Here is a 63342-nt window from a genome sequence, read left to right as displayed (position 1 = left end):
ATATCTTATCTATATCCTATTACAAGAATTGTATCTAAGCCAAAAGCTAGGACAAACTTACTTCTAGAATGGACAATTAGAAGGACAAATTTTGGAAGAAAAAAAAAATACATACATATCTTCATTAAATTCAAAGGCTTTTGGCAATAGATCATCTTAAATTTTAATTTTTTTTACAACCTCAAGGTAAAAGAGACTTAAATATAGCTTGTAGGCCTAAATATGGAAGAGATGAAAGTTGCATGAATACAAACTAGGAGCTTGAAAGTAAATAGGAATATAAAAAAATATATTAATTATCTCACTATGAAATATTTCTTTGCAATGTAGTTAATATTGCAAGAAATTGATTTCTTAAACAATATAGAATTGATATATAGAGATTTATAGGGCATTCTAATTTTTTAGAAAAATAAATATTTGTTTATTAAAAAGAGAGTTTTTTGCAAAATCTATTCTTTATGTTTCAAGCAAGCATTGTGCCATGTGTACAATCATATGTTCTTAAAGTTTTATAATTAGATAAACTTCTATTGAGTGGTTTTAATTTTTAGATTGAATTTGGAGTCTTGTCAACTAAAATGCAAGCTAAATTTATTTGGAATTAGACAAATTTTGTTCTTTAGTTAGATATCTTAGATTTTTTTTTTTATTTCTTAAGAATAAAATTTTAAAAAACAAAAACAAAAAAAAAAACTAATTTTTATTTATGATGTCATCAAAAATGTCCAAAACAATATGTTTGTTTTTTTATTCTTATCTTTGAGTAATTCATGAGCAAACCAATGCCTTTTGATATAGTGGTAAAACTTGGAGTGACTTATAGAATTGGAATAGAATCCAATCAATTATATAGCTATCATTATTGAATGTCAGGATTATGAACATTTTTTTGTTTCACGAAAACAAACTTGTGTTTTTTGTTGCATCAGGTAGGCACCATTTGTATCAAAATATATATATATATATTACATCAAAATACCTTAAAATATTTCATGCCCTTAAACCAATCCATAGACCTTACCCTAAACTGCCCTTGCACAAATCCAATATCAACCATTTTTCTAAAAGAATTTATTCCAAGTCCAAGTCTATCAATAATCGGCAAACTTTACAAGGATGAAGTTGATGGTTTAATGTGTTTTACGGGTGATTTGGCAAAGTCTATGTGTTGGTTTAGGGGTCAAATGAAAAAACTGCTTTGTTTCTCCATTAAAAAAAAAAATCCAGAAAAAAAACCTGACGAGAAAATGTTTAACGTATTCACACTTTATATGTAAATGCGATTCGTGTGGAGTCTTATCCTTTGCAATTCTTCCCCCGGTGGGACATGAACTAGTGACTTCAACTGAGCCAGGGGGTAGATCCCATTTGCCACAGCCCCTTTTGTTTGTTGTGCACACAAAGGTTTCTATACGCAATATTCGGGTCCGCTTTTATGGACAAAAGCTAAGCCGGCGTGATAGTGTGAGGAACTGGAGTGTCAATCGGGGGGCATGCCTCGTTTCCGCTTTGCACCTGGCGGCATTTTCAGAAACACAAGCATATCCTTATTTTTACATCCTTCAATTCCGCAACGAATTCATATTCTGACATTAGCATGAGTGCTGCAAGTTGGCGATTCCCTGGACCGTGTGTGCAAACCCCTTTCCTTCGACGGATTCCAGCGAAGTTGCACATGAAACAAAATATACAGGAACCCATGCAACGTGTGGATTCATCTAGATTTCTTTTAGGCGTCCACCTACATGGAAGTGTTCCCTATCTTCTAATCTGCGTGATGGATGCACTGGCCAGCGCCCATATTTAGAGGTGTGCAATAGCAAATGAGGTTTGTAACCTCAGGGGCATTCTAATCTACTTGAACTATAATGGTAGATGAAGCCTGCATTGAAACTCCTACCAGGTCATGACCAATTCGTGATTGGATGTACAAATTATTTGTTTTCAAGTGTGTTTTGGAGATCCGACACTTGGCGCTCATAGACCCTACGAGGGTTTTCTGACATGTTTTAAGGGACATTGGAGAATTTTTGAAAACATCTACAAAGATGATTCCCATAAAGTTGGTAATTGTTCGCTGAAGCATCAAAACAAAGATGTCTTGGAGGGAATTTCCGCTTAACAAAGATGGATGAGACATTGACGTAGAATCTCACGCATAACTCATAATCACAGACTAGTGACCACACTTTGAAAGTTCATTTGAAAAGGATGCAAACAAAAAATAAAACTTTTTTAGAATTTTGTCTCACAACATCTGCGTATGCATGAAGTTGTGGGGTTATTCTTTGTGCTAAATGGGAGAAAACGAAAATAAATCCTTGGTATACACTCCATGTCGTGAATTAGGCAGCGATGACTTTTTATTTAAAGTTTTAGAAAACGATTACTGCAACCTGCTGCTTACATATCAGAAAATGACTTGGAAACTGTGTTGCAAGAGTTTATGCGGAAACAGACAACATTCCCTTCTCAGAATTTCCGAGTACAATAAGGTGCTTTCGATTCTTCTTTGTCTGAATGTGCTATTAAGTGGTGGGCACACGGGCGTGGGATGAAAAATCTTGGAAACCAATCAAAACCAGTTGACTTTTAAACCCGAAATCGGCATTTCTTCGTTTTTCGGTGGCCTTCAGCAGAACTATAAAAAATAAAATAAAATAAAATAAAAACTCTTGAGTATGTTCCACCTAGCACAGGGATCTCGGTCCTACAATGTTGCGCTCCTTAGAATAGATCACTCGCATGGTGCCAAAGAAAATTTTGAGTAGTGCATGAATTTTGCTATCAATTTCGCTGAAGATTGGTTGATATCTAGCACTTAGTATTGGAACGATTTATGTATATTTTTTTTTTTTGTAAATTTACTTGGAAGAAAGGATTACGACTTTCAGCCAATATTATGACAGCCATCGAAAAGGATACTATGCAAACGAATAGAGTGGGGAGCATGGGACCCCACATTCTTGAATCGAGTAGGATACCATCAAGCGAGAACAATTCTGATGCAGCTGGAGAGTTTACTTCAAAAGTATGCATAAAGTTCAATGCTGAATTTTTTATGGATCACCGGTGAAAAGCCGACAAGTTCATGCACAAAGCAGAGAATTCCGGAAGAAGAACGGGAAGAGATCTTCTCTATCGATGCATTTATTGCCATTTGTCGTTGCATCTTGCTACTAGGCTTCTGGATCTTGACAAAGTGCCGGCTTTGACGTCCTCGCTTTACGGCACTAAGTGTTCCTCCCTCGCTGCTCGCGAGCTTGCAAAAAGGCGTGAAAGATGGCACCTGGTGTCAATTAGTGTCAAAATTGCTGGCAGCTTTGCAGTGAGAATAGACTAATTCTGTTCATCTCATCGTGCAGTGCAAGTTTTTTGCACTTGAAGTCTTGGAGTATTTACTTGAAACACAGAGGTTATGCTTGTGTATGTGACAAAACTCGCTCAACTTTTCGTAAGATTTGTGATGTTTTAGCAGGCTGTCAGACAGATGCTATCTAGTTTGTTCAAGAGCTAATGTAAAGAAATATAGTTTTCTAGAATGTTAAGGTACTTGGTCAATTGTGTTCGACTCTCAAGATTTAACTGAAGTACCGGAGGTAGATCTGAACTGTGCACATTGAGGTTGAAACCAATAAATTATACTTCGAAGGCAGAGAGAGCAAGTTCAGATCTTATCTCATCACATGTGAAATGAAGGATATACCAATCTGAATAAATACCACACTCCCATTTGAAGCCATAATAAGTAGCGACGATATTTAACTTACAGTGGCAAGTGATATGTCTCGGCTTATTGTGAAATGAGAAAATACTTTACTAGGCTGGTTCAACTCTAACCAAAAGACTGGGCATGGGCCATTGTCCCACACCAAAAGCCTTGAACATGTACACAACGTTTGCACCTCAATACTGATATTCAGTTTCCGTTCACCCACGAGTTCCGATTCTATATCTGAAAGCTAACCTGAGCTATATCTTTCTAAGGTAAAGTTTCAAGTCTCATTTTCACTAAATTGAGCTAATGATACTAGTGACAATCCGGGATGAGACAGATGATACTCTAAAGGAAGACACATGTGTCTCATTACAGATTGCTGCTCCAAGCCTCCAACCCTGCCAACTCTTCAGAGTGATCTCGTTACGCAATTGTTTAAATACTCTGATGTGAATCTCCACTGGCAAGAGCATAGTGTTCTCTCTTCACTTCATCCCTGATGTCATCCGCGTTTGAACCATTCAATTTTGACCTACCTCTGTTATGTGACGATGCATTAATTAGCGTATATCATTTCCACGCATCTGCGTTCTGCCAACAACACAGACGTGAGAGATGCACGCTACTCCACGAAGCAAAGCAAATCAATCAGCATCAGCATGCGTTTGAACCTGATGAATCTGACGAGTAACAATACCTGATTAAAGAATCCGTTTGGGTACTGAGAGTTGATGTAAGCCTGAGCTTGGTGGTTAGCCTGATGCCAGTTGGAAGCATTGGCGTTGCCATGCACTTGTTCAGTTTGGTTGTTGAAGGTTTGATTCAGATTAGTTTCCGCAGATCCTTCTGCAGCTGCTCCTCCACTGCTACTTGACGATGCAAATCCCATGTTCTTCGTTATTTCAAGCTTAGCTTTCTTTTGCTCCTCGTGCTGACCACCACGCTGTTCCAGGGCCATGTCATGCATTGATATTCCTCGGTTTGCTCCCACGAGCTGACCGATCTGCCCCAGGTTGTGCAGAGTGGACTGTGATGCTGTGCCTGGGAAGAAACCGTTATTTGATGGACTCACTTCTCTTTGGCTCACCACTTCCCTGGAAAGAAACAGATGAAGTAAAGGTCAGGTCAGAACAACTAGCAGTTTAAACAAAACATGCTCTGACTCAGTTGGGTTCGTAATAGGGTAATACACACCGAGACATCTGTGATGGCACGATAGCCTGGCTAGTATTAGTTTGCTGTTCCATGAAGTCCTGAAGCGTCGCCTCCGGTCGCTCTTGTGCGCCGTTCCACTGCAAGAATGGCAACTGTTGTGCTGCTGCTGGAATACCTCCCTGCTGCTGATGCTGATGCTGAGCCTTCTGTTGTTGTTGCTGCTGCTGCTGATGATGATGTTGATGAGCCTGCTGTTGGCGTAGTACCATCATCTGCTGATAGCTGTTGCCTAGGAACTCGTGTTGCTGATAGAAGAAAGATTATTCAATAACAGGGGTTAGTGGAATCGTGAAACTGGGTTTGCATGCCTAGTGCTCATTCTGCTAAATTAAATGAAGTTTTTTTACTCACGAAAAGTTAAATTCTGTACCTGTCTTTGCATTGCGCTGGAGACTTGATAAGCACTGCTCACGTAACTCTGCAATAAACCATAAACACATGCAGAGAAAGTAAGCAACCCGCAGTCATCACTTAAGGCAGATAGTGATGTGGAGAAATGTAAAGTATGAATTTATGCCATAAGAAGCCGAAGATGAGCCGTCTCTGTACCTTCCTTGCACGCACTCGCTCGAGTGCCTGCTCCAACTCGGTTTCCATGTTCGCAAGCTGCTGAACAGAAGTTACGTTCTGTAGAAGCTGCTCGTCCGCTAGATACAACCTTGCTCTTTGTTGCACTAACTCCTTCTCTTGCTGAGACTTTTTCAATTCTTCTTGTAATAACTGCACATAAAACGCGCTGGTCTAATCAGCCCGATAATTTCTGATACGTAGAGCAACTCAAAGTACCAAAGTAAGACCAGTGAAATATCCAGAGATAAGTTGGCATGTGTTAACCTACCCCAACTTCGTAACCCTTGCTGTTGTCGTCCACGTGCAGAGAATATGTAACAAAACCCTAAATTAGTCAAAAAGGATACAAAGCCAGGATAGAGTTCCTCCACCAAGCATCCAAAAATATTTGAACCTAAACAATGCTGCAATGTGCTTCAGTTACTCAAATTCTATAGTTTACTTACTTTCCCAAGAGAAGTTGATTCGATGCGGAGTCTTTTTCTCCATTTAATTTCTTCAATGACTTGTGTAAATACTGCATTCATCAACACATTCACTTAACGACCAAAACCCTGCGACTTCAAAACCCTATCGAACCGTTCAAGTGTACGTACACGGTTTGAACCTAAATTCAGCGCAACAAAATGCCGCATTCAAGCATTGCCGAAGATTCTGCAACAATTTCACGTCATTTGTAGGTAAAAGCATGACTTAAAATTGCAGGACAGATCAGAACTGACCTCCAAGTTTTCGATTTTTCTGAGATGAAGTCCGCCAAGGCACGTGGGCGACAGAGCAAACCATGGCTTATTAGTCATGAAACATTCCAATCAAGAACACCTAAACTAGAACTGTTTAATACCACTGCAGTGCACTACAGATGCCAGTAAAGTTTCAACGAAACAAAGAGAGGAGGAAGAATGCGCACCTATTATATTTGGTACGATCATGATGCATATGAAAGTTAGCGAAGCGTGTAAGCATATCCTCAAAACTGCTCCCACCACACGCAATACATATGAGCCTGGAGATCTTTCTCAAATCCTAAGTGCGATAACAAACCATCAAACCTACGTTGAGAACGTAGAACTGAATTTAAACTTCAAAAGAATTAGGTAAGTACCTTTTGTTCCGCTCATGCATTGGCAAGTTGGCAAACCTAGAGATCACATCTTCGATACTGTTTCCAACCCCCATATTCAACGAAGTAACAATGAGATGCAATTTGACCAAGGCTTGATCTTGAAGACTCGACCACAGCAGGCCGATTTGTCGTTATACACACTCCAACGTATCTAAAGTGGATAAATTATACTGATAAACATGCTCTAGATTGGAACCTCGAGATCTGAATGACAGTCTGAGCTATTCATAGATTCTGAACTTCCTAGGTGACCATTAGGTTACACTTGAACCATCTAGTACAACATCGCTATGCAGAATCAAAGGTGTTTCATTGGGTAAAAATTGAGGGACTCGCCTGCAATTACTGTACTGTGTAAGCTTCCCCGACGGAGAAAACACTATGAGTGCGAGATCGATGTCACAAAGCACTGACAATTCATAAGCCTTCTTAATAAGCCCATTACGCCTCTTCGAGTACGTCACCTGTCTGTTTGTAGGATTCTCTATCTTCTTAATCTCTAACTTAACCCTTCCCATCTTCGCTGAATATTTGGGCTTTCACGATTGCGCAGCTGAAATAACTGGCCTCTGAATATCTCTCGCCTACTTAAAGCTGCCGCCAAAAACAAAAACAAAAAAAACTTGTGTGGCGAACTACACCATTCTATGATCGTAGTAGAAGATGGAGATTCCGGAGGGGGAGTGCTCCAGCGCATGAGTACACCAACAGTGCTGTAACTGCCCAACTGCGTGCATCTAATTCAACTCCTGAACCTCTCATGCTTTCCACCTCGCTGGTTTAGATCCCCTTGTGCCAATCTGCTACAAACTCCGCCGTTAGAACCATGCACCAACAAATTAACCAGCGTAAAGAATCGCTCGATGTGATCAGGCTTCAGTAATGGGGTCCAGGGGGAGAAGTGATAACGGTGTAGACGAAGAAAGAAGAAACTTCAAGTCCTGGCGAAGCCAAGAGCCAGCAAAACAGACAAGGCAGCAGAGACTTTCACTTTTGCAGACTTCGCTAGCTGTGGAGGTGAAGGGCTATCGAGCAGCGTGCGGCTTACTTGGAAGCTTGGGGCTCTGCTGTAGATCGCCAATGGTGCGGGTCCCTCAGTCGAGCAGGTCCAGCTGAACCCACCAGGCTGTTTGAGCAGTCTCTTCGCAATGCTACCGCTGGCGCGCCAAGCCCCCCCACCCCCGTCTTCACCACCTCAGCCCTTTCGCCGGTCCCCAATGTCTCACCTAGTACCTAGACCAGTGGATTTTCTTCCATCCATCTAGATCACGCGGTTCCTTTCACACAACTCCTTCAACGCCGAACTTCCCACGGAACAGGCTTCCTGGGAATATTCCTATGTGACAGGATGGGGTGGGGTCTCTTTTGCCAGGTGCTGTGATCAGTTCCCTTTTATCCACCGTGTCAACTTCAACACGACTTTCAACTCTTGTCTCCCAAACCATCAAACAATATATAGGCTTCGATTGCACGATATACTTTTTCACGACTTCTGTGGGGCGAGACTGAAGCTCTGTTTGGTAGATTGGTGGATTAAACCTGCAGGTATTCTCGAGAAAAAGACGAGCAGCACCTAATACAGGAAGGGATCATTCCAAACCAAATCTACTAATCCCATCGCCCAATACCGCCCACCACCGTTTTCGGATTTATTGCCTGGTTGCACAACACAACATGGTTTCTCTCACTTTTTGCATTGGCATACACCCCGCTAACGATAAAAGCCTTCCGAAAGTAGACGGTGAACCGACTGTGCTAACCTTCTGATGTTTCCTTACATACTTGGAAAATCTCTTCCAACAATTAGTAACTGTACATGACCATAATAACTTCGTACATTGAAAGTTACATTAATTTTTATATGTTTTTTTCATTGACTTTGTTCAAATTCTGTTACATTTTGATCCAAGTGAAAAAAGATGAATCATAGAAGATCCCTTGGTTGAAAACAAATTGTGATCATTCACAAGCTAAGACTTTAGATGGCGAGCAATAACCTATACTCATACACTTGGATTTACTAGCACTAACTCGATGTAATCTATAGATACGGATGAAGAACCAATAAATCAACCCATCGACCAATCACTAATCTCTAGAGTCATAATTGTCTTTATTTATTTATCTATTTTCTACATATTGATTTTCTTTCAAACCGTAACATTGTATAACCTACAGTCAAAATGCCTTGCTAGGTATTAATCATGTTATATTTTAAAAGGCGGCTTTCAACACACAAATATACTTGAATCCATGATGTCTAGCGAGTGGAGCAAGTTGCTTCATAAAAAATTGATCACATTAATCGTATCCATCCTACTACTTTAACAAAAAAATGAAAAGTAGTGCAACACTCAAAGCATCAAATTCAATAACAACACAATTAACAAAAAGAGTCCTCAACTTGCCAACAAACTGGAGGAGGATAGAGTTCCAAACATTTACATGTTTGAAATCGATCTCACGAGAAGAACAGGAATTCACAACCCACTTTTACACGGAATTCTCAGATTCACGGAGTTATTTTATTTTATTTTAAGTCTTGATTCTTATTATTGTTCATATTTCGTAAAAAAAACTAAATTTCTATCTCTATGAGGTGTTTTACAGTCCGCAACCCAGTTCACAGTTACTTATGGTATGCCCAACCATGCACAGAAAATGCAACACCATCAGGGATGAAGTTAGGGGATGGGTTTGAATGCTTTGCCGAGGCTGCACCCGAGGAAGGGCAGATTGCAATCCAAAGCGCATCATGGGTGCATCAAGGCTCGCGCGTCTGCTAGCCAGCATTATATTTACACATTCATGCACTGTATCGACGGATCAAAAAGTTCTTCCCTAGCCCACTGCGACGCACTGCGTGCATCTTTCCGGAGAAAACCTCGGAACAGTGTTCCAGGAAACCTAGCCACGTCCGCTCATGACCCCAACCCAAGCCGCAACTGTTCGCCGTCTAGCACTAGTTCGGGGAGCGGCATTTATGACGTCTCCACTCCGAATCATACCACACCTACTACTTGTTTTAAAGCAGGGCTGCTGCAACAGTGCCACTTGTGCGTGGCCATGCCTTGGGTCCACAACGAAGGCCTGATCTGGTATTGCGTCGCAGCCCCCTTGTGCCATCTTTCGTGTGGACCGCCCCCACCAACCAGTTTAGGAATAGCGAGCGGGTGTCAGAGCGGGCTTCGGAATGGAGCCATTCCGTAGCCACTCTCGGTACCCGATTGCAGTGGCGGACAAAAAGCAAACTTGCCCTCCTTCATCATCTTCATACAGAAGTCTACACTGCGAATTTCCAACCAAACCAAAGCAGAGGAAGAAATGCAACCAGAAAAAGAAAAGGAAAAACAAGAAAGTAATATCCCCTCCTGTCCATAAAAGCAGCTAACAAATTGCAAAGCTCATGGATCTTTCCTTCTTCCCTCTTTTTATTATATATTATTTGTGGTGGTTCTTTTATCCTCCATAAGAAAAGGAAGAAAGCGGGGGGGGGGGGGGGGGGGGTATGATATCAAGTATTGAATTCTGTACCCCATGTTGACGTGTGGAGCATCTCATAACGAGCACACACACACACGCGAACAAAATAAACTCGAAACTTGGTGGTATCGATAATGGTAGTAATGCGGGGGGTAATGAAGGCCTGATCTGATCTCATCTTTCTTCCCTGATTGCAACCCTCCATCAGGTTTTACGCTTTAGGGTGATAAGGAAAGCAGTGAGAAGACCCGGAGCATGGCAAGTTGACGCTATTAATACACTCACTCGCTCAGATCATCACACTGCTGTTCTTCTTCTCCTCCTTCTTTCTTCGCCATTTCATCTTATTTTTCTTCTTCTTCTTCTTCTTCTTCTTCTATTGCAGGAGTGAGTAATTGAGCTTTGCGTCGGCCGTGGTGCAGGATCAATCCCTCTCATTCCCGACTGCATTCTTCCCCGCCTTCGTCGTCACTGCAGCGCTGCTGATTCTTGTGAGCTCAAGCTCATAGCGTAGTGGCCTAGGCCCCCACGATGCCACGGTCACCCACGCCCGCGTGAAAAGGAACGGTATTCGATTCCCATTGAATTGGGATGAACGAGGGATGAAAGCCAGAGCTCTCTTTATTTATGTGTAGGCCTAGACACTCCTCATACATATTGTACGTAAGAATCAATCACTCCTCCATCACATTTAGCATGTTTTCTAATATGGTAGTAAATGTGAGGGGAATATTAAATAGACCCAAAAAGATTCTAAATCCACCAACTCATCCTAACCATCATGAAAAAAAAATAATGAACTATATATTCATTTTATCACAATTGGATCTACAACCAATAAAAAAACCAACCACATTTATCAAAAATACCATATTCTTCATCAAGAATAGGTCTATTTAGTAAAATTATGGGTATATTTAACATTCTCCTAAATATTATAATCTATATTATTACTTTTTAAAAATTTATCTATTTTAAATTTTATTTTTTTATAGTAAATTATAGATCAAAAAATAAATATATAAGTATTTTTTAACTATATATATATATATATATATATATATATATATATGATGATGATGATAAAAATAATAACAGTAAAAGTATGATATTAAATTATAATGATAAGGTCTCTCATAATATTTTTTGTATATCTAATACTATTTAATACTAAATTTTAATAAATAAATTTAAATGATCGAAACATTATAATTTCGTGACTTGTAATAAAAATATATTTTAAAAAAATAAAATTAATTTCGAAAATCATCATTTTGTTAAATTTTGAATAAGATGTAATAATATTATGATATAATTTTTTTTGTAAAAACAAAAAAAAAATACCGAAATAAATGATTATATTATAAAAATCAATCAATTTTTAGTAATTAAAACATATTTTAGATTCATCTTAATGTTTAAATTAAAAAAAAAATTATTGAGAATTAATTAATATTTTAAGATATATAGACTTAAAATATAATAATTTTTTTATAAGTATAAAATTTTAATACTCAACAAAAGCTTTATCTATAAGACTCACTAATGCTTCAATGTCTTAATAGACTTTTTAATAGATATATCCATATTAAATTATAGTAAAAATACGAAAAATTAAATAATATACAAGATAGAAAGGAATATATTTATATTGATTAATGAAGGCCATTTGACTACATGGTTTTTTAAAAATTTAACAATATTATTTTTCTAATAGAACATTGTCATAACTTAAATAAAAAATCTAAATATAATCTTAAAAATTATATATTTTCATCAATATTATTTAATATGATTTAATTTATTAGAATAAATAAAAAATTATCAATAAATTACAATACTTCTAATTTTTACTTTTGGTAGCTATTTGACTTATTTTTATTTTTATTTTTTATTTATTCAAATTGACATCATATGTTATAGATTTTAGTATTAGCATTTGTTGATTTAGTAATTTGAAATGTTTAGATTTTTATTAGTTTTTAGTTTAATTTTTAAACTTTTTAATAGTTCATAACTAAATACAAAAAAAATTGCATTAATTTTTGTCAAAGTACTAACATTTGATATTGTGACAAGAGTATTATTTATACCATTATTAAATCATTACCAAAATTTAATATTAGTTATTATACTTATTCTAATAAATATTATTTTTAACTTATTAAAATTTAATTATCACTAAAACAAAGGATAATGTTAATTATGGATTTAAAAAGTTTAGTTAAAATTAAACATCCATTCAATTTAATATAAAGGGTAGATTAATTTAGTAAAAAATGCAAGTCAATTTGACAATCCTCCTAATTAAAGATAATTTTATGTAAATAAAAGGTGATATAAATTTTAATAAAAATTTTAAAAATAAAATTTCTAAAAATAGATATTATTATTTTAAAAAGATGTAGTTGATACCCATGTAAAAAATATCATATAACAATGGGTTTTTAAAAGATGTAGGTTGCAACTTCTAAGAGAAAATAATATTTTTTAAAGACAAAAAAACTTTTTGATTTTTATTCAATTTTTTTGTAAAATAAGATGTAATCTCAAATGTAATCAATTTAATAACTTAAAGAACTAGAATTATTATTATTTAAAATGTATGTAATTAAATTATAGATTATAAAAATAAATATATGTTTTTAAACTAATGGAAGTATTAATATTAAACTTTGACAAATATCTCAATCAAATTATAGAAGATTGTAGAAAATAATATATAAAATCATGGTATAAGCCCTTTTATAAAAAGAAATTATATAAAATATGTATTTTAAAATACAAATCTTTATAAAACTATGATTTAGTTTTTTTCAAAGAAATAAATAACAACAAAACTTTGAAGGAAAAATATACTCTTGTGTTATAAAAATAGAAGTAAATAAAAAAATAGATGTAAGATAGAATTGAATTTTAAAATATATTTTTAAGTACAAAGATACTATATAGACTTAATTTAAGCCTTGAAATATAAAAAATATATTTACAAAATTGATGATGGCCTTGGTTTTGCTTCCATACATACAAGCTATTAAGAATGTCTAGCAAAAGCTTCTTAAGGACCATAAGACTTGTAGCCTAAGTGTGTAGTTATAAGTTGCTTTCAATGCAACCACAATATATAAGTTTTTATAGCCACACTACACATTTATAAAAGTCTAAGTATCTAAATTGTGTCTTAAAACTTGATTTGAAGGTTCTAAAAGAAACTATTATATGCTCTACATGTTTATACCTACTTATGCTTACCACTATTTACTTCTATTATCTTAAGTAATACAGATATGTATTAAAATTTAATTATCTAATAAAAACATGTTATTTAAACTTCTCATAATATATATTAAAAATAATAATTTTAAAATAAAGGTGATAATCTTAATTATTTAATATATTATATTTTATTATAAGTTACAACTTAATGCATATATAAATATAAAATAAAGTAAAAATAAATTATTATCTTATTATATATTAATATTTATAAAAATATAAAATAATATCAAATTTATTTTGGATTCTATCAAATAAATATTATTATAAATTTTTAGTTTTTAATTTTTTTTTTTTTTCCAAATGTATGTTTTATAATGTATTTAATTGTGTGATTATTTTCTCGAAGCATTTGTTTTTTAATTTTGTATTATCCATTCCAATTCATATAAAAAATGATAAATGAATTATGTTTTATTTATTAAATTGATTGATATATTGGCAGGACTAAAATAAATTGATATGTTGATATAATGGTATGAATTTTTATTAAAAGTTACATATTTTTAAAAGAAAAAATTGCATGTAGTTATATCTTTTGTTATGAAAATTAGTTATTGAAAAATGCAAATGTTTAATAGACTTATAAATTTTCTTCTCTCTCAATAAACATAAATTTTAAAATTGTACTAATATAAATAGACATAATGATATTTTGGAAGTACCTTTGGTTTTTGGTTTTTTTTTTAAAATTTCTTATTTTCTTCATAAATTTATAATTATCGTCTATACATTGATATTTTAACGTGGACACAAATTTTTCAATATCTCCCCTTGCAAAATTTTAGTACCCCTTTAGACTCTTTTCTACCAAGACGGTGGGAGTTCAATCTAGGAACTCAAAAACTTAAAAACATAGAAGCTTGGAAGCAAGTTTACAGTAGTATTCTTGAAGGTAACAATCTAGAGAGTCTGAATGGGGATACCAAAATATTCATGCATTTTAATATTTTTGTCGTTTTCAATTTTTTAAAGAAGTTAAAAATCAACATTTAATCATATTTAATATTATATAGTATTGATGAAATAAATCAGTTTTACCAAAAACAAATTATATATATATATATATATATATACATATACATATACATTGTTAGTATTAGAACTACAATCAACATGAGAACATTAAATTTGATCATCCACAAGACAACTTCAAAGTCTTTAATATAGGTGTATTTTTTTCATTTTTTATTTTTTAAGAAATAATTTATATATGAAAAAAGTCAGAATAAATATCTGAAGTTTATAAGTTTCATTAAAAAATAATTAGGATTCATTTTTTAAAAACTCTTTCTGAAAATTTACTTGTAAATTGAATTAATTTCAAATTAAATTTTATTTTGATTCTGTTAATCTGCCACTGCTTGTCCTCTTCATCATGGAATCAGTTTATTTTTGTATAGTTTTAAATTAATCTTTTAAACACATTCATCCATTGTGGTATCTGTATTTGTTTACATTATTCAACTCTATCTACACGTTTGTATTCACTTTTTTCTCTAACATCCACATTATTTTCGTGATCTATCAATATATAAATAAATAAATAAATAAATGAACTCACAAACCTCACCCATGTAAATTTTTCAATTATCTATTTTTTGTATTAATTACCCTGATTACATTCATTTCTCCTCAATTCTTATACTTTGCTTGCTTGCTTGTTTTTTTTATAAAATTAATTAAGAAAAATATCAAAACCAAACTTCATGTGATAACATAGGACCATGCTTATTATGCATACAAAATGTTTTGGGTGGCACCATTTTCTATCTTACATTATTTAAACGTTGCAATACCAAACAGAAATGCAATATGGGTGTAACACTAAGGTTCAACACGAACTCTACCTTTTTCTCTCTCGTTTTAATAGTATTTTATAATTTAGTTTTAACTTCTTCTTATGTTTTTTCCCTTCTTCTTCGACTTCCTGCCTTTCCATGTCTGAAATACCTGCCCTTCGCTTGGCTTCTGGAGGAACCAAAACAGAGGCAACGGCGTGGAAACCTCCCTCAAGAGCTGACAACACAAGCAAGGTAGCAAAAATAGAGGCACAGGTAAGGCCACAAGGGAACCCAGAGTGGCGAAGCATGAAAGTATGAAGCATGCTTTCAGCACAACGGGGGAGAGAGGATCTGGCCTGATGCTGCACAGCCACGCTGGGAATGCCATATTTTTAGCATCACTCAGAAAAAAAAGAACACACAAAATTCACGGCACGGATCAGTAACAGCACCAGCAGCAGCGGCAGCAGGAGGAGGACGATCCAAGTTTAGCAGTTTAGCACTCTCATGGATTGGTGTTTACTGATCTGTTAAGTTACTGATCATGTGGTGCTAGTATTTGCTGGCATGGTCATGACCTGAACCCCACGAGAATCAGGTCCAGGGAAGGTGGACCTGCTGCAGTTCCCTGCAAGCCTCTCCGACACATGGGAGTGTTACAGTCCTGGTTCATGTATGAGTGTAGCAGCTCCAACTCTACAGAAACCCTGAACCCTGAGATCCGAGTCCTTCCACCTCCAGGAACCGCAGCCGAGCAAACGACGTGACTCATGTTGATGGGCTCACAGGATCATTGTGATGGCTATTTCATGTGAATGTCAGAGAGCTCTTGCAGGTATCGATGCATTATCGGTGAAATGTATTATTACTATTATAGTAACACTATTATTAGTTACCTTTATATGTTCCTTTGAATAGTGTTGCAAGCACTTGATTCTCCTGAACCACAGCGGGGGTGTGTGAGGGTGTGCTGTATTCGTAAGACCCAGAGCGCCGTTCTCGGTGCAGGCAACCTGCTTGTGCCATCTCGGAAGAACCATTCGCACCCGACATGCTAAACTGGTTGATGCAAAGCCCTCAAAACCATGGATGGGAATCGAGTCCCACCAGAAGGTAGAGAGGGATGGCAATCTACACGTCACGTCGGAAGTTGTATCCCAGTTGAGATAATTCGGCGAAACTTCGAGGTTCGGCGCATCTAATCAGCACATTTTGAACAAGAGAATGTTCCGGGAGGGGGGGGAGCCTGCCTTTGCACTCCACCTCTTCTCGAATCAGAACTACTATTAAAATAAAACGCAAAGAAAGGGGGCGCCTGCATTGGCGAGAGACGGGACCTCGACAGCCTTCCTATTTTTCGACCAGTTTTGCGCATTATAGAAGCATGGCTATTGTACAAAGATGGAGTGTAGGGTGGAACAGCGCTAGTCTCCACGTGGACGATGAGGCCCCACGTTTTTATCCTACAACCTATGATAAAAATATTACGCACCTCTAATTTTGTGCATTATCCGACGATGCTATTTTTCGAAACTGAATGGGGTCGTTTCCGAGTGGGTTGCTGATCAACACGGTGACGCACACTCACGGTGCTCAGTTTCCCCTCACACTCGACAAACCAACGCATTCATCTGCAAAAATCAAACCAAAAATTTCACCTTTGACAAGTTCCTCTGGTCTCCGGCGTCCGCCAACTCCGAGAGCCACTTACACATGGCGATCACACACAACCCAGTTACACATCCTCATCCTCAAATGAGAAAATCTAATCTGTGTTCAGCCATCCAACTCTGGAATGTTCGACACCACGCAATGGTTCTTCCAAGTTCTTCGACCAGGAAAGACTTCCCAAGTGGCCGGCCCCCTCTCCTTCGTCCACCTCCTGGTTCCGCATCATGCAGCAAGGTTTCACTCTCTTCTCTGCGTTAATCTATCATGCTTTTACCTAAAAACTAACACTCTCAGTCTCAGTGATCTCTCTCTCTCTCTCTCTCTTGCTCGCTCGCAACGCCCTTCACAGCAACAGTCTTCGGATTAAGTCCAAGTAAACTAATAGATCCTGTGATTGTCGTCCTTCCATTTCCTGCAAGTCTAACATGGGAATTGGCACCACACTTAATTTGATGTTTCCACTTTTTCTTTTTCTTTTTTTCCTGTTGTAGCGGCATTTCGAGAATGTGATGCTCTTGTGTCTGCAGGAAAAAAGCAGCAGTGAACGTCCAGATATGGTGGAGCTCGATCTGGAGGCTGCAGTGCAAGTCCCGAAGAAAGAGAACGCATGCATGGAGCCGTGTTGCACGCAAGACTTTCGACGGTGGCCGGAATCGGTCTCCAGACCTGCTGACTCTGAAATGTGCAAATGATTGACGTAGACTTTACTAACGCTAAGCGATATTCTTTATTTACTTGACGATATCATTGGTAGATCATTGAGTGAGGAGGTTTTCGAAAATATTGTTTCAAAAACATCTTATCTATAAAATTGTTTCAGTCTTGGGCAACATGTAAAAAAATTTGTTTTTGAAAATTCGTTACGTGATTCTATTTGCATGAATCGTCGAGCCACGATATCCTTGATATTTATAAAAATATATGTAGAGGAAAAAAAAAAAAAAAAAAAAAAAAAAAAAGTTTTCGATACAGTAGGATTTTGAATAAGTGATTATTTGCTTTTGAAATTCGATGGATAGATCAAACTATTATTGTTCATTACCCATTAATTTTGAGCAGAATTTCATGGTTTTATGAATCCAAATCTATGTGAGTATATATGCAGGTTTTGATTTTTATTTTTTATTTTTTTTACATAACATAACAGAATTTGTTTTTTGTACTGTGAAAAAAATATGAAGAATAGAACAGTTTACATTCGAGACTTGAGAAGCCTGCTCTGATAGCACAAAATGAGAATGAATTTAATATTAAAATTGTCTAGAATAAAATAAAATACCTTTACTTGTGACTATATTCTTTTATCTTTTACTTATAGAAAGAAAAGCACGGTTTACTTATTAGGCTACTTTGTATAAAATATTTTTTGATGAAGAGATTTTCTTTTGTACATAGCTAACTTTTATAAGTTATAGGTAGGAAACTTAACAAAGAATTTAGATTATAACATTAATTAATGATTATGTTGATTGATGGAAATCAACATGATTTGGAGATTTTAAATTATTAAAAATTTACTCATGCATTTAAAATAAATATATAAAGCGGAAAAAAAATGCAATTCTTGTTCTATAAAAGATAAATTCATACTACATATACATCAATAATAAGAACATAAGATATACCTATGGATGATTAATTATGTTGTGAGCTTGTTTGCTATGAGTTTGTTTACAAAGTGCAACTCATAATTAGATAATATTATATCTTAAACTAATTAAGATCATTGATATTAAAAACACATGTATACATTATTTTGTCATAAACTACAATTTTGTGCAATCAAACTCTTTACTTTGACTACCAAAATAGAACAGTTAATGTGTTTAATATTTTTATTTTTCTATTGTTGAAAAATAAAATAAATAAAACACACACACACATAAAAAAAACTACTATACTACTTCAACATTGTATTGTCTATTCTAAAAAAAATGTAACTTTAAATACATTTTTTATTGTAAAAGTTATTACTTTCATTTGTATATGTATAGATATTTCAATTTATATTAAGGCCATCTATAACAAGTGCAAGGATCAATTTGTAATATTTAATTTTCTTCACGAATCTAAGAGGCTATTAAAAAAGAAAATAAAATCTTTTGTGTCTATTACAAAAAGTACATGCTATTTTCAGTTATACATACACTTTCTACACTAATATGATATTCTTAGATAAAATGATTTTAACATATTTTCAAAAAAAAAATGGTCTATAAGTTAATAACCACAAATTAAAATGAGAATTAAATGGTGCAAGAAGAGAATTTTACATCATAAAAAATAAAATAGATTAATGTGCTTTCAATAAAAAAAAATGGTTGAATATAATAATATATATAATTTTTAAATAATCTATGATTGATTATAAAATATTTTTAAAGGTTTTAATTTGTGTTTCTTCTCTGTTTACTTTTTAAAAAATTATAACATAGAAAATAGAAAAGAGGTTATAGATTTATATCTTTTATAAAGTTGTGTTAATTTACAAGCACATGAATTTTAGTATACAAAACGTCAACAACAACTGTAATACAAAACTAAGCTAAATCAAAAGTTTTAATTGAATCTTAAATAGTGATTAGTAAAGAAAATAAAAAGCTTATAGAGAAGAAGATTGTTTTAAAATATATATATATATATATATACACATATATTAAATTAGAAAAGACTAAATAAGTAATTATGTATAGAAAATCATAAGTTATATTATATCTATATAAAGTTGCAATTACATTTCAATAATTATTTTTTAAAGAATGCACATTCTTTCTCTTTGATATTTTATTACACAGTATTCTTGTTTACAATAAATGATGTTTGAGAACTATTTTGGTATTTCATTTTGTAATGAAATAGTCTTGTCTATATTCAAAATTAGTTGTAAAGTTAATAAAGACAATGTTTTATTTTTATTATATGTATAGGCTCTTGATCAAAGATGTATCATATGCAATTTCAAAAATTATGAAATTGTATAATAAAATAACAACAATCTATATATTTTTAATAAAATGTTTTATTTTGTATTAAATGTTGTTATTTTTTATTTTTTTATTTTTTATTAATTTGGCTTCACACCATGTTCACTACAATTAAGTATGAAGAAGCAAAGATAGATAGGAATAATAATTATAATAGAGATCTAGAAGTTTATTTTTTAAAAATAAATTCTAGATTTAGGTTAGCTACAAAATTTACTATGTGCTGAAATGTTTTAAAGATATAATAATATAAGTATGACCATATCAATATTTGATTTTTTTTCTTTTAAATTACTTTAATTAAAACTAAGGTAGTTTTACAAGTATTTTGCATCCAAAATTTAACACCATCTTCAAATTCACTGCATAGTTGTGTATAACTTGAATTCATGATTATCACAATTAATATTATATTCCTTCAGAAATGATAATGCAACTTTAAAAACCCGTAGAATTAGAAAAAAAATATATACATATATTATTATTATTATTATTATTATTCAATAAGCAAGAATATTTTTATATCAACAATATCCATCTTCAATTTTCCTTAATTAGAAGTTGTAATTAGTTTAGATTAAATATCAAAGTTTTCATATGTAGACTTTAAAAATTATTTGAGTATTATTTGACTAATTTAAAGCTGTTTTTTTTATAAATTCAAAATACATATATATGTATATATTACTACAAAATGACATCATGTAGCTTAACTTAAAATTACAAAAATTTATATTAATATAACAATGATGAATTTACATATGTATAATTTGGAATTTGGTAGTAAGAAGTTATATTGAACAATGAAGACTCCTTTTTAACAAAAGAGAATTGATATAATAATATTATCTTCATTATTTTAATCATATATAATCATCTTCAGTATTATAAAAGTAAACTACTTTAACAAAGATCTTATTAATTTAACAAAATGTTGTATTTTTATTAAATTTTAAAAATGGATTAGTTGACATTTTAGATTAAATCATTTATATGTTTTAATACAATTATGTTGTCTTGTATACTATTTGAATACAATGATGCAAGTTTCTAATTTTTTTGAACATCACAAAACTATTATTTTTTAAACGTGCAACAATCGTATTGCATTAACATGTATGAATGTAAAAAATCTTAATTTATAAAGAATTCATCAATGAAACACAATTGCATGCGTTTCAACATTTGATTTAATATTCCAAACTTCTTCTTTCACACATGCAATCACCTCTACAAATATTAAAATGTCTATTTACAAAGATCTTACTAACACAACATAACTGCACCTTTCAATAAGGTAAATAGAAAACATTACTCACCTGGAGGTCTAAACCAAAAAGTCCAATGCTCACTGTAAAAATACAACCGTCTCTGTACTCGGCTGCATTTGCAAAACCAAAACAGAAAAGCAGCAACAGATGATCTCAACGAGCTTGGTCGATATCAACAGTCAATACATGTGTGAATTAGTTGCACTCGATTTACGAAGATTAAAAATCTTAAAATAAATGATTGGCATAAGTGGGGGCTAAAAATGATCAAGCTCGTGTGAAACATAAAAAATTAAAAAAACTGATTTGCCATCTGTAAGCAGAGTTACTAAAAGCACTAACTTTGACACTATTCGAGTACAGAAAAGCTTTCAAGACCTAAACAATGACGTTTCTGAGGCAGTCAAACAGAGCTGCACCAAGTTGTAGATCTCTGACTACCTAATAAGCCACATATACATTAGAAACCGGAGACTTTGCGAATAAAAGACCCAGAAAATTCAATAACAAATGGCAAAGAAATTGCTCAAACTTTTTGTCCTACAAGCCCACCCAATATGAGCGACCATTAGCATTGTGAATGGGTGAAACATCTGGTGAAGAGACTGCCCATTCATACCAAACTTTGCTGGGTGCTACACAACGCCAAAAGTGAAGTTCTACAGCTGATCCTGCAGGTATGTAAACAGGCCTTCGAAGAGGAAAAAATATAGCAAACCAACTAAACATATTGGGTGTAGCAGTAGACGGCTCAGTCCCAAGGTGAACATCTTTATATAGCACGGCATCAAAATAGCCTCCAAAACCATGCACCAGGGCACTGCCTGTGTCTTCTGGCGGCTGAAACAACAGCTTTTTGTATCGTCCATTATCAATCTTATCCCCAGTGAACTTAGGATGTTCAAAAGTAAACACTTCTTGAGGGGGAGCCAACATCGACACACTGTGAAGTTTCACTACATATGCTGTCTCAAAATGGGCGAGATCATTGTATGATTTCACGTCGTTGTACAGTTTCGACGTAGTGATAGGACATATGTAGCTGGTGTATGATGATGGTATGGAGATACCATCTTGTTTCAAAAACCTTTGAGCTCCATCTAGACATTCAGGTGAAAGCTCATTGTCCCCAAACGAACCTAGAAGCTCACTTACAAGTATGTCAGCCTTCTCCGGGGCATTCCATTCCCGCATATCACATGATACAACAGTCACTAGATCTTCCCAACCCTCAATCTTGATCAAACTATGAAGAGTAACCACCGCATTTGGATTCTTCTCGACTGCATAAACTTTCAACCTGCACCCAGCATCTTCGGCGGCCTGCAATGATGCCCGCACTAATGGCCCCCGTCCAGCGCCCACAACCATGAGTACAACCGTCGTCTCATCGTCTGTCACACGATCCACAAGCGCAGCATAAACTGCCTTTTGATACTGGTTGTATTTGGTGGCATCCTTCTCAAACGTTTCGTACGTTTGAGACTCCAAATTATCCATAAGAGGTTGCAAGGGCGCTTGTAGAAAATCTCGGTACCCTATTTCGAATCTCTCCTGCTCTGTAAGGGGATCCATGTGTCGATACAAGTGTGAAATATACTCTAAGTAAGGTCTCAAGTGATGCCTCGGGTAAGCCCCATCCTCGGATCCATTAGCACCGCTCTCACTGCTGGCTGTGGTTGGGTCTAGGCTATCCACGTGGTGCATCGACTCTCCAGATACGATAATCTGAACGTTGTGATTGAAGAGAGTGGTGATGAAATTCTGATGTCTCTTAGAAAGGCAAGGGTATCCCTTTTTGTTAGTTAAGAAAGCACTTGTATGAATGATGACAGCTCTCAGAGGCTCCCCTATCCACCGCTTCAAGGAAGCCGGGGAAGGCAAAGAGCCCGTAATGTCCAACACAACAGAAAGCTGGCAGTGGTACTCACACAGCGACCGAAACATGTTCCACCATTCCCAAGAATCATTGAGAGGCTTTCCAGAAACCGGCTCTCGTTTCAAGAACGCAGTATCCTCTTCGACAGTGCCTTCAACAGCTTGAAGCTCCGGAGCGATGAGCGGAATCCGCAACCAGATCTGCAAATTGCTGAGTCCCTGAAGCAACTGATTTACACAGCGTGAATAATTTGCACACTCAAGAGGCCGCGGGGTCGGCAATAAACACGCCTGCAGAGAGAGATGTTGAGCCCAACTAAGCTCTTGCTTTAAAGTCAACTCAGCATCCTGGCGAGCTAGAGCATCAGGCGAGTCAAGGTCAATCCACGCACTCATCTTACCCACCACATGACTGCTCCATTGCGACGGGCTGAGCACCAAATCCGACCCTGAGAATGGGGGAGGCCCCTCCTTTCCTTTGCTAGGCCGGTACTCAGGATCTGTCAGAGGCGCTACAATGAAATCAAATTGCCCACCCAGGGCAAATGCCAACGTATTCTGGATATCATCACTAAACCCTACCTCTACCCCACAATACCGCGCCTCGCTATTATCACCTGCTCTCTGTGCCAGCGGCATTTCCACTAATCTAAAATCCTCGAAGTGCTCGAATTACCCAAAGCCAATTCCCTTGCTCCCTCAAAACCGAACTCCACTCACATCGAACTCAACTCCAAACTAAGATACACGAAGAACCTCAGTGTATAAACCCCGCTCAACTATCATGCCCTGAACTTAACCTCTATTTCGAAGACGACATAGACACGGCCAGTCACATCAAAGCGACGACGGCGAACAATGTTGGCTGTTGCGACGCAATAATTTCCTCCAACATATCGGAAATCAACAGGGCTGAGCTCCGCATCGACCTCCTCGAGGAAGGGATTTTAGGGTTTAAGCGAAAAGAACGATGAGAGAGACACTGGGTTCGAAATTGGTTGACGGGAAAACCTAGAAGTATCTGCGTCGATCAAATGGATGTGCCGTGTGTTTGCCCTTACGGGGGTTCGAGCCCATGAATGTCTGTGACTTCCGGGGGATTCGAACCCATGAATGTTTATGACTTCACGGGAGTTCGAACCCATGATCGCTTCTCCCTGGAGGTGGTGCTTAGCTTTATTTCAACATCTCGACGTTCGAATTCTCATTAAAACCCTCTTAAAAAAACCTTTTGAAGAACTTGGTATCATGTATGGTTATAAAGTTTTTCCCCTCTAGAAAATTTGTTTCATTAATTATGTCATTTTGACTTGAGAAGTCTTTTTAATCCCTTTTGTGATTTTGGCCAATTGTTAGTGAGGATTGAGTATTTGAACTTTTTATTTCTGCGTGTGTGACATGGTTTGTTTAATTAGTAAATGTTTTGTTTTTTGAGCAATCTTAAATATCTCGCCATGAATAATAGTTAATTTCATTCATTGGATGATAACATGAAACCTGGTTCAATAAAAATAAAAATAGGTGACAAAGTTTTTTTAAAAAATTATATCTCTAAAACTATTTATTTTTAACAATGTAATATCGTTTTCCTTTTTCTTTTTCTAAAAAAAGTATCTTTTGAAACTTTTAAAATCCATTGTTAGTCTTTGAGTGTAAAGAATCAAATTATATATCTGTATATGTGTATGTATAAATTACTGTTTATGTTTTATGATCTTTTTTAAATACCCAAAAACCAGGCATAGAAATGGTTGTTTACTTCACAGAATAATTTAAGCACAACAATAATATTGACTGTTTTCAATGGTGAATTATCTAATTAAATGGCCCATGCATATATTTTACTTTTTTCAAAAAAAGAGCAAGGAACAAATGAAAAAGAAAAAGGTTTTTCATTGTTGGGAAATATAATTTAAGTTTAATAGAATGTGAAACAGATGCATTGAGCACAATTTCAAAACTTCATGTGATTTTAAAAGTTATACATTAAAGAATGTTGTCTCAGAAATAGTTATGATTCAGAAGATTGATTAATTGTGCTTATATCACTTAATCACTTCTATAATCAAGATAAGTTTGATACAATGACATCCAAGCTTTAGAAAGGATAAAGTTGACATGTGTCTTTCACCACAATCTAAAAGTAAACTTTAAATTTTTTAATTTTTTCTCGTAAAATCCTGATTGTAAACGCCTTCAAGTTTGAGATCCATGACTCAAATTTTCAAAGTTTCACAAGACCATTATTTTTTAATTCTAAAAACCCACCATATCATGATATTTAAAAATAAAAACATACAAGTCATAGTTCAGAAGCTACAAATTGGGATCCAAAATCTAAAAAAATATAAAGAAATTAAAAGGGGCGATGAAAAGCGAGACTAGTTGGAATGGATGATAGTTATTCCGTTATAACCTCAGTCACTTTCATTCATCGAAAGCTGCAGCAGCGGGGGAGGAGTTGCCGGAGGGAGGGGGCCACTGTAAACGAGGAGGGCCTACATTTGAATTCCCTGCAGCGATCGCATCATCGCCATACAAATCCATTGCTACTTCCGCACCGCCGTTGTTAAATCGCTTCGGAGCCTCAGGAATTATTTGAAACTTCGTTTTTGTACAGACTTGGTGTACTGCTTTATTTAGTTAGGGTTCGCACAAGAAGCACTGCAAGTTTTGCAGTGGATTGCACGCTCCGTTGTTGTCTTTGTTGTTGTTGTTGTTGACGTTGCCGCAGGCATTGGAATGGCCGCGCTCGACCTGAATTTGAGTTAGTAGAATATGCGCTGCTGTAGCTGCGATAGAGGCCGTGGATCTGAGAGACGTTCTATTATCGGGGCGGGTGTCTGTTGGGAGGTCGGGGCTAGGGTTTTCTCTTTCTGACTTTAGTTTACTGCATCGCGAATGGGAACTCTAGTGGTTGTTGACAAGGGTAGTTTGTGCAAATATTGAGCGAGTGTTGGACATGGATTTTGGCTTTTCTAGAATTGGTTAGAATTTTCATTTTTATTTTTATTTTTAAATCCTATATTGATTCGTTGTTTCCATGGTTGTAACGCCACGGACAAAAGGCGTTGGTGACGATGTTCGGGCAGTGGTAGTGTTACTGGAGCATTAGCTTTGTGACAGTGATTTTTTTAGCTGAATTGTTTCACAGTTCTCCATGTGCGGATGTTTGACTCCGCGTACGCGCTCGGCCTTTTTAAAACCTCCTGGAGGACGCCCCCCTCTTGTAAGTGTGGCGTGCATGCGAGAAGCTAGCGTTTTTGGGGAAAATTGTTACACTTAACTGTTATTGCAACTTTTCTCCCAGGATTGCGAATTTTCCCGCTGTATTTTGGATCTACAATTTGAAACATGGATGATTTTGAACTCGTGCAGGAATTAAAAAGAGGCGTAACATGGATCGGGCGTGGAGACTTTGATGTGTCTTTGAGGGCTCAACTCCTCTGCAGCAGACGTCAGGCCTGTTTTGAATTCACAGATACGGGGTTGCGTCTTGAGTGCCATGGATGTAATCCGGTACTCTTCGTCGTTTGCCACTCAAAAAATTTCTTCGGCACGGAGGTACGTGAACTTGTTGTTGGAGTGCGGAGAATAGTTAATTTTGGTTGTGACAATTTTCAATGACTCATAAATTTATTCAAGAATTATGTGTAAATGCAGAGGCGTTATTTGTATGTCCAGGTCGTTGTCATACAACTTGCCTCTGCAGTTTTGAATAGAAATCTCGAATTATGCCTTCAAAGCGTCTCGGAAGTGTAGACGGTGTTCTTGGCTTAGGCTTTGATAGGTTGGCACATTTGCCGACATCTCGTCCGCGGAAACTCATGGAATCATAATTCATTGTATTTCTAAGCTGCAATTGTGATGTAGAGACGATGATGCAGTTTGGCATGGTATTTGTATTTTTGACATAGTAATCTGACTGTTACAGGCTACGCCGGCCACTGAGCTATTTCAGCTTCGTAAAGGTGAAGCAGTGCAGCTCGCTAATGGTGATCAGTTCTACTTTGCTGCCCTGGAGTGTTTGCTCACGGTTGACATCAATCAACATGATAATGTTCACACTTTATCGGACTCCATGCATTTACCCCTGCTCCAAGCTGGAGAAACATGTGTGAAAGACAAGGAAAAGGACCTTATTGGATACCATGTTGCTGACGAGCAGGAAATGAGTGAAAATTTGCGACAGCGGAAAGGTTTACCTCAGGATTGCGGTACGAGTAGTCCTGAGAAATTATCGTTGAAAGACGGCTCAGACATGTGTGCGATTCCTCCTAGGGCAGTGTCTAGTTTACATGGTCGAGGAGTGGCTAGATCACAGGAACTCCTCGCTGCTCCCAAGCCCACGGGTAATCCAAAAGTAAATTGTCGTCCTTTCGAGAAGTCTAAAGAGGGTATCTTACGGAACGACGAAGATGATTCTGACTCTCTAGCTCTGGATGTCTTTGATTGTACACTGCTTGGAGGTGATACAAGTTTTGATTTGCGGCAATCGCCTCTACGCATTTCGCCGCAGGGAAGGGAGGAAGCAGCTGAACTTGAGGAGAGAAGTTTCCCGAGTGAATACCCTCGAGCTTCTTCAGAGAATCGCACAGAAGAGGTTTCGATTAGCAACACCGTCAAGGCTGTTAATGAAATTGTGGAAGACGTGAAGTTGTCCATTGATGGTGATGGAGTTAGCAGACCTTCCTATGACATACGGCAGGATTGTGCATTCAGTCAGACTTATTCACTTTCCAAGGACATAACTCATGTATCCGATGATAACGGGGATTCGCCACGTGAAGCATCTGCACCTAGGGAAATAACTGGTCAGATACACACAAAGGACTGCAATTTAATAATGTCGAATGAAACCATAAATGTTCGGTCTCACGAAGACGAATTACTTCGACCTGAACAGTCGGGAGGCTCGACTCCCGTCACCATTGCAGATTGTTCTACTAGACTTGTAAATCTAAATTCAGGCGAAGGTGACAGCCGTAGCTTGTCCGGATTTCCATTCGTTGAGAACAGGAATGAAGTACCTGTAAGAATGGATGTTGAGGAACACTTAGAAACGGCAGACAGGGTTAACGCTGAAGAAGGGGAACCTGCAGTGACCGCTGATGCGGAAGATGAATTATGGACGGATGGGCCTGTTGAGGGTATGGATCAAGTAATTGCATCTTTAAGTGGTTATGAAGGTCTTGATCGACAAAATCTTGTTAAACTGATCAACAAAACTGGAGCTGCTTATACAGGGGTTTTTTCCAAGGCCAACACACATCTGGTAGTTCTCTTCTTTTTTTTGCCAAATGACTTGATTATTGCTTATGATGAACATGTTTATCTGCTTAGAGAATGCACGTTAATGAAATGATGTACTAACTTTTAGTGATATCTCCGTTTGTCAACGATCTGTAGGTATGCTGGAATTTTTACGGTAAAAAGTTTGATCGTGCGATGAAATTGCACAAAGTGGTAATTAATCACCAATGGTTCGAGGACTGTCTGCGAGCAGGCAGAAGGCTTCCAGAAGATCCATACAAGCTTCGCAGGTATGAACTATCCGCAGGTTGAATTTTCAGATGTGCTCACCGTCTGATAGTTTCCCTAGAGAACAGGCATGATGTCAAGTTTCCTTTTTTAGTTTTTTAGTTTTAGTTTTTTTAAAACTTTAACCCTGGTTATTTCTGAGTCGTGATCAGCAACACCGAAGTTACTCTCCTTGTCACCAGTCAGAACATCAGTCCTGATTTCGTGTGACATTCCGACATTATATATGATACATACATAGATGGGCCTTCCTCATTAATTTAGTAAGTGCCGATTTGATGTTCAGTGGGGAAGATGTGGGGCCACTGAAGTGGAAAGCAACTCTTACACCTGCCATGACGAAACGGGATGAACAGCACAGCGGAGCTGCCGACCGTCTCCATGACAATGCAACCGTTTTCTCCGATACGATTGACTTAGAGGTGCCACAACCTATCTCTGGCATCGAATTCTTTTATTTTTGGGTTTTATATGTGTTTGGGTGCTGATTGAGTGTGACCATGTGGTGTCAGCTAAATACGAGACACGGAGGAGAGCAAGTCATCTGTTCGACGTCTTACGAGAGGAATTCCCCGGGCATAGAACAGGCTGGGCCTTCTAACGTAGAAACTGCACCTACTGGGAGCCGAAAGTCACGGAGGTTGATTAAACGCTCTGGTCTGGAAGTTCGGGTTAGTCCTCTTAATACCAAGCAAGATAACATGAGCAGAGAGGAATCATCAGCCCCTGAATGTTCCGGAAGACCTGGAGGATCGCATCGGAGAGGTTATGGTGAATGTAGTGATGCTTTGGAGCAGGGCTACAGAACGAGGCGCAGAAAATCAGCTAATGCAATATTATGCCACGAAACCGGTCAAGAGCAGGGGCATGACTCAAGGCGCAGAAAGTCGGAGAGTTCGGTATTACACAGGAGGGATGGTGGTCAGAATCGGGAAGCTTTTAGCTCTTTACGTGGAAAACCGAGGGGGAGTAATAAAGATCAACCTTCTAGTGGATCTCAGAGAGAGGTCACTGTTATAAATCTAGCTGATGATGACGAGGACATGAGGGAGATTACTTTGCCGAGCTCCCATGCTGCTAGCCTTCAAACTACAGAGGGCATTAATGCCGATTACGAAGGCAAAAGCTCGCAGAACTCACAATCCTCGCAACGGGATAGAGAGGTTGCGTGTGCCATTTGCTTAGTGGAAGCGAAGTCTTCGTGTAAAGGACTGTTGCAGTGTGGACATGTATTTTGTTACAAATGTATATTTACTTGGACTGTACAAGCGGTACGATTGCTGTTAACCCTCTGTTTTTCAAGTTTGTAGTATTGTACGATAAATAATCACACAATCTCTGTCTTAGGTGGTAGGTTCCTGTTGAATATGTTCTTGATAAATATGGCTTCTAGATTAGAGCTGTTGTTTGGCCTGAGCCAATCTTTTAGCTGTCACTTATTAATTGAGCTTGCAGGTGAAAGGACCAAATTGTCCTCTTTGTAAAGCACCATGCGACTTTATCACAAAACAAGAATTGAGTTCGTTGGGAGAAATTGAGGAAACTGTGGTGGTTGTTGGCAACAGAGAGAAAGGATTGTCGACAAGAACCTCGCGGACAGTCGTGCTTGTAAGTATCGTGAATGATAAGACGTAACGTTCAGTTTTTTTGGTTTTGATGACGAGTCGTTTCTCCTGTTCCTTCCCTTCGCTGCATTAAAAAAGTAGGCCATGGTGATTAGTTGCATCCCCAGCTGACAAGTCCGACGGTTTTGAATGCCCTATTGGTTGACGGATGGTCAAAACACAGCCTGCTTTGTGAGGAAATCGTTCCTGCTATGTACATTGGCATTAGGCCCTCAGATACATATTGATTATTCTCATCGCACATATTCCGTTGACTTCTATGTAGGACGCTGTCTGTATTCATTGCGGGAGTGGTGACTCTGAATCTCTATTGAGGAGATGTGCAACTTGCGGAGATCGAGCAATTCACGAATTTTGTCTGGATCCTCCGGGCCCACCACCGTGGCTTTGTCCTGGATGCGCCCATGGGCATCACAGGTTTGACTACGCTTCTCTTGTTGTTATTATTATTATTATTATTATTATTATTATTATTATTGTTGTTGTTATTATTATTTCATGCGGCATATTGGAATACTTTTGAATTTGTAGATAGAAACCTATTTTCTTGGGGGTTATTGGTTGTTAGCAACAAGATGATTTTCAAGTTTGAAACTTGTCCAGTCGAAGGATTAAGCTTATTTACATAACAAACGTAGCATCGCCATTGTAGGAAAATTGGTTTAGTCTGTTCTTTTCACCAATGAGTCTTCAACCTGCAGAGACTCCATGAGATTGGCTTGGAATCAGTTCCTTTCTGGGCCTTCCACAGCTTATAATCCTGACTCAACTCAAGAATTTAGACCAACGACAAGGTCATTGAACACACGACGAAGAAATATTCAACCTTACAGTCTTCGAAGACCATCTCGGCCTGTTTCTGCTTATAGACCGACTCTTCACGCCGAGATAGCCCAAAGTATGGGCCCTGTGCGAAGACGGAGCGTGGTAGGTCAGCACTCTCTGCGATCTTGGCTTGGCAACGACATTAATGGTGGTCCTTAAGCATTTCCTTGGTAGATTGCCTTGTCCGAGTTAGTGCTTGTTGATTGCAGTTTTACATTGAGTGTAAGATTTTGGGTCATATAATCGTTGACTCATGTTCTGGTATCTTTCTGATATCAATAACATGTGTTGCACCTGAGTGTTGACTTGACGGCGTATAAAGGGTTACAATGAATAGTTATTTCATGCTTGTGATTTTGCCAAACGACTTGTGATCGGTAGGTGATTTTGCCCGGTGTGTGAGGAACTGTGTCCAGATACATCAAAACGACGAATGCTATTTGCTCTGAGTTGACACAGCCGACTTTCTTTAACTGTCTGCACTCTACACAACAATTCCTCTAGGGTTATATTTATTACATCGATTTTTGTTTAACATGGCACTTAATGATGCTCACGTATATGAAAGTTGACACTTCACCATCGACAACCATCGCAGCGGCTCAATACTTACGGAACTAAATGTTTGGACACGTTTATTCTCTTGAGCTCTTATACACATTTTATACAAGCTGAAGATTTTCACTTTTATGATACATCGCAATTCATACACGCTCATTTAACATTCCCGTCACAGAAAAGCCTTGCTCGCTGCAGGACATCGTTGTGGCACAGGTTTGAATGAACCCACAGGATGAATGACGCGCGAGAGACCAGGTCTTGCTCTGCAATTGAGCTTTGTGGTCAAAACTAAATGACTCGTGAAGTCGTTCATGCCCAGCGTATAGCACAACTTCGTTTACGAGGTGCCGCTTCGACGTCGTGGCCGTTGTCAGTTACATTAAGTATAGGCGCCCTTTCGTAACTCTGGGCAGATTTTCAGTACAAGTGTTGGCTTCGAAGCTGTGGGATTAATAGCTAAAGAATTGTGCCCAGACGACTTGGATACGTGGCCTTTCAGTGTATTCTGTAAAAATGTTTGCATCGGAGACACATTTGGTGCCTCAGAAGAGCATCTTTGAATTTACAGTGAAGGTCTGCGATTCTATCTCTCAGTACTTTGTCACTTCGAATGGGACCTTTTGGATTGTAAAAAATTAAGCTGGGTGATCACTTCTGGTCACTTCAGTGGGATTGGATTCCGAGCCTCTGTATGTAAATCTCAGCACGGATCAGTGAGATGTTTTAGCAAATCCTGATCCTAATTTTGGGAACAATGACCGACAAAACAGGACATTGACGGAGTGGATACGAAACTGAGCAAATATGCTAACAAGATCATAGTTCTCTTGAATGTCGCTTCCTACTGGTAATGTACACTTCCTTTTTCAACAGATGCAAGTCATTCGCGTAACGCAGTACCTGGAACATGCTGATTAGGTCTTCATATTTTGGTTCCTTAAGTAATTATTTTCTGAAACCATTTTACGGTTACTTTTTGAAAATCCAAGGTGGCTGGAAATTGATGTCAAACATTCATTCAAAACCTTCGAACTCAGCTGAGAGTGCATTCTCGTGTTTTTTTTCTTTTGCCCACAGCGGGCTCACTGACAGGAATTATACCGAATTGCAAGAGATTTATGACAAGTATAAAAAAGATGGTATCTTCCCATTTTCCAAGCATTTCTATTCTGACCGAGTCACAGAAACAGGGGATACTTAGATCTGTGCTGGATGTGCTAATCTGTGTGTGGTTTTGTTGGTCCCCTTTGGTGCTGGGTTGAAGGGCTTGAGGTCTTGGCATTTCCGTGTAATCAGTTCGCCGAAACGGAACCCGGAACACATATGCAGATTAAAAAGTTTGTAAAGAAAACGTACAACGGAACGTTTCCTCTCTTTGCCAAGGTAAGTCTCTCCAGAGGGCTCCGAACAGTTGCACACTAAGTTACTGGAAATGTCGATCATTATTCAAGCGTCACACGGACGTTTGAAATGCTTGGGTAGATTGAAGTGAATGGGCCCAACCAGCATGAATTATTCAAGTATTTGAAAGCCACAAGTGGTGGAATCAGAGGATTCTACCGGGATAACCTCAAGTGGAACTTCGCCAAGTTTGTCATTGGCAAAGATGGTGTCGTTATCGAGCGATTTGCTCCAACGAGTTCTCCAAGGATGATTGAGGTGAGCAGGTTGTCATTCTCAATACCTAAGATCTCTTTAACTAATTCGTGCGCGGAGTGTTATCTTTGTTTGCAGATTGAGTATGACTAGAGCTTCTGAGATGTAAATGCAATGTCTCTGGAAGAGCAGAAGTTTTTGAGGTCGCTGCTGTTTCCTCCTAAAGATGATGGTCCCAAGCAGAAAACCACAGCTTCAATGCAATGCAGTCGATTAGTATTCAACCATGCTGATTGCACCGGAAAGCACTGGGAAACAGCCTGGGGCCCAGCAGGCGGAGAGTTGTTTTGGAGTGAAGGCACTGGGTGCGGGCCTGAAGAACCTACGTCCGACAAGAGAAACTGATCCCTCTACAGGAATCTCTGAGATGGACCGTTTGGACGTGAGTGAGCTGTATAGGTTGAGAATCATCCAGATTCATGTTAGAATGTTAAGCCCTTCAAATTAACCATCAGCAGAAACTGCGTCCATTAGAAACGATCAGACAGTCCACCCGGCCCCTGGCAACGACAGATTCACATAATTACGCAATGGCATTTAGAATCTAGTTATAGCTTCCAAGATTTTGCGCTACCGTTGGCAGATATTTAACTCATTGCAAGACAATATCCAAAAAGGCATTGTCAACCAAACTTGTGTACAAAATGGTCGTGCCGTTTTTATAATGCTACATCCTTGATGCAGAGCAGCACCTCATTGAGTCCAAACAATAAAAAGTGACCTCTGTCATATAACCACAGCTGCAACCACTTTCTAACACACTCCCAAATCAGAGTTCAGACCAACGTGAAATGATGCCTAAAATGGAAATTCTACACACTCAACTCACCTCTCAATTAGGTCATGCTCTTTAATGCTGCTTCTGGTCAAAAATAAGTTCATTTCTACAAAAATTTATGGAGCTCTTAGTATACATAGTTGACACAAGTGGTCAACTATAGTCGCATTAGTTAGCAAGAATGTGATTGCCATCGAAGACTCGATCACGTGTAGTGGCGTCAGTCAGAAAACAATAGATTGAATGATCTAATATAAGCCGATAGCCTTCCACCACAAAGATCCAGCCACAGACCAAACCAAGATGTTCCACACAGCCATAATTGCTCCATACTTGAAGACATCCTTCAGCTCCACAAAACCAGCTGTCAAGAACACAGACGATTGAACAATCAGTATCTGCACACTAATCACCTAATCACAAGTTTTCCTCCGTATGCGGCACAGCTATTAGGAAAGTGGTAAATGCAATCGCTGCTGATATAATTTAGAAACTGCTGCGAGCATTTGCAACATGAGCTGAACTGAATCACAGAAAGTAAAGGGGACAATAGCAAGCACTTACAGCCAAAGTACACTGCAGCTTGGCCACTGCTATAATGTGTAAGGCCTCCAAAAAGGTTGGTGTTGAAAGCAAGTGCTAAGGCAGCCAAAGACGAGGGAACTCCTGAGGCGATATGCATTGCAAGGAAAGCCGAGTAGAGAGCACCTACGTGTCCAGTTTGGCTGGCAAATAGATAGTGAGAGAGAAAATATGTGGCTTGGAGTACCCCGAAAGCTGCTGGCCAGCTCAGGGAGTAAGAGGCCAGAGCACCAGCAACGGAATCAGACATCCATTTGACAAGACCTAGGTTGGATAAGTTCCCGGCCATTCCAACAAGAACCGCAAACCACGTCAATGTATCCCAGGCAGACTTCTCGCTGAGGCAGTCATCCCAGTTCAAAACTCCAGTCAATAGGAGGATGCAGAGCCCCAACATGGCGGCAACCACACTAGCAATACCGAGTGTCTCCCTGCGATCCGGCGTTAAATGTCAGATGATTTTTTAAAATTTCGAGTTGCAGGAAAAGAAAACACAGACTATATGAAGATGTAATACAGGGAAGAAACGAAAGAGATTAGGGGTGTCAATGTACCCAAAGACCCAAAGAGTGACAGCGAGCAGCATCGTTGCCACCATAGACCATTCATTCTGAGTGATAGGTCCCAATGCTTTCAGTTTCTTTTCAGCAGCAGTAGGAGCCTCTGGAGTATCCTTGATTTCTGGGGGGTAGAGCTTGTAAAGGATAAGTGGGGTAGTAACAAGAGCTATAAATGCTGGAACAATCGCCGCTTTCAACCATGATACCCATGGGTTTGCAATCACCACTCCAAGCCCTTGCGCCAGTTTCAAGCAGAGAAGGTTCTGAGCCGCAGCGGTCAAAAACAAGGCACTCGAGTTTCCAGCTGCCTGATCAATCAAATAATGGACATAAATATGTTACAACAATTGACATCACAAGACTCAGAAAATGACTGTCACCACGGAACCATCATGATTTCAAATTCGAAGTAGCCGAGATCAGAGTACGAACTTCAATCAACAAATTCAACCCCTCATGCCTCCTACGTGGCTACAACAACAGCAATTTCAAGGCCAGGAACTCGCTAAGAACGGATTCCTCTGCTCGAATCTGTAGGCATTCAAGATAATTCATGATTCTTCCTCAGGCTTCAAGAAGCTCAGACTTCAAGAAGCTGGGGATGAATATTTATAGCACCATCGCCTCGTTCGCACAGCTTCTAAGAATATAAAATTCTACAGGAGAGGTGTCGTGAACAATGAACTGGAACAGAGATCAGCGAACAATTCTGAGAATTACCTGAAACTGCGTCATCACAAGGTATGCTCCCAACTTGCTAGAAGAAGCATCTTTAGGCTTACTGCCCGAGGAGAGCGATAGCGATCCAATAATTGGCAAGAATACCCCTCCTGCTCGAGCCGTGGTGCTGGGCATGGCGGGTGCCAGCAGAGTCTCACTCAGTGTAAGCCCATAAGACAGGCCCAGGGTGCTCTTCCCCAACCACTTCACAAAGTAGGTCGCAACGCGGTCACCAAGGCCCGTCTTCACAAACCCTCTCGCGAAAAAAAACGAAATCACAATGAGCCAGATGACGTCGTTCGTGAATGCACCAAATGCGGCAGCGAATGTCAGGGTTTTTGTCACCACCGCCACTGTCAATCCCAGAAACGCCCATGCTCCCACTGGGAGAGGAGACAACACCAGCCCCGCGATCGTTGAAGCGAAGATCGATAGCAGCTGCCACGCTTGCATTGTCACTGCCTCGGGCTTCTTCACAAGATACCGCAACGCAAGCCCTACCCCAACTGACAACACGAACGGTATGGGCTGCACTCCCTCCCACGCTTTCTTCGCCGGGGCTGGGACCTTACCATCGGTGGAAGCAGTCACATTTGCACTCGCTCTCGCCGAACCCACCTTCTTAACCTTCAACACGTTCCTCCCCAACCCCTGTAGCAGTGCCCTCTCCCCGACCTCGCTCCTCGACACCCCATCCTTCACATAAAACACGGGAAACTGCGATCTCCCACTCTTCCCCCCATCGAGCCCAAACAAGGAGCTCCTTGACACGGGGCATTTCAACGCACTCCGATCCACGGCTCCATTCAGGCGAGCTTGAGACACAACAACAACCCTGGAGCTCACAGGGCCTTGCTGCTGCTGCGGCGGCGGCTGCGGTTGATGACGGAGGCGGAGATTCCAAGGCGAAGGGTGCAGGCTGGCCCCGACCTGCAACGCCATGTCGCCGGCGGCCTCAAGCGAAACCGAACTGATCGAAACGGACTCGATTCACAGCCGAAGGTGCGCAACTCTCCGGTGTTGTCCGATGAGCTCTGAGGCGCTCCCTCCTGCTTGGCTCTCGCGACGATCGCTGCCACTGGCCTGCTGACGGAAAACAAATTGTGCAAAGTGTGTGTCTGTGTGTGCGCTAACCCCTCGGGGGCGATGGTAGCGATGTAGAGCTTGAAACGAAGCGTGCTGAGTAATAAAGAAGACGAAGAAGACGACGCAATTCCAGATCCCCGATCGTCGAGATTAGACATGTGTGTGTGTGTGTGTGTTTTATTTCTTCTTTTTGTCTTTTTGTTTTCTTTTCCTGGTCGAATTTGCCAACGGGGATCGTGGACCCATCAGCCTCGGGAAGAGGGAGATGCCCACGGCTCTGCTTTGCTTCGGGAAGTCACTCTGCGTATATTTAATCGCTGTTGTTTCGAATGCCTCAGAAGGGAACGACTCTCCCCTTCCCCACTTATCAGCCCGCCTTCTCGAAGCGGCATGTTCCCCCAACATTCCCAAGTCAAAAAAGACACACTCAACTGCAACTTATATATATATATATATCTATCATTCCGACGCTCAAATGTCTGCGAAATAGACCCGACAATACCAGGTAATGTACCCAACATGAATACGTGCACTCTTGCATTATAGTGTACACACATTGTGATCAACATTCTCAACTTTTGTTAGCTTTTAGTTGTGGAAAGAGTGTTTCTATTGAGTAAAAGAATGAAATGTTGTTTTTGTCACAACAACAACAACAATATGATGATGCCAAAGTGAAAGTGAAGAGTGTGTGAAGTGGAGAACCCACAATGCAGGATCTGGTTGAGGGTATCTGGCACAGACTGGCAGAAGAATCTCAGTCATTTATTTGTTTATTTATTTCTTGATTCAGTTACTTATTTATTTCCCTTCTCGCGTGCCTGCTTTTTGTGAGGCAGCTTTGAATCTTTGTTTTGAGGAATATATGACAACAAATCGTATTTCTTGATTGAATCTGTGGTGATTGGTGAATAAGTTGGTATAATAAATGCAACCGAAGTATATTAAATGTGGAGGGCGATGGAAGGAGGAATCTTGCAAGATGGATGAAAAACAAACCATTATTACACCACTATTCTGTAACTCTTTGCATAGAATCTCCTGTTTTATTCATATTGTTAAATGTCATCTCCCTACTCATTTTGATTTTGTCTTATTTCTTCTACTTTTTGTAATTCTCACTTTGCATTTACTGAACGTTTTCTTGAAATTACTTTGAATTTTTAATTCTTTGCTAATTTATTTCATATTTGCATAATTTTTTGTGTGTGGTTTAGTTGAATTGTAAAATTTTAATATATATATATATATATATATATATCTATATATATACTATTTATCACTTCATTGTGCCAAGATTGAAACTTTCATGAAACAAAAACAATTTTTAAAAAAATTTTATTTTAGAGTATATTATGGGAAAATTTTAAAACAAAATATTGAAATGAATTGTAGTATTCTGTAGTGTATCTTTCTGTTTTTATTGGGAAAATTTAATCTGACTTGAAGCAACGTACTTTCATAATAATTGCGGTGAGAAAATTTCTATCTGATTCATGAAGGTTGGTGCATTTTAATACTAAATCTTAAATAAAAATTAATCTAAATGTTGCTTTATTGATGTATTTTGGTACACTAAAGGATTGAGTTGTGATTTAACACGGTGTTTATTTTTTTGAATGTTTGCATCTTGCAGCCTTTTGAGGACTGGATTTTGTTTCATTATCTGAATTTTAACCTTCTAGAAACGCCTTAAATAAAGGCTACTTTTTTTTTTTATTATTTATTTATTTGTTTTGTTTTATGTGAATTTTACTATTGATGTATTTGAGTAAGTTGCATCTTCTGTTTAATTGTTTTTCAGATTTTTTTTTGGTAAATTTTCCTTGAATAAAAATGGCATGCAACACTACAGACCTTCTAAATGCACACAATTCACTTAATCGTTTTGATTTGGATTTAGCTTAACAAAGTTGTACCCGTTCAATATCCTTGAAAGCTTGCTTAATCCACACTTTATATGGTTTGGTTTGTGTTAAACGTTTCTTGTGTTTACAAAGAATATTCATTTTAAAAATGATTGTATTTATAGCACGTGTAGTATGAAAAAGAATAAAATTAAAACTTGTATGATGGTTATAGGTTTAACTTTAAAAAATATTTTAGAAACGAGTTCGACCTCAAGAGGCCCAAAATCCCAACTGGGCAAGTTGTTGCAGCAATTGCTTGTAATTCAGGAAGGTCTAGCATGTGTAGTTGTGTCCATTTTTGAATGCACTCTGCTTTTAAATCAATCTCTAGGTCCTTCTTTGCTAGATTTGAATACTCTTGATTGTCCTTCGCTAGATCTAGTTGTTGTTGTTGCTATTGCAATTCCTTCACGTATCGCACTGCACTGTCAACTCCGCCCTTCGACTATGGATTCCTTCACAATCCTCCCGCACACACTGTGGGTCTTGTTGCCTCCACGATCTCATGTTGAAACCCACATTTTTGCTCGCAAATGGATTACACTTTCTGCTTCTACTACTTCTTCACTTGATTCCTCTCGAATCACTCGCTTGTTCGTGTTGGTTTTAGAATCCTTTCTCCTGACCCACTCCTGCCAATTGTCTTTTTGAGTTTTCATTTTCACGTTGATCCTGCTTCACACCATGTCTTGTGTGATTGAAGTTGCTTCAAAAACACAACATCCACCTTTCTTGTGATGATGCTGCTGCTGCTGCACACCCAACTTGAGAGAAGTCTTTGATGAAGATCCGATAGTAGTTGGCAAATCCCAAAAAGCATTGGACATCTCTTATTGTTTTTGGGATCTTCCAATCCATAATAGTTTGAACTTTCTTAGGATCCATCATAAGTCCATCATTTGAAATGATGTATCCTAAGAAGTCGACTTGAGTAGTGTGAAATACACACTTTTCTATCTTGGCATAGAGTCCCGCATCTCTTAGTTTTTGTAATACATGACGAACATGAAGTTCATGTTCTTCTATATTCTTAGAATAGATTAAGTTGTCATCTAGGTAACAGACAACAAAATCATCTAATAACTTCTAAAAGACAGCATTCGTAAGATGTTGGAATGCTTCTGGTGCATTTGTAAGTCCAAAAGACATGACATTGTATTCAAAATGTCCATACCTTGTTTGAAACGCAATCTTCCATTCATCTCCTTCTTTGATGCGTACCAGATTGTATGCTTTTTGTAGATCTATTTTTGTATAGATCTTAGCTTTATTCAACTGATCAAGGAGTCCAGATATCAAAGATAGCGGGTACCTATTTTTGATAGTGATTTTATTGAGTCTTCGATAATCGACACACATCCACAATGATCTGTCTTTTTTTTTCACAAATAAAATTGAAGCTCTTGCTAGAGATTTGGAATGGCCTATGAAGTTCTTGGCCAGATTCTTTTCAATATACTCCTTGAGTTCAGCCATTTTATTTTGAAATAAATTGTAGATTGGTCCAAATGGTGGTTGTGCTCCTTCTTGAAGGTCAATTGAGTAGTCAGAGGAATGATGTTCTATAAGAGTATCCACATTCTTCTTGTCAAATACATCTTAAAAATCTTGATATTGGTTTGGAATACTACTTGAAGTCTTTCGAGCAGTAGAAACAAGTGTGGCATAAATGACATAAGGTGATCCTATTTTTGCAGCATGCAAGAAAGCTCTTGCACCTACAAATATAGATTTAATTATACTAGATTTATGACTTTTTACTTGATTAACTATGCTCGTAGTTATACTTTCAGAAAAGTCAAGACTACGAGAAGTCCAATCTATTTTAGGATTATATTTTTCTAGCCATGTTAAATCTAAAATAACAGATTAGAAAGAGATCTAATGATATTAAATATTACAAAGCTATTATGACCATTAGTTGCTATTTCTATAGGAAGGATTTCATGAGTAACATCTATTGAAGTCAATGGACGACCATCTATGACTTCTACATGAACAGGTTTAGTTTTCTTCACTAAAAATATGCTATGTCTTTTAGCAAATTCTTCATCTAAGAAACATGTTGAGACTCCTGAATCTAGTAAGGCAGAGACTTTGTGATGCTTAGGTCCTAGAATAACATTTATTGTAAAATATAGAGAGGGTTCTGAGGAGAGGATAGGACTTTACTAGGCATTGTACAAGGTTCTAGGCGCATGATCCTTATTGTAGCTGAACAAATTCATTTTTCAACATACTATCTTCTTTGATTGTCGTACTCTTCATTTTATGGTTGCGTCGCTTCTTTGGACAATGTTGAGTACTGCGCTTATATTCTCTACAATATAAGCACAATCCTTCTTGAGGACAACGAGTCTTTTCTTGCTTAATAAGAGGTTTGAAATGTACCGCATCAATTTACATATCTTCTACTTCCAAATGTATGTGTTGAAGAGATGTTGGTGTTGCCATTGATTTATAGTAATATTGAGGTCCACTTGTACGATTCTGAGATCGAAATTCAAAAAGATGAATATCGCACTTCACAGCAAAGTCAATTGCTTGACTCAATGTTTGAGGATCATGTAAGTTGAGCATTAATTTTTTTACATCATATTGTAATCAGTAGAAAAATTGGCTAATAAGTGCAGCATCATTCCACTTGATATCAGTTGCAAGTTGTCAAAATTGTGAAGCATACAGTGTTATTGATTGATTGCCTTATTGCAAAGTATAGATCTTATTGGTTGCAACACGAATTGCATCATGTTTTCCATACATGGATAGAAACTCTACCAAAAAAGCCTCTAGATTATTCAATATTGGATCTTTTCATTCAAAAAAAGATAAAAAACCATGATAATGCTAAACTTGAAAGAAGCGTACCAATGAATTTAACTTGCGATCATGGAGTTGGATAGCTTTGGAATTGAAGTTCAATCACAAGTTGTACTTAATTGATAAATCTTCTAAACTTTGATCTGCTTCGATCAAACTTCTTGGATAGGGCAATTCTTGGTTTTCTAATACTGGAAGGGTGTTCCACCATAGGAGAAGGGACATGCTTTGGTGCAGATGTTGAAGCAGCTCCAATCATTTCTATATCTTCACTTCATGTTAATCTTGTTGCTCTTTGTGGTGGTAAATTGACTTGATGCATTGCAAGCATTTACTCCCTCAATTGCTCTTGCATTTATGCCATTGCACTCTTCATTTCAGTGAGTTTTGCCATGATAACACTTAGAAAAGAAAAGATGTCTAATATTGCTCAAGACAAATAGAAGAGAGGACTTGAGAACAAAGAAAATACTAAGGAGAATATCAATTTAGAAGAGGATAATCCGCAACTTCTAATATACTTATGTCTTATTAAGAGAAAGGAGTAATCCACTCTTAATCAAGATTAGACAAAGCTTTGATATTATAAGTGTACACTTGTCAGTCTGTCAAGGACAAGAATATGATAAAAAAAATAAACAAGTGAGACTTCTCTCAAAGAAAGATGACAAAATAGATGTTCTATAGGACCTCCAATATGTGTTGACTTTGTAGGATCCATGCCTTGACTTACAAGGCAAGTTTTTCTACATGTGGGTCATATAATTAGCTTGGTCTTCAAGCTAACAACATGTGTGGTACATGGCCAACTTGTTGACCACGTTTTTAATCCAAAAAGTCAATTAAAGATATCTATAAAGTCAAAGCAACGTCTATAAAGCTTCTAGGAAGCTTTTATAGCAAATATTATAGAATTAACTTACTTTTACCTACTTTTACTTACTTCTATCTATTTATACATGTAATTATTGGCTTACATGCACATGTAATTATTAGCTTACATGTGATGCTTAGTTGATCAACCCTGCAAGTGGGATTTTAAGCAAGTATGACTTTGATTGCAACATTAGACGTATTCGTATGAACTCAAAATCTTAAAGATCATTTAGATGCTAATAATATTAGCACGTTGGTATATATTTTTAAGATAGCTTCAAAAGCTTGCTATAATATTGTGGTCCATTGAATTGGATATTCATAATTAACATAATTTAGAGTATTAATAATTGTAGTGATATGTATAAAATATTTAATGTAGATACGATTAAATTGAGCCATACTAAAAAAATATTGTATCTCTTTTTGATCTTATAGTGGCTCCATATTAGGTATGTCATTGATTTTAAGAAGATCAGATAATTTATCTTGTTTACATATAATATAACCTATTATTATTCCTATAAAGAATAAGAACATATATTTACTTGTATTGAGATTCAAACAATGGTATAACATGCTGAAAAAATGTTTTATAAATAGTAGATGTAATCAATAGCATTATTATATATCATTCTATCATCAAGAAAGATCTAAAAAAATTTAAAAACAAACAAAAGATTAATTCCATTACTTATTGGAAGGTCATTGATGTATTTTCGGCTCAAAATGGCATACTTCCAAACTAGAATGGTTTCTATTTTATTGAAAATATTGTTTCATTCTTAATTGCTCATGCCATTGCTACTTAATAATATCTTAAAAAATAATCTAAAAAAGAATAAATTTCATGTTTTGTAATCTTGCCAATTATCTCTTTTATATAAAAAAGTGAATAATAGTCTTTTTATGTTGCAAGATTGAGTATTTTAAAGTTGATAAAAATGCATAGTTTGTTGTTTTTTTAGAAATGATTACTATTGGTGATAGCCACAACACCAAATTGATAGATGATATGAATTTGGATTTCAAGCGTTTGTCTAATTTATTGCGTATTACAATGGAATAATTAAGATTTATTTAATAATATTGTTATTGAATTGGAGTCATGTTTGTTAATAAGTTAATAGTGTGTTTGGTAATTATTACAAGTATGCTTTTAAGTTTTTTATGCAACCATGTAAAGATATCTTTAAATTCTTTGAATAAGATGATTATTATTATTTTTAATTTTTCGAGTATATTTGCATTAATTTTGACATTCTTTGATATTTCTATAAATTCTAAATTGACTAGTTGGACATGCTTATTGATGCTATATGACCACCTCATAATGAATGTGTCTTGTAATACTAGATGCACCAAAACCTTGTTTAGTACTATAGTGCCTAAGATTTTGTTTGAAAAATGTGGCAAAATAACTAGATGTTCTTTAAATTGGATCAATAATATTGCTAAATGGATTTTTGCTAATAAGACTAGATTTTTGTTTTATGTAATGGACATACTTCTTGGTCCATTTTTAATTCCTAGTTCCATTGTGCTCTTGTCAAACATTTTATGTTTTCTATTTTATTATGAGTATTGTAATTATCTATTAGAATTATTATGTATTCATGTCATTTAATTAAGATTAAGCAATTCTTACTCTAATCATATGTAGTACTCATGATTTATAAGCAAGGTCTTTCTAATATGATAAAAAAATGACTATCACATGACATCTTTATGTTTATAAAAGTAACTAGTATAAGTACTCTATGTATAAAGATAAAAGTCCTAAATTTCTAATTATTTTTTTCTATTTCTTTCCAAGATGTAACAAGGTTTTGTTCCTTAAAGTCATAGGCCCAATCAATTGCCATTCTATAATTGTAAAAAAATAATTTTTAAATTCTATTGAATCAACAACTTAATTGATTTTAGTAACATTTTTTAAATATTATAGATACTAATTTAAATATATATATATATATATATATATATATATATATATATATTTACTATATAATATAGTTAAAGCCATGTTATTGGATTTTAGTTGAATACAAAATATAGTTAGATTATTACTTTGAAGTACCTTGTCTAAAAGAGCTACTATTGAAATTGATTTTTATGTTAATAATAGTTTTTATATATTTAGAGTCACCTTTATTAAACATTGGTGATTCTTGAAATCTTATTTTATTACTTTTATTTGATTTTTAGAACACATATTATATAAAACTTATTAGAAAAAAGATTAGAGAAAGATTTTGGTATCATAAGAGATATTTAAGCCATTTATATAGATGAATGGAGATAGATGATGAAAATCTCCATTCCTATTGATCAAAAGTCATATCTAATCAACTTCAAGGAGGTTGCGTGAGGCCTTATTAGGGATTAGGATTACTCTTTTGAGAACATTAAAACATTAGAAACTAAGATCAGCAAGTTTAGGTTTTTGGATATGGTTTTGGTAAAAATTTTGTGAAATTTGGAATTTTTGTGAAGAAGATATAGGTGCTCAAAGTCAAGATGTTGATTTTGTATCTATTGTCACTCTTTGGGATATAATGCATGCATACAAAAAATAATGAAGGATTAGCAACTTGATTTGAAAAAAGAACTTTTTTGACTATATTTTGCATATATTTTTTAATAAATTTTAAATTAAGATGAAAGAGATATTAGAAGTTGATGCCAATGCTTGGAATCTAAAGGTAATAAGTGATTTGATTTGCTAGTGGTTGTGTTTTGACCAATATCTCAAGCAATTTGATAAGATTTTAGCTCAATTTTTTTTAAAATATGTATTATTGTATTGTTAAGATACATAATTTTTTTTTAATATTTGAATTTTTGATTTTTGAGATATGAATAAAATATTACTTAGATGTTTGTAAATTGAGATTTGGTTTGGAGTACTTGCTAGGATTTCTAAGATGTCAAATGATTGGTGATAAATTTATTGATCATTTTTTTTGTGATAAATCTTGAGGATAAATTATATATTAACTAAAAATTAAAAAAAATTGAATGATTGGATTAAGAAATATAAAATTTTAAATTTTTGGAAAAAAAAATCTTTGCTAAAAAAAAATATTTTGAAAGAATTTTGCTACAATTCGAGCATTTTATGCAAAATAATGGGATTTTTGAGAGCCAAGACTTTACATATATGTTAAAGATGGATATAAGGAGCTATGATAAAATTTTGATATAAAGATGAGTTTTGAAAGGAAATTATGTATTTTTTTTTAAATTATTAAAAATCTAACTTATTAGCGAATGTTTAATTATGATTTGGTATAGTAAAGGATGTTAGGAAATTTCTAGATGCACTAGAAATCCTTATGTATAAATATTTTTAAATACAAAAGATTTTTACTAGTAGAATATCTTTTGATATTGTTGCATTTATTTGTCTTGTATATTAAAAATAATTCATTTATTGGAGCTTGGCTAATAAGTTAAAGCTAAACTCTCAACAACTAGGTACTTAATATATTCCTAAATTATAAATCATGCCATTTAATAATGCATTGATCACTTATGATATAAGCTAATGATGTGGTATATATATAAAAAACTTACATTGCAAATTAAGACATACCTTCTAATTGAACATGTGTTGAAGGTCCTATAGAACATTGCCACATAGCTCTTAGGTAGATAATATATATAGATATAAAAGTGAAGCCTTCTTCACTCTTGTCAACACCTTTCTTGTTTCTAGTCTAATCTCAAGAATTTCTAATTTTCTAGCCTCTAACAATAGCCATTCCAATTTCTTATTAAATATATTTATTTTCTTATTTTTAGTTTATAATCTCTCTTTGATTCATTTTTCACTTGTTTATGTATCTCTTTTTAATTTTTTTCCTTCATAAATTAAAACAAATCCTAACTCATTATTCTTGCTTTGTTTGTAGAAGTGAGTGGATTATCCTACTTCTATCATTGTATTTCAAAGCTTGCAACCTATTTACTTTGAACTAAAATTTATCTTTTTAACATTTATTTTTTTCTTAAAGATAGTGGATTATTCTTTATTGTAGAAATTTTTATTTTATATCAAAGATTATAGATTATCTTCCTCTAATTTGACTTACAAATTTATTAAGTTATTTAAAATAAAAGAAAAAATCATAGATGCTATACTTGGTGGAAGTAAGAATAGATTTGTAATTGTTGTTGATCTTTACAAGCTTGTCAACATTCTTAGGATGGAAATTTTATGCATTATCAATACCAACCACAAAAGCAATATTTTCATATCTATAGAAAAAGATCAGAGTCTATGCAAAGAAGTTGTATAGGTAAGAAAAGCAAGTAGATTGTCCTCACAATCAAATTCACGAAATCTTACTTCTACAAGCATAAGAGAGATAAAGATTAATATGCCTAAGTAATTTATTAAAAAAACATCAAATTTTCAAAGGTTTTTACAACAAATCAAGATCTATCTAAGATTGCATGCTTTTCAATATCTTATTGAATTTACTCAAGTTAGATTTTTAGGCGTACTTTTCTCTAGAAGCACTCTCTCTTGATTTGTACCTTTGATTGAAAAGAATTTATAACTCTTTTATAATTTGAATTCATTCTTAAAAGTGTTTATAGCTATATTTGGAAAAAATGATCAAGAAATAGTAGCAAAGACTAAGTTCTTATCTTTATCATAAGGATTACAATCAAGCACTATACATATTACTAAATTCCAAAATCTCACTTATAACATAGATAGAAATGACAAACCTCTTATCAATTAATTTTGATATGGATTGAAGGATAATGTCAAAGATTTATTATTAACAATGCCAAAAGAAGATTCTTTAGAATAATTTATTGCTCAAGCCATTGCATACAACTATCAATTATTTGAAAGGCATTAAGAAAAATATTTGATTAGAAACAAAAAATTCAAGTAATGATAGTAGCTTCTAAGTATTTAGAAACTTATTCATCAAGACTATAATCAATGAAAATTCATATAATATATTCTAAATCTTTTACTAAGCAAAATAAGACTTGAAGTTGTCAAAAAGATTTTTTCCTATATTATAGAAAAGATGAGCTTACAACTCAATATTATTCAAAAAAAATATGCAATCACAGAATAAAAAGTATAGTTGTAAAATAAGACAATGTGTCAAAAAAATAAGTTTTTCTAGCTATGATAGAGACTATACAACTAAAATCATGTATAATATCTAGTAAAGATTCTATTTTCTCCTCAAATATTTTATCTTGTTTTATAATAGATTTGTGTTTACGACCTAAAAATCACAAAGTCTTTGCTTTATTAGATTCACAAGCCTCAATTTTTTTTATAGACAAAGACTTTGTCAAAAAATAAGAAATATCTTTAATCAAAAAAACTAAATCCGTATACGTAAAAGTCATAGATTGTCATAGACATACATATTTATTTTAATATTTATCTATATGATTAAATAGAAGTAAATAAAAATAAATTTATTTCATGATATTATATTAAAAAAACTTCTTAAAAGCTTTGCAGATGCTACTTTGACTTTATATGTATTTGTAATTGATTGATAGGTTAGAAACTTGGTCAATAAGTTAACCACATATTAGTAGCTAAAAAAATAAGCTAATTATGTAGCATACACATAAAAAACTTACCTTGTAAGTTAAGATATGTATCTTGTAAAGTCAATACGTTTTGAAGGTCCTATAGAACATCACTACATTTTTCTAGTTAAGAATATATATAGAAACAAGAGTGAAGCCTTCTTGGCTTTTGTCAATGTCTTTATAGTGCTTAGTCTTATTTTAAGACCTTTTAGTGTTCTTATCTTTTACAATAGCTATTTTAGTTTAATACTATATCATCTTCAAGTGATTTTATATTCTTTTTGAATAACACAAGGTTATATTGAGATTTTATTATTCTAAGATTCATGTCCTTGACAATTTAATAAGAATTCTAATTCATTATTTTTGTCTTATTTTAGAAGTAAGTGGATTATTTCACTTCTATTATTATATTTTAAAAGTTTCAAATTATTCACTTTTAAACAAATTATTTAATTATTTAATACTAATTTTTTTAAAGAGAGAAAATTATCCTTCTTTGTGGAAATTTTTATTTAATATTAGAGGTTGTAGATTATCCTCCTCTAATTTGACATGTGAATTTGTCAAGTTGTTTAAAATAAAAAAAAAATTATAGATGTTACACTTGGTGGAAGTGAGAATATATTTGCAACTATTGCAGATCTTCAGAAGCTTATCAATACTTTTAAGATGGAAATTTCATGCATTACTAGTGCCAACCAAGGAAACACTAATCCTATGCATATGGAAGAGGTTCAAAGTTTGTATCAAGAAGTCATGCAATTGAAAGAAGCAAGTAGATCAACCTCACAACCAAATCCAAAAAGTTTTGCTTCTATGAGTATAATAGAGAAAAAGATTACTATGTCCAAAAAGTTTGATAGAACAAGATCAAAATTTTGAGGATTTTTGCAAGAAATCAAGCTCTATTTAAAATTGCATCCCTTCCAATATCTTGATGGATTTACTCAAGTTGGATTTATAGATGCACTTCCATCTGGAAGAGCTCTCTTTTGGTTTGCAACTTTCATAGAAAAGGATTTATGACTCTTTTATAACTTGAATTCATTTCTAGAAGTATTTACAGCCACATTTGGAGAAAGTGAACAAGAAAGAGTAGCAAGGATAAGTTCTAATCTTTATGACAATGATCATGATCAACCACCATATATGCTCTTGAATTTCAAAACCTCGCTTGTGACATGGATTGCAATGACAAAGTCCTTATCAATCAATTTGATATGGGTTGAAGGATAACATCAAAGATTTATTGATAACAATGTCAAAAGCACAATCTTTGAAATGGTTTATTGTTGAAGTCATCACATTTAACAATTGATTATTTGAAAGGTGTTAAGAACAAAGATTTTACTAAAGAAGAATAAGTCAACTAATGATAATAGCTCTTAGATTTTCAAAAACTTATTCATCAAGACCAAAATCAATCCAAATTGATATGATACATTTTAAACTTCTTATTGAGTAAGAAAAGATTTGTTGTTATCAAAAGGGCTTGTGCCTATATTGTAGAGAAGTTAAGCACACTACCCAACAATGTCCAAAGAAGCAATTCAATCACAAAATGAGGAGTATGGTTGCCAAAGAAGACAATGTGTCAAAAAATGAATCTCTCCATCTACAATAGAGACTATGAGGCTAGAATCTTATACAACTGCTAGTAAAGGTCTTATTCTCTCTTTAGATCCCTTATCTTGTTTAAAAATAAAAGTTTGTTTAGGATCAAAAAATCACAAAGTCTTAGTCTTGTTGGATTTAAGAGCCTCAACTTGTTTTATAGACAAAGATTTTGTCAAAAAAAAAGATATATCCTTAATTAAGAAAATCAAATCTTTGCATGTAGAAGTAATAGATGGTCATTCATTGTTTTTTAGAGATGTTACACCTAAAATTATTCATGTAGAAGTAACAACTAATAGTAAAAATAATTTAGTAATATTTAATGTGATTAGATCTTCTTCTAATCTAATTATTTTAAGATTATATAGGCCAAAATAAACCTCCACTAATTGAAGGTTTATTTTAGTTCACAACAACAAAGTTAATTATCAAAACCTTAGACTTTTTAGTCCTTATTTAAATTTTAATCAACTCATCCTTAAAAATCCTTAATTCATCCATATAATCAAACAATTCTTAGTAGCACTTATTCTTATAATAATAGAATACTCTGTAATTCCATGTAATCAAAAAAACTTAATAATATGATTTTTAATTAATTTTGTTATTATTATTTATTATTATATATTTTTATTTATATTTAATTAAAATTCATCTATTGTCAATTTTTCATTCTTGAATAATAATTCATCCAAATACAACATTTCATCCAAATATAAAAATTCATCTAAATAAATTTCATCCAATTTAAGAATATTTTTTCACTCAATTTTTCATCCAAATTAACCTAATCCAAATCCTAATATAAGTCCTTTGATTTCTAACCTAACTTCATCTAGATCGGAATTCCACCTATATATTAATTCATCCAGTCTGAAACCTCACCCTTAGGTACGAATGCTTCTTGTGACTACTCCCATCTTGAGATTGTGGTTGTTCCAGACGCCTTCCTCCAGCAGTATTCCATGCACGTGATTGGCTCCGCACCACAATACTACCTTCTTTCAAAAACCTAAGGCGTAAACCTCACCAATGAGACCACCACCGGGAGAAACAGGGATGACTTCTTGCACTTGGTCGCAGATCAGAGGTTTACGTCACCGTCCTCCACAAATCAATACTCCTTCCACGCAACATAAAACTCCACCACAATGCTGCTTTGCACCAAGTTGCATGATCTCAATCTGAGGGCTGCTTCATCGCAATTATGCCTCCGCTCAACGCAACCCAGCAACCTTGTACAGCGGAAGTCTGATCACTTACTGCACCACCGCATGATCCGTGATCCCTTCCTCGCATAAGAGGAAAAACAAAACAACCAACTCTGCTCCAATCGCAAAAGCATGGCAAGAGACCGATAATCCACCACTACCGCCCATGGAACAAGGAATGACAACAAAAACTCAGTTCCACCTGCAATAGCGTCGGTATAAAGAAATCCAAAAATCCTTGCTCCTAGGTAAACCCTTGTCGATTTTTGAGCTTGCTTCAGTTATTCACGATTCATACTTTGATTGCAAAAAACAACCCAAACAGAGAAAAAATCTGCGTAGTCCAAGCTTCCACACTGCCCAACAGCTGCTGCACCGCAGCGCCCAACGACACTTTGTAAGCGTATGCAACAAAACTAGAAGATATTGTTGTATTGCAGCACTCTCCTACAAAAGGACGCAAAAAAAAAGACTCTTCAAACAGCCACTGCTTCCACCCTTTTGAGCTCCGCATGCCAATATGACAGCTCTCATCGCACGCACCAATTGCAACAGGCTCCAGCCACGCTGCTGGAACTGTCCGGAAAGAATATCGGAGGAGATAAAAATTTGGAAAAACTGCCAAGCCTTCCCCGTACCAATGCTGCCCTTGCTGCGCACCACTCCGCTACAATGGACTCCAAAAAAATACATCAAAATTGGCCACGTCCACTCCAAGATCTACGAAGCTTGAAAAACGTGACAAGAGAGCCAATACAAACAGATTCGGACTGTTGTCACCGAATTCTCTCCTAGTGACTGTTCTGCTGCACCACAACAAGGATAAAACACTTGCGATACAGCCTCAACTAGGAATTTTCAATAAATAAAAAATAAAAAAATAAAAAATGAAAGACAACTCGGTCCTTGACTATTACTTGCAATTCCAAGTTTTAACTGTAACTCAGTTGCTTCCACGGCTGTACTCACAGGACGGAGACAACCCATAGTCACACCTTTTGTGGTCACTATAAGGCACTTATTATTACACAGTAGCTTATTGTTGCATATCCTAGCTTGTCGGAAGAAAAAACAGAAGGCACCTTCCTAAGTACCAAGAGCTCGAGAAGATGTGAAGAAAAAAAACCAAAAAACAAAGAAGTGGCAGGACCCTTATTGATGAGGAGAGTGCAGCAATTTAGGGGCAGCCTATTATTGATCTCTTTTATTTTTTTAATTTCTTTTTTAATTAATTAATTAATTTATTTTTCTTCTTCTATATGTAGTCAACACATTTTATATATATCCATGATAGAGAAGTATGTTTATGTATTTTTTTAGCTTGAAACAACTTTTTAGCCTTAGGACATTTTGAATACAATAAAATTTTGGAGCTTATATTTACAAATTTTTGTGGCCATAAATATAAAAGGTTATAAAAGACTTGTATAATGATATGACATTTATTTAATGTCAAAAATTCCTTGTCATTTATCCAATAGACCCCTCCAATTATTGCTTATACTAAAACAAGTATGGTCTTTTATTTTTATGGATTTTATAAGGGATCTTCTAAGTTCAAATTTATATGATTTTATATTTTTGATAGTAGATTATTTCACCAAAATGACACATTTTTTACTATTTATAAAATATATTTTAAATAAAGAAATAACTAACCTTTTTTTTTATAACATCTATTGTTATTATGAATTATCAAAAGATATTATATTAGATAGATAGACACAATTTGTATTAAAATTTTAAAGAACCTTTTTTAAGATATTGAAGGTAGATATAGAAATATTTTTGATCTTTTATTCTTAATTTGAAGAAGTAGAATACATGAATGAAGTTCTGTAGGAGTGTTTGAGGTATGCTATTAGTTATCATTAAGATGATTGGACAATTCTTTTACTACTGGCAAAGCTTACATACAATAATTTGATATATTCTTCTACTCAACAAATACTTTCTTAGCCAATTATGGTTATTATTTATAATTTGATACTTTTGACTTTTCAAAAGTTGATAATCTTGCAACAAAAGATTTGATAAATTATTTGTTAGAGGTACATGTAATAATGAAGGCATATGTAAAAAAAAATCAAGAACAACAAAAAATCAACGTATATGCCTATTACAAAGAACAGCTACAATTCAATGTGAGTGACAAAATATAATTACTTTGACATAACATCAAGACTATTTATTCTTGTGACAAGTTAGATTATTATAAACTTGAACCTTTTCTTATTTATGAAGAAATCAATTCAATTGCTTATTAATTATACTTACTAGAATCAATAAAGATTCATCATGTATTCCACATGTCTCTTCTTAAATCATAAAAGATAGTGAATATATTGAAAAGAAGATAAATGCCACCTCTTCTTATAGAAGTAGGCAATAATGAAGAGTTTGAGGTGGAAGAAATCTTAGATTCAAGGCAACGCCAAAATAGGTTAAAATATTTTATTAATTGGCATAGATATAATATTAATGAAGACACATAAGAGCCAATAAAGAATCTTGTAAATGTACCAAAGATAATTGAGGCTCTTTATCAAAAATATCTATCAAAGTCAAGATAAAGAATAATAAGATTTATAAAAGATGATAATCTCTTTTTATAAAACTTGTTCTTAGAAGAGAGAATAATGTCTCAAACATATGTATTTACTCCAATAATTATCTATATGATTAGATAGAAATAAATAAAAATAAATTAATTTTATAATATCTTTTTAAAAAGCTTTCAAAAAGCTTCATAAATGTGATTTTAACTATACACATGCTTATAGTTAATTAATAGATTAGAAATTTGATTAATAAGTTAAGCATGTGTCATACTTAGTGATAGCTTATGGAATAAGTTAACTATATGGCCCACATATAAAAAACTTGCCTTATAAGTTAAGATATGTGTGTTACAAAGTCAACACGTGTTGGAGGTCCTATAGAATATTGCCATGTAGTTTCTAGTTGATAGTATATATAGAAGCAATAGTAAACTTTTTTTCACTCTTATCAATGCTTTTCTAATCCTTAGTCTTGTTTCAAGACTTTCTAGTCTTCTTATCTTTTGCAATAGCCATTCTAATTCAATATATTACCATCTTTGAATGATTTTCTAGTCTTTTCAAGTGACACAAGAGTATATTGATATATATATATATATATATATATAGAGAGAGAGAGAGAGAGAGAGAGAGAGATTTATGTCTTTAACAATATGTTGTTATTATAGTAGTAAAGAAAGATACAAATATCTTGTTTGACTTATTTTATAGATAAAAATATACATTCTTTCTTTTTAGGTTGTAAAGATAATATAATATCCATCCACCAATTTATTAGCAAAGTCTAAAAGAACAATTCTTATAAGTCAAAAAAAATAAAGAGTAGAAGATTAAGTTGAAGTAGGAATAGATAATAATAATAATAATAATAAAGAAGTGGATTATCCACTATCTCAATTTAAGACCAATGTGAGGACATGGAAAAATCCAATGTATCTCCTTCTTCTAAAAACATATATAAAATCAAATTTAGTAATTGAGACCATCTAAGTGGTAAAATATTTATGGTAGCACTTGACTTGTAAAGAAATCACACTCTTGAAAGTATAATATTTTGAGTTACAAGTTCCTTGAAAGAACTTAGAATTAACATATCCAAATTGTTATGGTACTGCAACCATAAATAAATAAATAAATAAATAAAACATCAAGGTTGCAAGAATGGCAAAATATAGTGACAAAAATCCATTCTCTTTTTAATCAAAGTCATATGTCTTGAGGTGGAGAAAAGAACTATAAAGTTGGACCTTATTTTTCCTTAGCTCAATAAAATAGATTACTGAAAGAATGAACACTGTTTTTCCTTTATGCATGTTAATCTCTCAATTTGCAACAATAAAAGAATCTTGCTTTTGCAAATATAAACAATGATTTTACAAATTATTTCTTTTAAATTTGGTTGAAGTTAAAAAAAAACTTCACCTAATAATTTTTAATATTAATAATATTTTTTCTTATTATAGCTTCTAAAAAAAACCACTTTTTAATAACTTTTGTATAAAATAACTCTTTGACAAAAAGAATAACATATCATATCTTCATAATAGTAAAATTTTAGCAACCACTATAGTGCAATAGTTAATAATTTTTTGATGTATTATTTTTATCCATAATCCAATATAATATCAATTATAACTATTAAAAAAAATCTTATCTAGTTGCATCCCTTGTCAAGTCAAACAACTCATTTGCCTCTATTTGCTGCAAGATTCAGCCATTCCGATGTACACATTATTGGGAATTTCTTGTTGTGTGTCATATCTATATTCAAGTGCCTCCATGTGAAGAAATATTGATGCATATATTGTCAACTTACATAACTATTGTAATTTATTTAAAACTTAAAATTAAATAAAACTTTTTGAATTTTCACAAAATGGTTAACCATACTTTTGTCTCTCTATCTCTACTATGTCCTCAAAATTGATTTGAAAATTAGTCATTAAAAATAAATAAATAAATAAAACCCCACAGTTGTACCACTCCTAATCCTAAAAACACAAAACCGTCTCTTAACGAGCATTGCGGAACTTCAACTGACAGTCGCCGTCCCTCTGTCTTCCCACTTCACAGGGGAAGATTGAGTGAAGGAAAGTGTTCCAACCTTGGCAGTTTGTATTCTAATTGCAATCCTCAGTGCTCTCTTGCTCGACCGCCCACAGCCTCGCTTGCTGGGGCGGCCAAAGCCAAGCTGGTTGCGGCGCTAGGCTCCTCGTCACTGCGTTCAGTAAATGCGGAGCCCTCACGACCTGTCTATGACAGGAGCTTCACTATCCTGCAATATCATTTTATGTAATAACAATGAAAACGACAAAATAAGTTTCCAATAATGAGTGTGAAATTCTTTGCATGGAACAGTATTCGAAGATTGGTATTCCCAGCCGGGTGCTTTACACATGGCAGGACTCTGGCTACATCGATGTTTAGCAAACTCAATGATTCCTTTTTATACTACTATATTTAAGTGAACTGGGTTCATGATTGTGCCCGAAGATCTGTAAAGAAACAGTTTGCTCCAGAACTTTTGGAATTAAATTGCAGTGCAAATCTGAATTAATGAGCCATAAACCAAAGACGGATAAGTAAACTGAAGTTACAAGTTGCAATCACTTGAATGACAACCGAAAATGGAATGGTCATTTTTTGTGGTATTTGTCTCCTAACAGAGACGTTTTAATTGTTGGTATCAAAATTCACCCCCATGGTTTCCAAATATGTTATCGATGCGTGAAGTTTTGACTCGATTCTAATCAGAATTTGGTTTTACTATGAACAAAAATCAGACTTTCTATTGTCGTGCAATTTTGGTCTGCGCATCATCCTACTTGGATCGAGTCACGCTCTTTTGTGTGGGGGTCATAGTCTGAGGAGCTTGATGAGGAATTTTCTGCTGTAATGTTGACGCAGAGCTAGCCGCGCGGAAGATGCTTCACGCTTTGAAGCCAGCGCAAATGATGTAGAGGTCGGTCTCTGGATTGAGTAACCTGCATCCTCTGTTGCGGATCAGCTCCAGTTAGAGCACATTCTGATAATCTGCACGTTTAATGGGTGGCGCGCCATCACGATCCCCTCTTACGAATTGAGATGTACAATTACGAATCACAAGCTATGATGCGAAAGGACAAATCGGGTGCGTCCAATGTCTGTGACAACGAATCGACGACACCGACACATCCAGCCCTAGAAAATCCATGCCAAATCGGGCTCTCTGTATAATGCACCCTGACTCCAGGCGGAACACAGAATTGGCTTACACATGTTTGCTAGACTGTCCGAAGAACCGCTCTGTCCCGTGGGAGACTGGGTAATCGAATATCTTCGACCAGGTTTGGCGTCTCTTTGCTTCATCGTGTTTCGTTCTACAATGATTTGCTGCCTGCAATGTGATGATATTTCCCAAGGGCGTGCAAGCACTGCTGCCAACTATGTTGATGTGGTTCATCGGATCTTGCAGAAGTACCTTACCTCTCAAGATGGCGTCAAGCTCGAGACAGTCAAATGTGTGTATAAACTTCAACAATTTAAAAATGGTTTGTATGCTCGTGAATGTGAATGATTTGAGATTATTGTGTATTTAAGTTGGGAGGGTGTGGTTTGGTTAATTCAAGATGATAATTAAGGTACTATTTTTGGCCGATTCTGTAAACTCAGGCAAAATAAAACCATTTGAAAAAACACATAAATAAAGCTATTCGCATGCAAGCGTGTGGTGTTTCCATCACCTGCAGTCGATTTCATGTTGTTGAACTGATAGTGTGTGATAGTTAACACTATTGTGGACTAGCTCATGCGCTTAAACACATTTTCTTACAATATTTTCCAAGATTTCAAGTCTGGTTGTAAAAATCCTAAATGCTGAAAGGAATGGTTTTCATGAAAGACCTGAAAAATTCAAACCAACGTACATTGTATTTTAAATTATGGAGGAGTTCAACGGCAGTAGAATGCAAAGAAGCTGCCTCCGTCACATCTTACATGTGAGCTCTCTCACTTGCCAGTGAATGTTGAGGAATATTACAAGTAACAGTGAAAACGTTGATGTTCGATGCTGCCATATGTTCAATTCAGCTCATTTGGTGTGAGAACGACAGCACATTCATTTGCGATATCGATCCAATTTAAAGTGGAAGCTTCACATGAAGGTAGGTAAGAAAACCGTTCTCATGTGTGCCCGCTAATATTGATTTGGTAATATATAAATTTACACCAGCCAGGCAACTGGATCTATACTTCACGTTCAAGCACAAAGTTTGTGAGCCTCGCAGGAACGAAGTTCTCAATGCACATTAACATTCGAAAGCGTCATATGAGGAGAATTCTATTATAGTCACCTCATGACTCCTAAAATTCAATACGGTGTGCACGGAGTTGGTATGATGGTACCATTGTTCACTTTTGAAGCCAAAGTTGTAGTAGATAGGTCCCCATGCTACATGTACCAGAACGTGCAAGGAAGGTCGGCACAAATCGTACAATCCTAGTACGCCATCTGCACGTTGCTCTCGTAAAGCTTCCCTGGTTCAAAAAACTCAGGAATCGCTTTCTCGGCGATGACAGTATGACCGTTTAACTTGGACACAATCTTGACGTCGTAAGGGCCTTTGAATGGCTGGCCGGACGTGTTGATGAGCATCCAGCTGGCACCCCAGTTGTGCTTTGCTGGTTGGAAAGATGAGCTCCCCGTTGTACGAATTTCGACACTTTCAATATCGCCAGGCCCTCCCATATACTTCACCAGGAGCGACAACCAGAAAGCAGATGAGCCTGCGTCGACCTGGAAGGCAATATTCTGATTCGGGTACTCGCATGGCACTCTCTTGTACAGGATGTCGTATAACCCAATGTTGCGCAGTTCTCCGTCCTTACCCGAAACAGCCATGTCGCTGATAGCAGCGCCACTCAGGTCGAATGCAGGCTGAGATGTGCTGCAGTAAGTTCCTCCAGGACATTGGTCTGTGATGATAATCCGGGTTGGCTCGGACTTGCAAGATGGATAGTTGCACTTCACCTCGAAGCATGCGCCGCATCCGCTACCTCCTTGGAAAATTGGATCGTTTCCCGCTGCAATTTTGGGTCCATATGGTGTATCCGCAAGCTTTGTGTAGCCACAAGCGCCACCACTGGATCCTTCACCAAGAGGTTCCCCGTACCATGTGGCATGTCCGGCCATCCACTGTTCATTGTACCCGCTTAGAGCCAAGGTGCCGCAGAAAGCAACTGGGAGACCCAGTAGCTCTAGGAACAACAGCAGTACCGCACAGAACGCCAGTGTCGACATTTTCATCGCCTCGGTCCACTAAACAACCACAAGTATTTTAAGCTCTCTGACTACAGCAGTAAATTCAGCAGCAGAGGGAGCACAGCAGCAGCTAAATTCAGGTGCAGAATCACAATGTAGCCACACAATGTCCACTACGATCGTCCAACTGTGGAGATCAAGGGACTGTATGACCTCATTTATACGCATCGTGGGACCTTGGTTTCTTCTTCAAGGACGCTGCAGACTGGTTACGGTGCCTAGGAATAGTTAGAGCAGTTACCACCGAGAGGATCGCCAAGGAGGTCGTTAGTTGAGTCCGTAAATCAAGCGGGGAGGTGGTCATGGTGGACAACAACCGGAACGACCTGAATTTTCTTCGACACAGAACGATAGCGAAGTAGACAAGCCCCGCGACTGGGGGGAGGGGGGGATTATTCCATCCGGGGATGACGACGAGCTCGATCAATTAGGGGACGCGCCGCCTGTCCAGTCCACCGCACGCTGGATTCTAGGCGAGACTGGCGGTGGTTTTCCTCTAGTCCGGGATGATTTTTCTCCAACCGTCAACAACATGATGCTCTGAGAAGTAGACAAGCAAGCAGGTTGATCATTGGGTAATGCGGCGACGGCGATGGCGATGGAACACTTCCGAGAATCCTTCTCCATCTCCTCCGCGATGAATGTCGAGCACCCCCCCCCCCCCCCCCCCATCCCCTCCTCCTCTCCCCCTCGAGATGCATAATACAATGAATTAATTAATAGAACGAATGAATGAATGCTTCGGTGCTTCTAGAATTGCGGTGATCACCCCCGACTCCCTTCTTCTTCGGCCTCCGCCCCCCATTCCACAACTTCGCACTTCTGTACACGAAAGCAATGTGAGAGTTTTTATATATATATATATACTTTTCTGATATGCACCAAAGAAATCAAAAGGAATGTGTATGTTTATATTGTTATTGTTTTCTTTTTCCTTTTTGCAGTGTGAACTCTATCTTATTTGCATTTGCATTATCTATAATATTTTGATTTTGTGATTGTGATTACTGTAATTGTATGACATTATATGTAATTATTTAGCCTATTTATTTTATTAGTTGATGTGGTTTCAAAAAATGAATGATTCAAAATGACTATTTTTAATTATAATTTTGAAGATTTCTTAGTCCCACTAAGCCAATTTGTTTTTAAAAAATAGATTGAGGAATCATTAATTTTGTAAAAATGATTAATTGATTAAAAAATAAAATAAAATAAAATTATAGAAATTAATGATGATATATTCTTCAGTACTATAAATATATTTTTATTATTAATATTTGATGATTAAGTTATTTTGTGAAGTTTTTTGAATTATTTCTCTTTTTTTATTTGACAAATATTTTAGTTGATTCTAAAACTTTTAAGGACCTTGAACAAATTATATACAAATCTCACCAATGCAACCAAAATGGTTAATTGCATCATATAGTATGAATTTTGATCTTAAAAGTAAAGAAAGTTTTTTGTTGCCATGTTTACATCTTTTCAAGGAACTAGAGGATTTTTTAAAATTTAACAAACCATGTCATCTGTTAAGTATTAATAACAAGTTTGAATCAATCTTAGAAAGAAATTAGTGCAATCTCAATTGAATTTAATTAATTTTTAAATTCTTTTGCATTTAATAGGTGAATTTAGCATAACCATTAGCCAATTAAATGTAGATGAATAATCTTATATTGACTGAAGTTGCTTTGACATTATTAGTATTATGAGACTAAAATTTTAAAATGATTTTGATATATTCACATATACAAATAGTATTTTAAGAAGATTATGGTTTAAAAAGAATAAGCACTATGTTCAAGAATCAAATGTGATTGTTTTCAATGGTTAAGAATGTGACACATTTAATCACAAAAAAGTAATGGGGTAAACAAAAGTTTTTGCAATGAATTAATTCATCAAAATTTAAATCATTTTACTCTAAATTTCAAATTTACTGTATTATCCACCATTGTATAAAAAAAAGGAAATGAAATAAATTAAGATTACAAAGAACGGAGAAAAGTCAAAAAATATGCTTATTTTTTTCCGGAAACACTGAAGAAATTATTTCTAATTTCAGTATGAAGTACTACTTTATTTCACAGATGTTTGTGTACCTGACTAAAAATATTTATATAGATAGCTGAAGCTGATAATATCATTTAAAGTTATCTACAAAATAGTCCTTTAAAGTGGCAACTTCATGACTTTCCCATACTCTCGTACCAGTATCTATTAATCAAGGATTGTAAACAATGAAGAGTATTCGTAAGCAATGAAAAACGGATACAAACAAACAAATACGGTAAATCGTTTCACCGACAACGAGCCTTGTGAATTAAAACTCATTGTTTTAAGATTGAAACAACTCGTGACAATCATATTCTGGCTACGTTACCAGCGAGAAGTTGAACTGTCATAAAGCTGAGGCATGTGTTTTGTTTGCGAGTTGGAAATGCTCAGTAATACAAAATGTTAGAAGAAAACAATTCAGTGATTAGTGCAAACTACCCACATATCAAAGTACTGCCGATAACCAGAAAAGACGTTTTAGAGCACAGTAATTTTATTGAAACTCTGAACCTGAGACAGTGCTAAGATCTACACCTTCAACCAGCGATAACATTACATGGACAACCTTTGGTCATGATACGTTCCACCGTGCACAGGCAGACGTATTACATCAGAAATTTGTGGAAGCTTCTTCTTGTACACCCACCAGGAGCCGGATATAGCTCTGTTACGCATGCTCTACGGAGTGGAGCCTCTCGCACATACAAAATCGCGCTATCGACGTTGTTGTTGGAGACTCTGAACCTGGTATGCGAAGAGACTTCTATCACTGGCACCCTGGATCTTACCAGTCCAACCGGTTCTCAGTACATACCTACTCCAGCACTAGCTACGAACATTCAGTCACAAAAACTGCTTGAATGGAAAAAAGCAAACTGTTACAATCCCCCTCCTCCTCCTCCTCCGGGTTTCTGATCCGGCACTGTAAGTTCGGGGATGTCATCGAACCTCCGCCAGTGTTCAGGTCTTGCGGAGCTGTCAGTGCCATCGGAGATGGTGTCTCTGGCAATCCTAGAACCCAATCTGCACATTGCTCTCGTATTCCTGACCGGGTGCAAAACCAGCTGGAATAACGTCCTTGGCAACAACGGTGTGGCCGTTCAGCATGCAGTTGATTTTCACGGAGTAGGGACCCTGGAATGGTGCTCCGGAGTAGTTGATGAGCATCCAATTGGCTCCCCAGCTGTGTTGAGCCGGGATGAAAGAGCCATCACGCTGACTGATTGAAACGCTTTCAATGTCACCTGGGCCTCCCATGTACTTCACGGTGAATGAGAGCCAGAAAGGGCTAGAGCCAGCGTCTACTTTGAAGACAATGTTCTGGCCCGGGTACTCGCACGGCACCCTCTTGTACTGAATGTCGTATAAGCCAATGTTCCGTAAGGCTCCGTCTTGACCATCCTTCGCCATGGCGCTGATGGCTGCGCCGCTCAGGTCAAAGGCGGGGTTGCCACCACTGCAGAACTGGCCTCCTGGGCACAAGTCTGTGATGACAATCCTCGTCCCCTCAGGTCTGCACACTGGATAATTGCACTTCACCTCGTAGCATTGGCCGCAACCCTTGCCTTTTTGGAAGATGGCTTCGTTTCCGGCAGCAATCTTGTTGCCAATGGGCGTTCCAGTGAGCTGGAGGTAGCCACATGCTCCTCCTGCACAAAGGGTTACAACACCCACATGAGTCTAGACTGGCCATGATGAATCTCACATTGTCAGCAACATGGTAATCTTAGCAACGTGGCTTGGTTTAATCCACAGTTTTGTGGAAGAGTTGAGAATGAACTAGATGCACTTACCGCTGGATCCTTCGCCATAGGGATCGCCGTACCATGTAGCGTGTCCAGGGACCCAGTTCTCGTTGTATCCATTTGCAGCCATGCTGGAGCTTGCCAATCCCATGGCTGCCGGCAATCCCACCAGACCCACCAGTAGCAACACAACTTGGATAGCTGCCATTGTGGACTTAACAGTGTCTGATCGAACGCTGATCGAGCAGCTCCTGACTGCTGCCAGGATGGAAAAGACTGGCTAGTTTAGAAACTGCATGAACGATGGAGCCACAATGAGGAAGCTCGAGCGATTGGATTACAAAGAGATTGCTCTAGTGAGGAAGCCCCGATTAAACTTGAAAATCCTGTCGTTCGGAGTGGATTTATATATGAATTGGGAGGCGATGTTTGACGATCACAGTGGACCCCGCCGCCACTGTAGGTGACGCCGAGCAGGTCGTTACGTTGATTCAGTAAAACGCAGGAAACGCCCAAAGATGATAGCTGCGACGAAATGTTTCACAAAGTCAACCCTTCTGACCTAGCTTGGGGTCAACTCCCGTTATGACAATTTCGTTTTCTTCCTCGTTGAAAAACATCAGAAGAAGGAGAAGAAGATGCACATGAGTGCTAGTAGTTTTCTAGGTCTCTCACAGAACGAGGATGAGCCATCTTCTACAGCCACCTTCTTCCTATCAATAATGTTTTGGGTGCTG

At 36.2% G+C, this 63342-nt stretch overlaps 8 protein-coding genes across 12 annotated transcripts; 3 read left to right on the top strand and 5 right to left on the bottom strand.

Annotated features, from left to right (window-relative positions):
• Positions 1-3796: 3796 nt before the first annotated feature.
• On the bottom strand, positions 3797-7805 carry LOC112293983 (uncharacterized). Of its 3 annotated transcripts, XM_024544014.3 has the most exons (12): positions 7681-7805; positions 6969-7432; positions 6612-6668; positions 6417-6482; positions 6229-6247; positions 5953-6023; positions 5775-5793; positions 5486-5656; positions 5307-5354; positions 4916-5181; positions 4419-4815; positions 3797-4305 (listed from the first exon to the last, which is right to left on the bottom strand). In XM_024544014.3, exons 2-12 carry the CDS (start codon positions 7148-7150, stop codon positions 4282-4284), a joined length of 1320 nt encoding a protein of 439 aa, XP_024399782.1. In that variant the 5' UTR covers positions 7151-7432; positions 7681-7805; the 3' UTR covers positions 3797-4281. The 3 variants fall into 3 exon arrangements, with proteins under 3 accessions (XP_024399782.1, XP_024399783.1, XP_024399781.1); XM_024544015.3 differs by lacking the exon at positions 7681-7805 and having other exon boundaries at positions 3797-4312; positions 6969-7640; XM_024544013.3 differs by lacking the exon at positions 7681-7805 and having other exon boundaries at positions 6969-7640.
• An 8992-nt stretch (positions 7806-16797) lies between these two features.
• Positions 16798-17676, top strand: LOC112294763 (uncharacterized). The gene is made up of 2 exons (XM_024545576.3): positions 16798-17080; positions 17374-17676. The coding sequence occupies exons 1-2, from the start codon at positions 16889-16891 to the stop codon at positions 17536-17538; spliced, it is 357 nt and encodes a 118-aa protein (XP_024401344.1). The 5' UTR covers positions 16798-16888; the 3' UTR covers positions 17539-17676.
• A 3897-nt stretch (positions 17677-21573) lies between these two features.
• LOC112294900 (protein arginine N-methyltransferase 1.5) lies at positions 21574-23993 on the bottom strand. Of its 3 annotated transcripts, none has more exons than XM_024545884.3 (2): positions 23385-23993; positions 21574-23207 (listed from the first exon to the last, which is right to left on the bottom strand). In XM_024545884.3, exons 1-2 carry the CDS (start codon positions 23616-23618, stop codon positions 21642-21644), a joined length of 1800 nt encoding a protein of 599 aa, XP_024401652.1. In that variant the 5' UTR covers positions 23619-23993; the 3' UTR covers positions 21574-21641. The 3 variants fall into 3 exon arrangements, with proteins under 3 accessions (XP_024401652.1, XP_024401653.1, XP_024401651.1); XM_024545885.3 differs by having other exon boundaries at positions 21574-23198; XM_024545883.3 differs by having other exon boundaries at positions 21574-23993.
• Positions 23994-25471: 1478 nt separating this feature from the next.
• LOC112294348 (uncharacterized) lies at positions 25472-31313 on the top strand. Its single transcript, XM_024544663.3, has 9 exons — positions 25472-26208; positions 26358-26543; positions 26914-28254; positions 28389-28522; positions 28807-28942; positions 29033-29791; positions 29976-30128; positions 30411-30562; positions 30847-31313. Exons 1-9 carry the CDS (start codon positions 26140-26142, stop codon positions 31127-31129), a joined length of 3213 nt encoding a protein of 1070 aa, XP_024400431.1. The 5' UTR covers positions 25472-26139; the 3' UTR covers positions 31130-31313.
• A 155-nt stretch (positions 31314-31468) lies between these two features.
• Positions 31469-33875, top strand: LOC112294350 (putative phospholipid hydroperoxide glutathione peroxidase). The gene is made up of 6 exons (XM_024544667.3): positions 31469-32104; positions 32302-32378; positions 32609-32670; positions 32796-32914; positions 33014-33190; positions 33320-33875. The coding sequence occupies exons 1-6, from the start codon at positions 32045-32047 to the stop codon at positions 33530-33532; spliced, it is 708 nt and encodes a 235-aa protein (XP_024400435.1). The 5' UTR covers positions 31469-32044; the 3' UTR covers positions 33533-33875.
• On the bottom strand, positions 33796-37084 carry LOC112294349 (dicarboxylate transporter 2.1, chloroplastic). Its single transcript, XM_024544664.3, has 4 exons — positions 35828-37084; positions 35102-35415; positions 34530-34978; positions 33796-34329 (listed from the first exon to the last, which is right to left on the bottom strand). The coding sequence occupies exons 1-4, from the start codon at positions 36767-36769 to the stop codon at positions 34214-34216; spliced, it is 1821 nt and encodes a 606-aa protein (XP_024400432.1). The 5' UTR covers positions 36770-37084; the 3' UTR covers positions 33796-34213.
• A 20512-nt stretch (positions 37085-57596) lies between these two features.
• LOC112294361 (expansin-B3) lies at positions 57597-58973 on the bottom strand. The gene has a single exon (XM_024544687.3). It carries the CDS (start codon positions 58779-58781, stop codon positions 57975-57977), a length of 807 nt encoding a protein of 268 aa, XP_024400455.1. The 5' UTR covers positions 58782-58973; the 3' UTR covers positions 57597-57974.
• A 2763-nt stretch (positions 58974-61736) lies between these two features.
• Positions 61737-62976, bottom strand: LOC112294328 (expansin-B3). Its single transcript, XM_024544628.3, has 2 exons — positions 62654-62976; positions 61737-62509 (listed from the first exon to the last, which is right to left on the bottom strand). The coding sequence occupies exons 1-2, from the start codon at positions 62811-62813 to the stop codon at positions 61872-61874; spliced, it is 798 nt and encodes a 265-aa protein (XP_024400396.1). The 5' UTR covers positions 62814-62976; the 3' UTR covers positions 61737-61871.
• Positions 62977-63342: the final 366 nt, after the last annotated feature.

The sequence above is a fragment of the Physcomitrium patens genome, chromosome 17 (genome assembly GCF_059467195.1).
Source record: "Physcomitrium patens ecotype Gransden chromosome 17, ASM5946719v1, whole genome shotgun sequence".
Classification (NCBI taxonomy): domain Eukaryota; kingdom Viridiplantae; phylum Streptophyta; class Bryopsida; order Funariales; family Funariaceae; genus Physcomitrium; species Physcomitrium patens.
The sequence above is the reverse complement of the archived record's forward strand: the minus strand, read 5'-3'. Positions and strand labels throughout refer to the sequence as shown.

What these genes read in the sequence shown, in the direction of transcription:
- LOC112294900 (XM_024545883.3), bottom strand. Translation starts at nt 23,618, where the DNA reads ATGCCGCTGGCACAGAGAGCAGGTGATAATAGCGAGGCGCGGTATTGT.
- LOC112294350 (XM_024544667.3), top strand. Translation starts at nt 32,045, where the DNA reads ATGTTTGCATCGGAGACACATTTGGTGCCTCAGAAGAGCATCTTTGAA. An exon ending in TTGAATGTCGCTTCCTACTG is followed by an intron (nt 32,379 to 32,608) that starts GTAATGTACACT and finishes TTTTGCCCACAG; the next exon opens with CGGGCTCACTGACAGGAATT. An exon ending in GTTCTCCAAGGATGATTGAG is followed by an intron (nt 33,191 to 33,319) that starts GTGAGCAGGTTG and finishes CTGGAAGAGCAG; the next exon opens with AAGTTTTTGAGGTCGCTGCT.
- LOC112294349 (XM_024544664.3), bottom strand. Translation starts at nt 36,769, where the DNA reads ATGGCGTTGCAGGTCGGGGCCAGCCTGCACCCTTCGCCTTGGAATCTC. An exon ending in TTGTGATGACGCAGTTTCAG is followed by an intron (nt 35,416 to 35,827) that starts GTAATTCTCAGA and finishes TTGATTGATCAG; the next exon opens with GCAGCTGGAAACTCGAGTGC. An exon ending in AGCTGCAGTGTACTTTGGCT is followed by an intron (nt 34,330 to 34,529) that starts GTAAGTGCTTGC and finishes TGTTCTTGACAG; the next exon opens with CTGGTTTTGTGGAGCTGAAG.
- LOC112294348 (XM_024544663.3), top strand. Translation starts at nt 26,140, where the DNA reads ATGTGCGGATGTTTGACTCCGCGTACGCGCTCGGCCTTTTTAAAACCT. An exon ending in CCAAGGCCAACACACATCTG is followed by an intron (nt 28,255 to 28,388) that starts GTAGTTCTCTTC and finishes AACGATCTGTAG; the next exon opens with GTATGCTGGAATTTTTACGG. An exon ending in TTACTTGGACTGTACAAGCG is followed by an intron (nt 29,792 to 29,975) that starts GTACGATTGCTG and finishes TTGAGCTTGCAG; the next exon opens with GTGAAAGGACCAAATTGTCC.
- LOC112294763 (XM_024545576.3), top strand. Translation starts at nt 16,889, where the DNA reads ATGGCGATCACACACAACCCAGTTACACATCCTCATCCTCAAATGAGA. An exon ending in GTTCCGCATCATGCAGCAAG is followed by an intron (nt 17,081 to 17,373) that starts GTTTCACTCTCT and finishes TTGTGTCTGCAG; the next exon opens with GAAAAAAGCAGCAGTGAACG.
- LOC112294361 (XM_024544687.3), bottom strand. Translation starts at nt 58,781, where the DNA reads ATGAAAATGTCGACACTGGCGTTCTGTGCGGTACTGCTGTTGTTCCTA.
- LOC112293983 (XM_024544014.3), bottom strand. Translation starts at nt 7,150, where the DNA reads ATGGGAAGGGTTAAGTTAGAGATTAAGAAGATAGAGAATCCTACAAAC. An exon ending in AGCGAGTGCGTGCAAGGAAG is followed by an intron (nt 5,355 to 5,485) that starts GTACAGAGACGG and finishes GGTTTATTGCAG; the next exon opens with AGTTACGTGAGCAGTGCTTA. An exon ending in CAAACGGATTCTTTAATCAG is followed by an intron (nt 4,306 to 4,418) that starts GTATTGTTACTC and finishes GGCAGAACGCAG; the next exon opens with ATGCGTGGAAATGATATACG.
- LOC112294328 (XM_024544628.3), bottom strand. Translation starts at nt 62,813, where the DNA reads ATGGCAGCTATCCAAGTTGTGTTGCTACTGGTGGGTCTGGTGGGATTG. An exon ending in CTATGGCGAAGGATCCAGCG is followed by an intron (nt 62,510 to 62,653) that starts GTAAGTGCATCT and finishes CCCTTTGTGCAG; the next exon opens with GAGGAGCATGTGGCTACCTC.